Genomic DNA, 70366 nt, shown 5'->3' with positions numbered 1-70366 from the left:
ACATTTAAAAGACAATCTTTTTATGTAAATTAGTTTAAATTATCATTTTAGTCATTACAGGATATCAAATACTGCAGCTGAACTAAGAAATTGTTGTAGAAAAAAGCAATAAAAGGTCGTTCCCCCTCTGTCCCCTCCTGGTCACCTGTGCCTCAATTTTATGAGATGAGATGGATCAGCTCAGTGAAGATCTTCTCACTGTGCTCACTGTTTTATCAGCAGACTGATTTTATTCCACAACCTAGACATCCACATTACTCACACTCTCATAACACATACATATAGGGCCTTGGGATCGGGCATGTTATACGGTGTCCAGAGGACAGTCTTTGTATTCAACCTCACCTCTGGCGCTGGTGCCTATGGAGCGCCAGGACTGCCATAATGAATTAATTAAATACACCATTAAATAATGAATTAAATGTGGCAATAATTAATTAAAATTGGAATTAATTAATTAAATAAATAGTTATGACACATGTAATTAATTAATTATTGACACGTTTAATTAATTATTTATGTATTTCACATTTTAATTAATTATTCCATCCATCCATTCGCTTCCGCTTATCCTTTTCAGGGTCGCGGGGGGCGCTGGAGCCTATCCCAGCTGTCATAGGGCGAGAGGCGGGGTACACCCTGGACAGGTCGCCAGTCTGTCGCAGGGCCAACACACATTTAATTAATTAATTATTGACACATTTAATTAATTATTTAATGCTATATTTAGTTATTTCATTTTGGCAGTCCTGGCGCCTGGCTCTCATCTTGAAATAATTTTATCTGTCAGCCTCACCCATCAAACTCAGGGGGCGGGGTTAACGCTGATCAAGTCAAAACCATTGCTTAGGCCTGGTGGCCATTGTTTCTAGCACACAACAACCGGCATGTGGAAGCTAACAGAACTGAACTTTGAAAAACCCTGTTTGTGTGTCACCAAATACCGTTTTAATATTTTTTTAGCCGAGAATGTAGTGGTTTAATCTTCATGTGTCTGGTCGGTTTGTCAAGATACAGCCTCTTTGCAAAAGTGCTTCGATGATTTCGGAGACGTCTGCCCAGTCTCACGGCAAAGCGTGGGATAGACCCGCTCGCCTCGCAAGCAATCCCACCGACAAAGCGCAGGCCCCGGTACACAGCTGTAGTAACCCCCGCTGACTTCTTTTACTGAGGTTATATTTATCGGTGTTTTATTTCCTGATGTTCTTATGTGTCCTACGTGTTTCAGTCGCCAATTCTGAATTATAACTAACATTAAAAACATGTTTAAGGAGGAGAGAGAGCAAATAAATCTGTTTAACATCTGATCTTTGGGTTTTTGTTCAGTAATCAGCGTGACCTGTGTATAAACGCATAAAAGAGATAACGTTGGTGTTTCTGTCATGTAGTAACTGCTGGCTTTAACTGTACAAAGGTTGTTCGACACTATGAAACACATACAGACTTCATGATGTTCGGCTAATATTTTTATTGTGAATATTAATCATGAGGGTAAACGGCCCTGTACACCACGGAGCGAGGTCAGCATATCCACGATATGCAGAGTTTCCCAGCTGACTAACTGCCAACTATTCCAGAGACGTGAAAATATACAGCATAAAGAAAAGTGTAAGAGACCCAGCAGCAGATTAGAATAACAGTTATACATTTAATAAATCACCAAATGAATCCAAGAAACGAGCAAACCTGTTCCGACAATTTGAGTTTGTGTTCCCTCAGCTGCAGACTCGCTGCTGTTTAAATGTTTGAAAAGGAAGATTAGATATAAACAAACGTCAAACGTAGACTCAGTCTGCCTTCACATTTGATATGAGGCCACACAGTAAAAAACTGTCAATTTTACACTTAGAGAGTTGATTTTAACTCTGTTTCAGATAACATTTGGTCCCACTCAAAATTAGGGTAAAATTTACTCTATGGCCAGTGTTAACTTTTTAGTGTTAATTCTACTCAGTTTAGTGTCAAAATTAACAACAAAATGTGTAAAAATATTTAACACTGAGGGTTATTCACACTGTTTAGAGTAATATGATTTCACTTTATAGAGTTATTTTTAGTCCAAGTTCACTCTAATGTGTAATAATATTTCATTTTCATTATTTTTTCATATTTATCATATGATGCTATATTTCTAAATGGCTGTGATCTATCCTATATTATGAAAATAACTACAAACATACAGGTTACAGTAACAGCATTTATTAGCATAACAAACTCTTACAAATGACAGTAAGTAATGACAGTTGTCATTCACTCCATACGACAATTGTATGTCAAAAGGCCTGGGATAATGCAGGCTGTCAACATGAAAGACAACTAAATCTTGCTTTGTCCTGGTCAACTCATAAGCATGGAAATGTTCTTGAAAGGCTACTGTACATAATGGCAAAATGAGAAGTACCAGTTTCTCATGTATTATCAGAACTGACTCAATCTGGTAAAACACAGGCATTTCAGACACTACTTTGCCACAAATAACCAAATGCGGGCGGTAAACAATACCATTCTGTTTAGCCCAGTTCACTTTCATAACTTGAACTCTATTGGGCAGTTGCATTGCTATTGCAATTCCAGAACCTCCTTTTACCATATCTAAAGACACCATTTTTCCTGGACCAATGTCTAACCGACTAAAGGTTGTTGAAGATTGCCAAATGTATGCCATATAATTCTGGTGTTTTTTTGGCCAGCGTTTTGGTGATATTTTTGAATGATTTGAGCAGTTTCTTGAAAAAATTGTGCTTACCTTCATAGCGCATGCACCAACTATGAAGTACAGGCCCTATTTTTTGGATGCAGCGAGGATAATGGATAAGAAAATGGTGCTTTGGTAAAAGTTTTTTCTGGGGATACAACATCTTGAACAGTTTGTGGTGTTCCACAATCAAATGTTTTAAATATACACACATACCTTGAGATAACATAGGAGAAAATACAATGTTAACTATCTGTAGTAATAAAAGTAGTAGGCCCCGATGTTGGTCAGTAGAGGTTACCAAATCTCCAAACATGAGGGGAACATTCCTCAGTAAGCACCATGTCTGAATAGCATTCAGTCCCAGATCATTAGACTCTCCACCTAAATTCACAGCTACTGGCCTATTGTTTTTCTCCATGAATCCATAATCAAAACTTTGTATTCTCAAATTCACTTCTCCCAATGTAAGATGTTGTTCTTTTAAATACAAAAACAATAACTTCAGTTTGTACTGGGCCACTCCTTCCAAAACATCATGCATCACATCAACTGAGAAGTTCTCAGTTGTGTGAAAATATGTCAGTGAATTCAATAAGCATGAACTCTTTACACCAAAAACATAAGGAAGCAATGGATTATTAGACATTTCCTGACAGTGAGCAGTGTGGTTGTCTTTGGTGCGCAACACTATTTTGGGGGAAATCTTCAGAGAATTCTGTTTGAAAGTCATCTTTATCAGCTAAACAAAACCTGCAACAGTACCTTGCACTGAAAGACTCCACCAGACCAAACAAGCTATGTAAGCCTAAATTATCACCAGTGACCTGTACCACACTACCACGAACATAACCACCGAATAGTGGAATCTCAATACCATCGCTCTCTAACACTTTAATGTCTCGAACAATAGGAACAAGAATTTCACTAAAACCATAACGTTTCAGATCTTGTGCATGAAATAAGGCACAAAGGTGTATGTTGGCCAAAAAAGAATTCCATTTGGGAGAGAAGTTTCTTAAGGTAAAATATACTGCACCCAACTTGTGAATACCTCGCTTGGAACCAAGAGGATTTGCAACCTCAAAGTCATCATAGAACATTTGGATCTGAACTGTGTGCTTTTCTGTTGAAAAAAAGAGGGCGTGTCTTCAATAGAGATCCATCACAAATATCTCTGCGTCTTGAATCACAAGTGTCTGATTTTTTCAACATTTCTCCAACATGCTGACTCTTAAATATTGATTCCAATGTTGATAAAACTGGAACATACATGAATTTATCTTGAACAACTGCCTGATCATATGTTCCAGTCTTTTTATTTCGCCTTGTGTCAAATCTTGAGCCAATTACACATTCAACTGGTTCTACAGTTTCCCACTTGTCTGATAAATATTTTGACCTCTTGTACTCAGAATTAAGAACTGAGAAAGGATTCTCTAACTCATCAAAACATGCTTCAACTTTCTTGCACATTTCTGTTTCTCTTTCATTACTAAATACATGCTTAATGACTGTTTCTTTAGCATGTTGTTGGATATCTTGAACAATCTCTTCCATGGAATTCACTACAGAATTCACTACACTTTGGCCTACACCTGCTGCCTTTAGATCAGAAATAACAGCTGCACAACTATTTACAAGGTCTGCTGAAGATAATTCCGACTCAGCCTCTAAATCAGGGGTGTCAAACTCAAATACACAGTGGGCCAATATTCAAAACTGGAACAAAGTCGCGGGCTAACATTAATATTTATTGAAAAAAAAAATCTTCCTCTAGATATAAGAATGAATCTTTTTTTATGGACTCAAACAAGTTTTGCTGAAAACCTGAATATGGAACAAGCAAAGCTTAATACTAAACAATATATATATTAACTGTATAATACCAGTAGGCCAGCTCTAATAGTAATTTGGTATGGCTTCGCGGGCCAAATGTAATCAGGCTGCGGGCCAAATCTGGCCCGCGGGCCAGAGTTTGACACCTATGCTCTAAATGTTCAGGCACCACATCAACATTAGCAGTAGTACTTGTGTCCGTAACACTTTGAACTGGTGAAAAATCTAGTTCTGCAGAATCAAATGAACTGCTTACGTGGCATTTGTTCAGGTGCTTTCTAAAGCCAGAAAAACTACTAAAAGAACGTGAGCATCCCACTTGGCCACATTTGAGATATAGTGTCCTCCCAGTACAGAGACCATGAATTACCTTAAGGTGTTTTACAAGGCTGTTTGGTCTACCATGATCACTTTTGCAAAGAAAGCACTTCATTATTTTGATCTCAATGGATACTAACGCACCATTCTTGCTCGCAACTCTGGGAGTTTCCTTTGTTTCCCCAACATCAATGTTGTAAATGGTTGTTTGCAGAAAAGTGAAAAAGTTGGTCAGGGATGAACTGTATGACGTATCAAAGACATAATGGGCCTTAAAGAGTTCATCAAGGGCTCCTACTGAACCTGTCGCTTTACATGGAAGTGCATGCTTGTCAATCACAATGAAGAAGGTGTGGATGCTGCTTCTTGTGGGTCCCTGAGCAAGAAGGTAGGGCTGACTGCTTCGGGTGATGTTGTCTAGATGCTGCTGTACACTGGTTCCAGCCTACAACAACACATTAAACAGCAGTATTTAGTGACTATCCCATTAGATTAGATCACCTTACTGTACATTACAATGGCGGTGATGGAATATATATTTTAAATAACATACCTTTAGGAATTTGATGAGGTTATCGACAGCTTGAGATGCAGACATCTTTCCTGGTCTCTTTCACCCTTGTGCAGATGGCGGTAGCAGATGTAGCAGCAGCAAGATAGCAGACATGTCACTGTCCCAGCCTACAGACGAATAAACAAAGAATTACTCCAAAAATACATTCGATAGACAGAATTGCCTATATAACCAACAATGGCAAATAAAAACAGTCAGTCATACCATTCTCAACTTCAGTAGCTGACTCAGCATTGCACATCAACTCCAAGAGCTCCGAGGTGGGTACAAGTCCATGACTTTCCTTTACAATCTTTGATTTGAGATCGATGGGCCACCTCTCCAAGAATTTGTTGGCAGTGACCTCATCAAACAGGAGTCTGAAATCTTGTTCTATCTATAATGCAAAAATAGAAGATAAGAGGTGTAATGAGTGAAATTGCAAGCTGCATGGAATATTTCAGTGATTCAACAAATGAAGATGTCTTACCAGTCCTGGTGTGTCCAGAAACCGCGGGAAGACTATGAAGACATCTGCTGCATTCTTATCATCGCTGACCATTGAATGCCGATAAATGAAGGTAGCTTTCATCTTTTCACGGATAGTGTCTTCATCAGCAGAGTGTCTCAAAAGAGCAATAGCTGCTTTTACATCCTCATCTGATAACACTGTCTCAGTGGTGAGTGGTCTGGATCGACCACGGCCTGGCCCGCCAACTTAAGAAAAAACAATTTGATTGACTCCTGCCTACAAATTAGATCAGAATCATTTAAATCACAAGTGAACTTACTTTTAGGAGATTTGGAAAGTGAGACACTTCTTTCCTCTGCAGCTTTTCTTTGAATTGTCTTCAACCGCCACGCAAGGTATCCTGAACCGCTCTCTGGATCATAGTAATGTTCTTATGTAATTAAATACAAGCAGAATGTTATCAACATTTCTGAGGGCAACTATGTGTTTAATGTTGCAAAGTCCCCTTTACTTACATATCCATGTTGTGAATATGGGTCTTCCAGATATGGAAACAGAGCAACAATCCCCTGCGCATACATGACTCTTACACTTTTAGGGGGAGATGTCCTAATGTATAAATTCAGTGATGACCGTCACTCAATTGGCATTGAACATCACAATTAAAAATAATACAATACTAAAAATGTTTCTTTATAGACTACATTTATGATTCTTACCCATGTGCTTCTGTCATCTCAGCAGCAAGTATGTTTATCATCTGTCTTCTAGTTGCATCTGTCAGAGATTTGGTTTTTGCATACTCTTGTATGATGTGTTCACCACCAGGCTTTGTTGTTAGGATTTTTTCAATCAACTTAAATAGACATAAAATATGAAGTCAGAAATTTTTTAAACCTTGAGAAAAACTGGAAAACGATTACATAAAAACACTTCACATCAAACATGCAAATTAGACTAACAATGTTCACTACCCACAGCTTTTGCCTCATAGTTTATATGGCATGGCCTTTTAGGTTGTCTTCCTTCAGTGGTTGCTGCTTCTTCAGGAGGTTCACACATTGTGAAGTTTAGAATGATTGTATCATCCGATGGAGAAGATGATGATGACAGAGATACACCTGTGCATTAAGGAACATGACCAAAGCAGAAGCATTAAATTTAACTGTTAATGCTTCAATCTCAACCTTTAAATTTCATATAAACATATACGTATGTGAGTGATTACCAAGTTCTTCATTGCTCAGCATGACTCGGAAGGTTACAGGTGACCCCTTCACTATTTCTTCAAACACCTCTGCGTCTACTTCTGTGTCAGACTGGTCAAACACCTTCATATTTAGCTGTCTGCCTTCTGGTATGTTAAATTTTAGGCACACTGAAGTAAGGTAAGAGAAAAGAAATGTTACAGAAATTGTTAAAAAAAAAAAAAGGCCATGCATTTTCTTATCAAATGGTAGAGTAAGGCTATGTCTTCACAAAATATTGATGAGATGAAGCTTAAGAATATAGGTAATTCTCATTCATTGTTGAAGTAGAAACAATTATCAACTTAGGTAGTTGACTTAGAATATAATTAAGCTTGTTTATTGACCAGGTAAACGTTGTTATCTTGTTTTATCCTGATATTCTAACCTTCTTTCATGAAAGCATCAAATGTCAGGGCCCTATTTCAGGAAGCCGGTTTAGAAAACTCAGTGAAAAACGATACTCAGGGTTGAGTAACCCCGAACTGTCCAACTCGGAATATTCGGTTTCAGAAAGGCTGATAACAATCAGTTCAATCAACGCGGAGTTGCTTTAACCCCAAGTCAAGCGCGCGCACGAGGATACATAAAGCCCTGATTAGTGGAGCACAGATTAAGCGAGTCACCATGGAGACGGAGGGAAAGAAGGCGCGGTCAATGTATTTTACAGCGCTTGAGGCCGAAATTCTGATGGCAGCATATGCCGATAACATGCAAATTTTGCGGAAAAAAAGTAACACAGCCTCAGCTGCAAAACAAAGGGAGCATGCATGGCAAAACATAGCCGACAGAGTCAATGCGTGAGTGTTACTTTAAACATTGATCTAGGGATTTCCACCCATTTAACACGTTATTTTATTTTATTTTTTATTTTATACATTTTATTTTGTGACGTGATGTGAGCGCAGGTGCAACCCAACAGGCCCCAAACGTTCCTGGCAGCAAGTAAAAATGAAATATAAAAATATAGTCCAAACAGGTAAGGTGTAATTGTATTATGAGCCATATGTTTTTATTATTAGACTTTAATACTCAGTGGTGTCACATACTCCTCTCTTCAGATGCACTGTTGAAGTTTCTAAATCCCACCCCTGGGCCATCTACCACATGGATAGTGTCAGGAGAAGACATACCACAAGTTAAAGAGCATTTCCTGGGCTTTCTTGTTGCAGAGGAATCAACAGGAGATCATTTGTCAACTCTCATGCTAAAACGGATAGAGGAGCTTAACATTCCTTTTGAAGACTGCAGAGGACAGTCCTATGACAATGGGGCCAACATGAAGGGAAAAAAATAAAGGTGTTCAGGCAAGGTTGCTTCAGCTAAACTCAAGAGCTTTTTTGGTCCCATGTGGTGCCCACACTTTAAATCTGGTAGTAGCTGATGCTGCAAAAAGCTCACCAGATGCCCTTGGCTACTTTGGGCATTTAGCAAAATTATTCAAGCTCCTCTCAGCCTCCACCCATAGGTGGGGTGTTCTCCTGAAACATGTGAAAACCACCTTGAAATCATGGGCTGAGACCAGATGGGAAAGCAGGATAAAAAGCATTGAGGCAGTCAGATATCAGGCTCGGCAAGTCAGAGAGGCTCTTCTGGAGGTGAGGGAAACAGCTACAGACCCTGTGGTCAGAGTTGAAGCCCAGTCTTTGGCTGAGGAGATTGGATCCTATCGTTTTTGCATTTGTACAGCCATCTGGTATGACATTCTCAGCAAGATCCAGTATGTGAGTAAACTCATGCAGTCGGCCTCCATGCAGCTAGATGTGGCTGTCGACTTGCTAAAGAAAACCAAAGATTCCCTCACCAGCTACAGAAACACTGGATTTTCTGATGCACAGACAACGGCAAAGGAGATGTGTGAAGAAATGAATGTGGAGGCTGAACTCAAACAAAAGCGATTGAGAACCACCAAAAGGCACTTCGGTTATGAGTCTCCAGATGAGCCCATACAAGATGCACTTAAAAAAATGGAAACCACATTTTTTTAATGTGGTAGTGGATACAGCCATCTCTTCACTTGATGAGAGATTTCAGAACCTTGGAGAGGTGAATGACAAGTTTGGAGTACTCCTGGATTTCCACAACTTACAAAAAGAAGAGCTGCTACAGCAGTGCCAAACACTGAGTACTACTCTGACCCATGACAGCCAGCCGGACATTAATGGCACAGAACTTGCAATGGAAATGCAGAATTTCCCACCATTGCCATCAAAGAACATGACAAACATGGAACTCTTGACCTTCCTGCATGAGAAGAAGCTGGTAGAAATTTACCCCAACATGTGGGTTGCTCTGAGAATCTTTGCCACTCTTCCTGTTACAGTAGCTGCTGCTGAAAGAAGCTTCTCTAAGCTCAAACTCATTAAAACCTACCTGAGATCTACTATGATGCAAAAACGTCTCAGTGGACTTTCCATCATAAGCATAAATCATGTGGTCTCAAATCAGTTGTCATATGATGATGTTGTAGATGACTTTGCTGCAAGAAAGACTAGGAGAGTAAGGCTGTAGCAGGTGATGTGAGGTTGATGAGGGGGTGGTGTACAGTAATTTGTAAGTCATTCTAGTTAATGCAGTATTAAAAAGCACAACTAGAGAACTCTGTAGGATCCCCTTTTTTGTAATATAGTTGTTAAAGTCATACTGGTTTATTTAATATCTTGTTTTGTGCAGTGCCTTATTTATATTGTATTTTTAATTTATTTTATCCAACTTGTTGACACGTTTTATTGTGTTTATGTATGTAAAATTTATTGTATTTCATATATTCATTTTTTATTTTTTGTATTCATTTATTTATTCATATATTTTTTTATCTTGTTAATTATTCTGATTGTGAATTTGCTTTCTTTAAGTAAAAAAAAAAAGGTCAAAGACAAAGCTATTCGGTTTCTTGTGAGTACATACACTACACTGCCGATGTAGGGGGAGCGCCACCTAAAATCTTGCCTAGGGCGCCAGATTGGTTAGGGCCGGGCCTGGGTCAAAGGAAATGATTGTGACATATGGTGTCTCTGACTGCTCTTCCATCTTGTATGTCCGTGGGAGGGTCAGGATGTTCATGGTTTGGATCACTGCTGATGTTTGGTTCAGAAGGACAGTGTTCTCCTCTAATTGTGGCAATGTTGTGAAGAATCACACATGCCACAATAATGTCACATGCCCTTTCTGGGGTGACCCTGAGTCTTTGAAGGCACTGGAACCGGGCCTTAAGCATTCCGATAGTCATTTCAACTCTGGCTCTTGTCCTGCAATGAGCCAGATTATATCGCTTCTGTGGGCCCGGTTCAGGGTCAGGGTAAGGGGTAAGCAAATAGGGTAAACATGGATACCCCCTATCACCAAGCAAGTAGCCAGTGAACTCTCCTAAGACAGAAGGATACACTTCAGTTCAAATGTCCCTGTAGCAATTGGTCTTTATATATTTTAAAGTATTTTCAACTCACCATGTCCAAATTTTGTGCTCAGTGTACATTCACAAAAAATTCGTGAGTCATGAACAGAGCCTGGCCACTTGGCTTCCACATTTGTGATAATGTTGGCAGCATCACATATGATCTTCACAGTGCAGAGAACACAAATTAGCATCCATTATTATAATGAAATAATTTGTTAGTTTGAAATGCTACAGGGAACTATGTACCTGTACATTAATGCTGTAGAAAGACTTCCTGTTCACATAGTCTCCTTCATTTACTGAAGGAGCAATGATTGGAATGTGAGTGCCATCTATACAGCCAATCACGCCTGGGAACCCTGAAAATAAATGTAAAATTTAAGTAGTAGTTCAAGTATCATCACATCATGAATTGAGTTTTGTTCATCCTGATACCTGCAATTTTGTGGCATCCCTCTTTGATAAATCTTGTGGGTCTGTGACCGGGGAACACCACAGACGAGTACAGGAGACGTTTCAGTGCAACTGTAACATTCCTGACTGCCCGACAGACGGTAGCCTTGGAAACGTGCTCAGTGTCACCAATATTATACAGAAAGCTCCCGTTTGCAAAAAAACGAAGTGCAATACAAATAATATGTACAGAACTGAGAGGATGTCCGCGATGTGTCACATGAGCAATATTAGGCCTGAGGATGTTATTCAAATGAATTATAGATTGTGCTGAAAAACTGTAACGTTCACACAGAAAATCATCAGGAAATGATCAAATGTCCAAACGCGCTCTAATCACTCTCTCCCGGCGGAGAGCTCTGCGGAGAATTTGGGCTTCAACATCTACTGGCTCTTCGAGGTAGGGGCACGCCATGTCTGACACTTCCTACTGTCAGGTTTCCGACAAAGAGGCGGAGACAGTCAGGGTTAGTTGTGGTAAACCTGCTAGGGGGCAGGTTAGCTTCACGGAGTGTGTCGTCATAGTGACTCACTCAGGATTCATCTGAACTCGCTTTGTGAAACCGAAAACCCAGAGTTTTCGTTAACTCAGGGTATACTTACTCAGAGTTTGCACTAAACCGGCTTTCTGAAATAGGGCCCAGGGGCCCGTTCTTCGTACGTCGCTTACTACATCCAAGATCAAATGACACATCCAAGATCAAATCATCGCGCTAACCGTGAGCTCGCTAATCCGGTTCCCCGAACACACCTGCTGTTGACGATTACTACAGCTGGACGCAGGAATGTGACATCACTGGGTGTCGTAAAAGGGGCTACGCATCGATAGTAGAAACATTGATCGGCAACCCGCTGATTGGTCGGCGAAAATGTCCAAGGGGCGTGCTCGGTATTTTCCGGCAGCAGAGCAAGAACTCATGAGTGAGGGATTTCAGGAGTTTCAGAGTTTAATTAAAACGCAAGAGAACACTGCAAAGGCTGCAAAAGCAAGGAGAGAGGGCTGGCAGAAAGTTGCTGACAAATCAAACTCGTAGGTAATTTAATAATAATAATAATAATGGATTGGATTTATATAGCGCTTTCCAAGGCACCCAAAGCGCTTTACGATACCACTATTCATTCACTCCCACATTCACACACTGGTGGAGGCAGCTACGGTTGTAGCCAGGCTGCCATATCGCGCCATCGGCCCCTCTGGCCAACACCAGTAGGCGGTAGGGTAGATCTATCATATGACACTATATTGTCCAATATCATATGGCATTATATTATATTATAATATGTTATATTATATCCCCTTTCACATTAGAGCCACAACAGGACCCACAAGAACATGGGAACAAGTAAAAGTGGAATACAGGAGTATTCTACAGAATGGTAATATTTATCTCTTAGATTGCTTTGCGTCTCTTGGCAAGGTAATACTGGCCTGTAATACTCTGTTAGTTTGTTCATAACAGCAACCAAGAAAAGGGCAGAGGAAAAAAAGACAGGTGGTGGTCCTGCACCCCCTCGTCAACAAGTTGGTTAAGTAAATAATACCCTCACGGGAATATCGATATCTCTCTATGAGCACACTGTCGCGCTGAGCTAAAGGATCCTGTCTGTCCCGCAATATACGCTGAATTCTGAGGACTCTCCTTATCAATCTTGCACCTTCCGCAATGGGTTGGTCGCGTATACGGACAGGACATGGCTGCGACAGGCTTCCCAAATCCACCTTCGCTTTTATAGCCGTGGTCTCTCATCTTGATTACACGAAGTAATTTACAATTACTACTCTGAAATATGAATTACATCTGTAATAATCACATACATGTAATAGAATGTTAATAGTACATTTCCCTTTTTTAGGAAATGACCTGTATGTATCTGTGTGACATCAATAAAAGGATCAAGTGCTGCATTATCTTTAGTTACATTGATAATATTTATTTATGGTGAAACAGTGGAAAAATATCGCTGTTGCTTTCGTATAAATGAAGCGGACATACCTGCGTGGCCGCGATCTAATCCTGTTTACATAAAGTAAACCTGCTCCCGAGCAGGTTTACGCTTACGGCTCTGTTGCTATGACAGCAAGTCCCGGATGAGCTTCGGGGAACCGACTGATCCAGGATCACGCGAAATCGTCAACAATCTAATCCGGCTAACCTACTTAGCGAGGTACGAAGAACGGGCCCCTGGTCAGACAGCCTAACATACTTCTGCTCCCCACCAAACAAAACACGCAGCAACATATTCTGTTCACAAAACAAAAGAGAAAAAAATAATAAAGGAAAGAGTTTAAAACTGTGGATGTACTTTAGAGCTTTAGTTTTTATACAAAATAGAAGCAGTTAAAAGTCAATATTACTTAACAGCTACAGCATGAAGAAATAAGTAACAGATTAACTGCTAATAAAGATCCTTTATCAACCAGTGTTACTGCAAATGGACCAAGTGTGACTAACATCTAATATTGTTTAATAACTTTAGTCTACTTATCAAGTATTGGTCGCTCTTACTGCAATTCGCTTTATTTCTGTGAACAATTACTGTATATTAACATATCATTAACATTGCTGTCAATTAATTTATATAAAAGAATCTGAATTAATTCTAAATTAGTGTAAGCCTTTGGCATTTGCTTAAAAGAATATAAATCAGTAGAGTAAACTTTATTGTAATGTTACCCACTTTTTCTGATAGTTCCTTCGAAGCTAATTAGCGATTATTAGCTTACTAATAAACGGTAATTTAGTTGCTAAAACTATCCCATTAGACATGTGACAATAATATTATCTAAGCTGCACTTAGAAGAAATACATAGTTAACATGTTTTAGGTTAATCTTAACTCAGTGAGAATATAACGAACATTTGAACTTTTAGCAATGGTTAGCATGTAGCTACTCGACAATATCATTAAACCTATGGGTAAATGCTGCTAACTCGACATCAGTGTAACTATAAAGAGCTATTTAGTTTAAAAATACTTACTAAACAATGTTACCAGTATGGGAATGTTAACTTAACTTACCTGACTGTGGTAGCTCTCAGACCGCACACGCCTGCGGACTGGTACTAATCAACACTGTGTGGAGTTATGTCTTCACTCCGTGTCTACAGAACTTTACACTGACTTTTAACTCTGACGTTAGAGCTGGTTTACTCCTCACAGAGTTGTATATACTCTCTCTAGGTTAAAATAGGTTTACACTGAAATATTGACACTCCATTTTTTACTGTGCAGCACGTATAGTGGCTGTGTCCTGTTTTAAGATCATACATGTAAAATTGTTGTCTGACCTCTGTCTGCATGCAGGTAAACTGAGGGTCTGTTGAGCTGATCGCTGGTTTCGTGAGAAAAATGTCAGCTCGTTCTTTATGTTACAGAAGCACAGAGACACAAGACCAGGCGGAAAGAGACGATCGTTCGGTGAAAATGAGAATCTGCGAATGCAACATGTGGAACACGGAGAGTGGAATATGTAAACAAACCGGTTAACGTAACCCCCTCGGTGCACTCTGCATGCTAACTGTTAGCAGAGCTAGTGAAATCTCTGAAAACATCTGAGCACTTTTGCAAACATGTTCTATGTTGACAACCTGACCAGACATGTGAAGATTACGGCGCGACATTCGCAGCTAAAACACTGTTAAAAGTGTAGCTGGTGACAGAAAAACGGGATATTTTAAAACTACACCACCACCATTGCTGCCTGTGATTTGAAATGCATTCTGGGATACCTGGCTGCCCCAAGTCTACACAAGCAATCGATTATCTAGGATCGACCTGTTTTGACTTACTTTGCACGGCAACCAATCAAATGTTAGAGAAGCTGCATGGGCAGCGTTAACCCCGCCCCCTGAGTTTGATGGGTGAAGCTGACAGATAAAATTATTTCAAGATGACAGCCAGACGCCAGGACTGCCAAAATGAAATAAATAAATATAGCATTAAATAATTAATTAAATGTGTCAATAATTAATTAAATGTGTCAATAATTAATTAAAATGTGAAATACATAAATAATTAATTAAATGTGTCAATAACTAATTAATTACATGTGTCATAACTATTTATTTAATTAATTAATTCCAATTTTAATTAATTATTGCCACATTTAATTAATTATTTAATGATGTATTTAATTAATTCATTATGGCAGTCCTGGCGTTCCATAGTGCCCACCACCCAGTTTTAAATGCATGTAGACATTGAGGGTTCTCAGGAGGGGCCGTGCTGTACAGTACATGTACAGTGTCCATTTTTTATTTATTTATTTATTTATTAACCTTTATTTAACCAGGAAGATCCCATTGAGATTAAAAACCTCTTTTTCAAGGGAGACCTGGCCAAGATAGGCAGCAGCAGATGTCTCACAGTTACAGAAATTACTCAAACACAGGCAGCAACAACACACATGCAACAATAAGTGAAAGAATACAAATAAAATAAAAAATAAAATTCAATAAAATTCAAATAAAATAAAAAGTCAGTTAAAATGACAATCAATCTAATTGAAACAGTTGCATGTTATGGACTTGGCCTCAAGGATTCGTAGTTTAGATTTAAAATCACTTAATGAAATGAATTCAGTCATTTTCCATTCCTTCTGCAGTTTGTTCCAGGCCAAGGGTGCTAAATGGACAAAAGCTCTTTTACCAAGTTCAGTTCGGGCAAATGGAACAGAAAGCAACAAGTAACCATGCGGACGAAGAGAATACCGACCAGCATGTTTCATTACAAGCAGGGAACATATATAAGAAGGCAGCAACCCAAGTATCGCCTTATATATAAAACTGTATAAATGAGAGTTCCTCCGACTTACCAAAGCAGGCCATCCTACCTGAGAGTATAACTCACAGTGGTGAGTCTGAAATTTACGGTTAGTGATGAACCTCAGAGAAGCACGATACACAGAATCAACCATTCGAAGACATTGAGCAGAAGCATTCATATATAGAATATCACCATAATCCAGCACAGGCAAGAATGTTGCAGCAACAAGCCGCTTCTTTGTATTAAAAGAGAAACACAACTTATTTTGAAAATAAAATCTCAGTTTTAACTTCAGGTTTTTCACAAGATTCTCTACATGTGGTTTGAAGGTAAGCGAGTCATCAATTAAGATTCCCAGATATTTATAGGTGTGAACCAACTCTATTTTATTACCTTCAAGAGTGGTTACTGATGGGATTGTTTGGACTCGTCTCCTTGATTTAGAAAACAACATGAGCTTTGTTTTGTCTGCGTTGAGAACAAGTTTAAGCTGATGTAATGAGTGCTGGACAGCAGAAAAGGCTTTCTGCAAGGAGTCGATGGCTTGGACAAGAGTTGAACCACAGCTGTAAATAACTGTATCATCAGCATAGAAGTGCAAGTTTGCATCTGGCACATGTAGACTAAGATTGTTTACGTAAATGATAAATAGAAGGGGACCTAATACAGAACCCTGTGGCACTCCGTTGTGCACTGTAACAAAGTCAGAACATAGACCGTCAGATTTAATGCACTGAGTCCTGTTACTGAGGTAGTTTGAGAACCATGCCACTGCTCTCTCAGAGAGTCCTGACTGGAAGAGTCTAAGTTTTAAAATACAATGATCAACAGTGTCAAATGCTTTTGACAAATCAATAAAAAGGGATGCACAGTGTTGTTTTTTATCAAGTGCAATAGTAATATCATTTACCACTCTAATTGCAGCTGTGATAGTACTGTGATTCTTCCTAAAGCCTGATTGATATTCAGATAAAATGGCATTGATGTGCAAAAACTCCTTTAACTGCTCACACACAAGAGCTTCAAGAACTTTAGCCAGCACAGATAGATTAGATATTGGTCTGTAATTAGTTAACACTGCTGGGTCGCCCCCTTTTAATAGAGGAACAACAAAAGCTGATTTCCATACTGAGGGAATTTTATTCGTATCCAGTGTGAGGTTGAAAAGTGTTGTGAGAGGCTCTGCTACAAAATCAGCTGCCAGTTTCAAGAAGTAAGGATCTAGTAAGTCTGGCCCTGGAGATTTTCTAGGATCTAACAGTTTAAGAGCTTTACAGACCTCCTGCACAGAGAAAGGAACAAAGTTAAATGGCTGACCAGTGTACACCGGAAGGTTTGTGCCAGATTTTACAGAGACTGGGTTCAGAGAGTCAAACAAAGAGCCAGAAGATATAAAGTGCTTGTTAAAACAATTCATAATCTCCTTCCTATCATAAACAGGAACAGAATCCTTAAAAACATAGGTGGGTAGAGCGTGGGAGCTTTTACTCACTGAAAGAGACTTAATGATTTTCCAGAACTTCTGTGGATTATTTAGGTTCTCAGTGGTGACAGACAGATAATATTCTGTTTTAGCTTTCTTAATAGAGGAAGTACATCTGTTTCTTAGTTGTCTGAAAAGAAGCCAATCACTGGGGTAGCCTGTTTTCCTCGCTTTGGCCCAAGCCAGATTACGCTCATGAATGATATCTGCCAGCTCTTGGGAGAACCAGGGGTTTTCACGACCTTTTATCCTATATCTTCTTAATGGAGCATGTTTATTCACAATTTGCATAAACCCATCCTTAAAGAATGCCCACGCTAATTCTACATCAGGGATCAATCCTATTTTCTTCCAGTCATAATTTGACAAATCATGATAAAATGCTTGCTCATTAAAATGTTTAAGAGTTCTTTTAAAAATAATACCATGTTGTGACTTGGCCACTTTAGTATTTCTAATAGCAGCAACAACACAGTGGTCACTTAAGTCGTTACAAAAGACACCCAAAGATGAAAATTTATGAGGAACATTTGTCAAAATCAAGTCAATCAAGGTAGACTTTTCGGGGCTTTTGAGATTCGGCCGAGTGGGTAAATTGACCAGCTGGGTAAGACTGATAGAATCACAGAAAGATTTAAAATCATCTGAAACAGTTTTGAGCCAATCCCAGTTAAAGTCACCAGCTAGAACAAGCTCCCCATAATTTAGTCTGGACAGCAAAAGGTTTAAAGAACGCAGAGCTTCTGTGGAGGCAGAAGGGGGTCGATAGCAACAAGCAACTGTTATGCAAAGACCCTTTGCAACATTCACATTCAGAGCCAAAAATTCCAATTGTTTGCAAATTGATTCTGATAGAACTATTGTAGCATCAAATTTTGACTTAACATAAGCAGCAACACCACCACCTTTCTTAAACCTATCGGTGCGATAGATATTGTAGCCAGCCATGCTAACATGTTCATCAGATATATATTTAGACAACCAAGTTTCAGAAATGAGGACAATATCTGCATCTGTTGATTGAACCCAGATCTTGATCATATCCATCTTGGGTAACAAACTGCGCACATTAAGATGAACTATCTTCAGCCCAGGTGAGGATTTAAATTCAGATGGTGTCTGGCTACATTGCAGCTCAGGGCCTGGGTTAGGTTGCACATTACCAGATAAGAGCAGTAGTAAGACGATCAGAAGTCTCTGCTTTGTACTTATTGATTTTGACGTGTGAAATGTTGACACAAAGCAGGATTTTTCGTAACTAATTTTGTAATTGTACAAAGCAAGAAGGTTTTGAAGATGAGGTAAATCTTTCTGTAGTTCAAAATGATTAATGTCCTGTTCCAAATACATTGGAAATTGTACAGGATGTATAGCAGCAGTGACGCATGTAGATCTGGGAACCATGTCTCGCAGAATGGGGTCACTGTTAAATGTTCTCATCTTAGAAAAATTGAGAGTCCAAAAGTCCCCCACGACCAATAAGCAAAGTAAAGTTATTAAAAAAGCCATTATCCAAAACACAATGATTGTTGATGCTGAATTAAATAGGCTGCACAAACCTAGGATGGCAAGTAAGGCTCCAGCCAAAAGTTCGGGTCCTGGTGGCTTGCTAGCAGAGGGCTTCTGCTAGCACATTCACCAATGTGGTGTAGAAGGCTTCAATCAACAGCACAGCGCCCGATGTATTGCAGATAAGCTTTTCGAGCAGCACAGGCCTTGGTGTGGTGCTGATGTCTTGCACTAGCAACACAGATGCAGTTTGTTCAGCCGGCAGCAAAGGCCCTGGTGTGCTGCAGACGGCCCCAGCCAGCAGCACAGGCCCTGGGGTGTTGCCTATGGGTCCAGACGGCAGAACAGGCCCTGGTGTGCTGCAGATGGCCCCAGCCAGCAGTACAGGCCCTGGGGTGGTGCAGATGGGTCCAGCCGGCAGTACAGGCCCTGGTGAGGCTCAGTTGGTTTATGCTAGCAGAACAGGCCCTGATGTGGTGCCTATGGGTCCAGCCGGCAGTACAGGCCCTGGTGAGGCTCAGTTGGTTTATGCTAGCAGCACAGGCCCTGGTGTGGTGCAGACAACCTCTGGTAGTAGCAGAGGTCCCCCCCAAAAAAGACCACTTTCCAAGAATTTACAGAATAGTTTAAAATACTCTTTGTGTCTGTATCCAGGTTGGATGAGCGCCGAGTATTTGTATATGTGTGCATGAGGGTGGGAATGCATGTTTAGGTCTGTGTGCGCCTATTCGTCTGTGTCTATATGTCAGCTCGGGTCTTACACTCCACCCCCTTGGAACATCTCAGGCCCTCCAAGGTATGGAGGCTTATTTCCCCTCACCACACTCCCTGCTGGTGGCTGATGCCCTCAGACATCGGTGCGTTCTTGGTGTCCAGGGCTGGGCGCTCAGGTCTGTACCAGCTCACTCCCCGGTACGGCTGCTTGGTGGGGCCTGGTGCCTGTGGCTCGGTCGGGCCCCTTGCGGGGGCTCGATTCACTCTGGCACAGCTGACTGCCGGCAGAGCCCGCGTGTACGTCACTGCCGCCCCCTCTGGCTTCTGCTCTGTGGCTGTTGGGTGACCCCTCATCTGGGGTTCTCCTCAGCTCTTCCCAGGAAGGTGGCACGGTTGCCCCTCCGGTGGTCCTCTTTGGGCGCTCGCACTCTGGGGGCCTCTGGATGTCTGGGGCCTGGATCTCCTCCATGCCTGCTTCATGCCCTGGGGGACGGGGCTATGGCTCCCCACACCTTCTAGCAGATCGTTACATGGAGAAGCCTTTTGAATAGACGAGCACTCATCCACACAGGTGTTCACACACACAAGCTACACCTTTCTTGGCTGCTACCTCAAACCACATTATGCGATGTCAATCTTGCGTGCTGCACAATCACATTCAGTATTTAATATTTACTGTTATTTACACTTAGCTAGATTATTGCAATGGTGTTGTGTTATTATGTTGCTCTCTTTTTTGCTTGTTTTCTCTTATTTTCTTCTCTCAACAGGTGACCTGGGAGATATTTTTTAAGTGCCCTTTCTCACTGTCCCTCTTCCCCTTTTCTTCCTTCCTTCCTTCCTTCCTTCCTTCCTTCCTATCCCCCAGTCATGTCTGTCCTATCTGTAACAACTGAAAATAAATTAAAATAAATAAATAATAACAAAGGTTGATCAAATGGACCAATATGGCAAGGCCGTGATGGTCCATTTGGTAAATTAAGTTAGTTGGGCATCTTTTTTGGCCTTCAGACAATAATTCTGATGGCTAAAAAAAGTAATAAAAATGTATCTAAAACATATTTTAAGATGAATCTTTTTATGACTGAGTAAAAAAAAATGCTAAAATTCGAGTGCAGTGTTGAGTAAAATGGTTTTATTAAAATTTAATTGACCCTTTGAAATTATTTGTTGGAAGTCTTAAATCCCACTGAACAGGGGAAGAGAAAGAGACAGAGACACAAAGATAGCAACACAGAGGTAAATAAACATGGAGACAAGACACTGAGAATAAGACAGAAGGGGAAATGCCCAAAGTCTCATATCTCTGACAAGTTAAGTCACTTTTATTCATAAAAAAAACCCAGAACTTAAATATAATTATAAACCCCACATAAACATAATCATAGAACAATTAAAAGTAAAACATACCAAAAACACATCAAATGGAGAGTGAAGCAAATATTATTAATAACAACAAATGCACATATTAATAATATAAACCAAAATCCTTCAATAAAAAGGCTACAAACAGAAACAACAATTTGAAACAGCAATAAGAAAACAGTGAAAGTGACTACAGATATAGACCTTCCTAGGGAGGCCTGAAGTGCAAACATACCCTCTACACTCCCTTCATAAAACAGGGGACCATGATTACCACCATAGTTGGCCGGTCTGAAGGCACTGACCTCAACTTCCATACAATGTTTGAGCAGGACAACCAGGACAGACCCACAACATACAGAGCCTTAAGTGACCGCAGGCAAATCTCATCCACCCCACCACCACAGTGATGGGCAAGTCTCCCTGCCCACTGTACAAAATGTGCTTCACAGACGTTGTTTCATGTTGTAAAGATTGTGCCTTAAAAAAATAGCCACAAGAAGTTTTAAAGAAATCTTTATTTCACTTTTAAGACACATAACCAACACCAACATACGAATCAACAGGATGAGCACATGCTGAAATTCAGTCTTCATGAAAATCAAGATTAAATCACAAAATGTTTGGTCTCATGTGTGTTTCTTTCCAGCTTTGACTCTGTGGAGTAAAACCTCTCCACTAAACAAAAAAATAAAACATCTCAGCAACTTTTTTGTCACCTCCACAGCTCAACACGATACAAATATCACATCAAATGAATGTAAATACGTGTTTCATCTTCATTACAGGTTTTAATGGAATATGCAACAAACAGAATTAGGGCTGTGACATATCATATGATCTGCAATAATACTGGTATAAATGTTTACAAAAAAGTGTGTTTAGAGGAACATCATGTGTTTGCATTCACCCCAATGAGTCAACCCCAGTCATGTCTCACAGCCAGAGCCATATGTCGGGCTCCAGTCACAGTTTGGTAGCTGAATGTTCGCAAAATATGCAAGAAAACTTTTCCCACTGAAAGTGAAAAAAGCAAACCTGTTACAACACTTTAAGCAAAAACACACTTGAGTACAACCGGGCTGTGAAGGCACGTGAGCAGGAGATACTAGCAGCAGTGATGTGCGACCCAAAGGTAAACAAATGATTCAACCATGCATCACTGGAGCACTCGCGAGTTACATTTCATATAACAGCAAGAGCAGTCAGTGGATGGAAATTACTGATGTGCTACACGGTGGAAAAGCAGGAGGTTAAAAAGCTCGACCCAAGATGAAACAAACCAGGTAGAATTTCTTTTCCTTATATGACAGAATTGTGCAGGCTCCTTAAGCATTACAAGGTTATTTTGGATATTAAGCTAGAGTGTAAGCACTTGTAATACACTTTTCTTAAAACTTCCAGGAAAAACACCCCTGAGGATACTTATGTGCTCATATTTCATGTATGCCGTGTCACTAACATTGCACTATAATGTTGTTCATAGAGTATTTAAAGGTAGAATGGGAGGCAGAGCCTTCAGCTTTTAAGATTAGACTTAAAACTTTCCTTGTTGCAGATGGGGGTCCCTCCCTGAGCCTGGTTCTGCTGGAGGTTTCTTCCTGTTAAAAAGGAGTTTTTCCTTCCCACTGTCGCCAAAACGCTTGCTAATAGGGGGTCATATGACTGTTTGGGTTTTCTCTGTTTTCATTGTATTATTGTTGGGTCTTTACCTTACAATATCAAGCACCTTGAGGTGGCCACATTTTCACACTTTGAATTAGCTAAGCTGTCATCAGTGACAGCAGCTCACTGGAAGAGAAAGATGGAAAATCCATCATTTACTTACACATATAAATGCTGCTGCCTGCCGAGCTGATAAAATGTACATTATTTTTTTTAAATGTAAGTTTCTTGAAATATTATTTTGAGGCTATATCTCCCACCCCTACATACAATAAACAATACAGAGTTTTTTAAGGAAGGAGGTCATCTGATCTGCTCTGATCTGGCTTCTCAGTGGACTGCTTCATCTGACAGTTCTCCCACTTTTAACTAGTGTGAATCCTCATGTGTCTTTGTAACTGTATCCTCTGAATGAAGCTTTTCCCACAGGTGCTACATGAATGAGGCTTCTCACCTGTGTGAATTCTCATGTGAGTTTTCAAGTTTATCATCTGACTGAATCCCCTCCCACAGGTGCCGCAGGAGTGCAGCTTCTCGCCTGTGTGGCTTCTCTGGTGTCTCTCCAGTGTTGGTTTCTGACTGAAGCTTTTCCCGCAGGTGCTACAAGAATAAGGCTTCTCACCTGTGTGAACTGTCATGTGCTTTTTGAACGTTGATTGGTCTCTAAATTCTTTTCCGCAGATGCCACAAGAATAAGGCTTCTCACCTGTGTGGATTCTCATGTGAGTTTTCAAGTTTATCATCAGGCTGAATCTTTTTCCGCAGGTGCTGCAAGAATGTGGCTTCTCACCTGTGTGAACCCTCATATGTCTCGTTAGTTTGGATCTGTACTCAAAGGTTTTTCCACAAATCTCACATTTCACAAACTTTTTACTTGTGTCAGTTTTACGCTGACTCTCTGACACAGGAAAGTTGTCTTGCTGATCTCTGCTCTCTGGTTCAGGAGAGCTGGAAGAAAGGAGATGTTCACTGTCCAGCTCTGGCTCACTTTCCTCATAAGTAGGAGCCACCATGAAGATAATAATGCCTTCAGTCTCCTGCTTCACTACAAGCTGATCTACGTCCTGACTGGTGCAAGGTTCCTCCTCTTCCTCTTTTATCTGTGGAAGCTCCGGATCCTCCTGGTCGAGGCTGAAGTTTCTCTCCTGGTCCCCAAAAACCAGTTCCTCCTCACATTCATGCTGTTGTGGGAAAGCTGAGGTGACAAATGGACAAAATTACTTGTCTTAGATAAATATAGAAGTATAACAAGAATGACTACTCGGCAGTGGTGTCTACAGCTGTCCATTTCCAACTCTACAACAGAGTTTAATCAAAATATCATCCGAAATATCATCATATCATTTACCCAGACCTGGAAACTGTTAAAATAAGATTTCATGCACTCACTTCTAACACGTTAGTAAATTTCTATGCACCAATCACAGTTTGTCCACCAATTACTGTTGGAAAGATGTTTATGTAAATGATAAGACAAACATCAGACAGAAGGGGAAATTTAAAAGTAGGATTAAAATATGGGGATAAAAAGCAGCGAAGCTCTCAGAAAACCTCGACTAACAATCAGCTGAGTTTATTTAAACACTGGCCTTGAAGAACTCTGATGTGTTTCCAAAATATCTTTATTGAATGAATTAAAGTCATATTAATTTTTAGGTAAGACCATTACGGTTTTACATACCCCTGCTGTGTAAGTTCATTTCAGGTTTCCAGATGTTATCCAGCTGTCTGAGCTGCTCTTCTTCAGTCCAGATGAGGCCTTCATCCTCCTGTTTGAGTACAATCTTTTCTACGTCATCGCTGATGCAGAGTTCCTCCTCTTCCTCTTTGATCTGTGGAGGATCTGGGCCCTCCTGGTCCAGACTGGAGTTCCTCTCCTGGTTGGAGACCTGCTGGTCATACAGGCACTCCTCTTCCTCACACTTCATGTTAGGGGGAGATCTTGAGGAACAAAGGGTCACTGAGGAAAAAGGTTAATAATGTGATGACAGGAAAACACATCTGAGCAAATATAGTCCACTCTGAGCATGTCCTCATATGTGAGTGAAATTTAAACTGTACAAATGTGAACAATGAAAGTGTAAGTTACTCTCGAGCTCTGATACTCTTATTAGGAAAGTTCAGAGTACAAATCATTCAGGTAGCTGCTGCCAGCTTCACGCTGCAAGTAAATGTTTGTCATTGTTGTAGATTAAACTGAAAATCTCACAGTGCCATAGCAGATAAGTACCAGTCAGGTTTCACAGCCAGTCATTGCACAGAATCAACCCAACTAAAGTCATCAGTGATCTGAAGATTATTAGGGACTCAGAGTTTCAGTCTTAGTTCTATTTGATCTCATTGCTGCCTTTGATACTGTTGATCATGACATTTTAAATCAAAGGTTTCATCATTTAGTTGGTTTAACTGGACAGTTCTCAATTGGCTCTCGACCTTTGACCCAGTTAAACCTCTCAGGTCATCAGGTTCAGATCTGTTAACTGTTCCCAAAATCAGATGTAAGTGTGCTAAGAGTGTGTTCAGTTACTGTGCTCCTGTTCTTTGGAGCATGCAGCCATAGTTTGCCTGCTGTGGCTGCATTCAAAACTAACAACTATGTTTCCATGCTTTGTGAATAACACTGACATCTGTGAGATTTGAGCTGATTTAGTTCGAGTTAAGACTGTTTATTAGAACATTACAAAGTTATTTTAAAAACTTCATCATTTTCTTGAACCCAAATATAATTCAGTTGAAAAATATACATTTTAACATGAGGTGAGGATGGTGGGGGAGGCACGATGGTCTTGTAGGGTTAGACCCTGATTAAGGGGTATTTTTGAAAGTAAAGCCCATCTCTCAAAGTCCCTGCCGGCCTGCCTCCACCTCGGGAAGCCTGTGGGTGCAGACGGAGGTGAGGAGCACCACAGGCGGCAGAGGACTGTCTGTAGCCCCGGAGTGAGGGTCAGAGAGCCGAAGCAGACAGCGAACTGTGGCACAGTGCAGAAAACAGAAGCTTTCCCTCCCTGCCTCCTTTATCTTAATCTTCTAAATAAATCTTCTATAAAGGCACTTTCTCTCGGTCTCAAGGTTTGTTTAATGCTAAAAGTTTACCGTAAAAAAGAGACGCACTTGTGTGATTAGCCGCTCCCTGATTTCAGTATGTTAGCCTACAAGCTGAGCTCTGATCAGGTCCTACATGAGTTGTATTCTTGTGTTAGTCCACTGAGACCATCGCAGTTTTACCTGTTATGCGTAACTTTATCTCGGGTTTCCGGCTGATATCCAGCAGTCTCTGCTGAAGGTTGATCTCATACTGGACGATCAGACGTTCTGTTAACCTCAGAGCAGATTTCTTCTGCAGCAGTCAGCCGGTCTCTCCACTATTGCTTCTAAACGACCAATAAAAAAAATGTAATTATAGAAAAACACTTCTGAGAAGATAAAGTTTTAGTTAAAGTCTGTAATGAGGGCATGTTGCTCACATTTGCAGGTGAAATTAAAAGTGTGTAAAAATGAAGTTATTTGTGCACTCTGATGCAAATGAGAACTTGAGTTCTGACATTTTTCAGCAACATTAAGAGTAAAAAAAACCTTTCAAACAAAAAAGAACTCACTTATTACTGACTGACTGATGATCTATTTTGGAGTTGATCTCGAAACTGATCTACATCTTGATATTTTTCAAAATAATCTTCACTATTGGGGGTGGCTGTAGCTCAGGCGGTAGAGCAGATCATCTACTGATCGGTTCGATTCCCGGCTTCACCTAGTCTGCATTTCAAATATCCTTGGGCAAGATACTAACTCCAAGTTGCCTCAAGTTGCTCTTTGATCTGTGGAATGTGTGTCTGAATGTTGGTAGAAAGCACTAAGAAAAATGTGCTTGTGCGAATGGGAGTGAGTGGGTGAATGCACAAGTTTTGTAAAGCGCTTTGAGTGCTCAAGATTGAGTAGAAAAGCGCTATATAAGAACCAGTCCATTTAAAACTCCCTGTCATGTTTTCACGAATACACATTAAATAGATCTGACTGATACAAACTGTAGGTTTAATATTAATGTTAACACTTCAGAAAAGCGATTACAGTTTTACCGCTGGTCTGTAAATCTTTCTCAGGTTTCCAGATGTTATGCAGCTGTCTGAGCCGCTCTTCCCCGCTCCAGACGACGATGCCTTCATCCTCGTGTTTCACTACAAGCTGTTCTCCCTCTTGACTGATGCAGAGTTCCTCCTGTTCCTCTTTGATCTGTGGGGGATCTGTGTCCTCCTGGTCCAGATTGAAGTTCCTCTCCTGCTTCCAGACCTGCTGGCCAGCCAGATCTTCCTCCTCCTTACACTTCATGTTGATGTGGGACTTGAGGAACAAAGTAAAAAGAAAAAGATTAGACAGGTAAAGGTGCAGCCTCAGTCAGCAGGGCTGTACACTGTGAGCATGTTGCTCACATATGTGAGAGAGGTTTGTACAAATGTTTCAGAAGCACCATGTGACTCCCTCTCTTTGTTGGAAAGTCTTATTAATTCACTTTATAACTATTACTTTGAAGATCAATTTCTACCATCACAAAAATATTATGACCTCTTTAAAAACAAACAACGGCAACTACATGACTTAAATTCCATGTTTAGATGAAGGTAATGGTCAATGCCTTTTGACAGGGGAAAAACCTCCACACAGAAGAATCTTACTTGGCTGAATCATAAATTATTCACCATGATTAAAACTGCAGATGAGCAATAATCTGCATTTTATTTTAGCCAAAGAGGAATGTTTCTGTTTGTCTGTGATCTGACTTTTTCTGCTGGGTCCAAATTTCATTTTATCCTGTGTAAGTTTGTTTCTCTTCCTGTTAACTAGCAAAGTCAAAATCACCTTGATTCATTTAACTTTAATTCAATTATAAATGTAATCATTTTATTGAACAATTAATTTCATTTCAATGAAAAACAATTACTTAAAAGAAAGAGATTAAGTTGGAGAGAGACATGTGGCCATCTTTTAGTGAGTTAGACCCTGATTAAGGGGTATTTTTAAAAGTAAAGCCCATCTCTCAAAGTCCCTGCCGGCCTGCCTCCACCTCGGGAAGTCTGTGGGTGCAGACGGAGGTGAGGAGCACCACAGGCGGCAGAGAACTGTCTGTAGCCCCGGAGTGAGGCGTCGTGAACCGAAGCAGACAGCGAACTGTGGCACAGTGCAGAAAACAGAAGCTTTCCCTCCCTGTTTGGTTTTGATGTGTCTCATGAAAGTCTATTGTTAAAAGTTGACCTTTAAAAAAAACCGACGCACTTGTTTGATTAGCTGCTCTCTGATTTTAGCCTGTTAGCTTACAGACTGAGCTCAGATCGTTCCTGTGTTAGTTCATTGAGAACATCACAGTTTTACATACCTGCTGCGTGACTTCATCTCGGGTCTCCGGCTGATATACAGCAGTCTGAGCCAGTGGCGGATCTCATCATCCTGGACGACTGTTTTTAATGTTTTTAACCACGGAGATTTCTTCTGCATCATCAGTCTCTCATTGTTAAACTCTCCCAGAAACTGAAGACAGTTGTGCCATTTCCGCGCTTCTTGTTCTTCTATTGAGTAGACGGCAGACTACACATGTCCAAGGGTAATACTGTCCTCCTCAGGCCATTGGCATCAAGTCAAAGCCTTAAAGTCTGGTACTTTGCGCATGGTCATTTTTTACGAACAGCAGAATCACAAGACAAAGCGTGCCAATGTTTATACTTTTCACTGTGACTGCCAAATAGATGAAAAAGTAGATGTTAAAAAACAACTTATAGTTTTGTCATTGGGCTGGTAGAAAGCTATGAGTTTCTGTCCCTTTGTCTGACCTTAGAGACTTATTTTAAAAGGAAACATTACAATCCTTTAAAGCAAGTATTTTCACCTCTGTTCCCCCCTCTGTACTTAGCTTTTTTGTTGTCATGTCAGTAATTGTCCAGTTGATGGCTCCCTTGGATCACAAGCCTGTCTCATGAGTCCAAGTGAATATATTCTTAATAAACAGCTTTGAAGAATTTGTGACCAACTTTGTTTAATTCGGAACATCATCATCATGAGTCAAACTCACTCTTGGATCTACAAAATATTGAACAAAAACAAACATCACTGAATCATAAGGTATTTGCTCCAACTCTTAGTCCAGAAACACATGAGTGAACTAGATCAGCTGCTCCTCCAGTTCAGCTGTGGATTTATATCATTATTTATATTTGTAAAGTGGATATGCAGTTTTTCAGTACTAATATAAGCATTTTATATCATTGCTTTATTGACAGATGTTTGGTGTTCAAGGTCAGGCATCAGTTTGAAAAAAACAAACAAACACACTGAGTTGAACTTGAACTTCCTACTGACAAAAACTAAAATTGGTGCAAAAATAACCAGAAACATATAAGAAGCATCCTGGAGGTGCTGCAGACAAGATAGGACCAATAACATGTCAACAGGAAATCCTTTTTACTAATTTGTTTATTTCTTTTTAGATTTTTACTCTCCATTTTAAGTCATGATGTTTGCTGATACTGTGTTCCTACTGTTTGTTCTCATTAATAGTTCTGTTTTTAACATTCTGTGCTGAAGCTGGAGGAAATGTTTCTACAGTGTCAGATGATACAGCTCCAAACTAAATAAGTGACTAACTAACGATGCTTTAATACACTTTACTATAAATTATGATATAGTGCACTTTCTTAAAATTTCTTATTGCTCTGTAATTAATTGTTTTCTTTATAAATGTACAAATGAGAATAAAATCTGTGTGATAAAGGAAGGTCTGTAGACTTCTCTGTTAAGATCAGTGAAGAGAAACAACAACATACAAATACCTAAGAAAAATATTCAGTAAACATTTAGAAGATAGAGAAGTTTATGTTGTCATGTGGAGAAATGTTTCAAATAAAAATATCCATAAGCATTGATAGTCTCCATGGCTGAACAGACACAGGAAAGAGCTCCACCTATAAAACGTAAAAACATCAAGACAACATGTTGAAGATGTCGAGGTACTGCCCATAATGTTTGACTGACATCTGATTTATGTGCAGCACATAAATACCACAATAATGATGGAGAGAAACTAAAAGGGAACTAAAATACAGATTTAAACTTACAACAATATGAAAGACTTCAGTCTATTTCACTTTAATCAACTCAGCAGTGTCTCCATACCAGTAAAGCCTCAGTCCAGCATAGAGCGGCTGAGTGAATGTGGTCTGGACTCTGTGGAGGAGAGTCATGGTTTCAGAGACGCTGTAGAAGGACAAAATACCTGCTCTGTGATCCAGGTACACTCCTACTCTGGAGGAACGAGGACCTGAGACAGGAGTTTCAATGTTGTTGTACCAAAATGTAAAACTGTTGTTGTAACAATATAATGAACAAGATTTGTCATTATGTCCAAAAACACATTCATTACCTCCTTTTCTGCTGATATTCTTGTATGCGACTGCTACATCAACTCCTTCCCCTCTCCACTCCACCTCCCAGTAACAACGTCCAGTCAGACTCTCTCTACTCAGGACCTGCCACCTGTTAGTGAATCTGTCTGGATGATCAGAATAAGACTGTTGTTGTTTCATTAATGTTGCTTTTCTGTTCCCCTCTGATAATAACAGCAGTTTGTTTGCTGTGTTTGGATCCAGTGTGATTTCACATGAATATTTTAAGAATCCAGCTCTGGTCTTTGGCTCTGGTTGTGACAGTGAAACATCCACTTCAGTGACTGTCAGTGAGATGTTTGTCCATTCCTCTCTCAGAATGTCCTGTAGTTTATCTCTGACCTCTGACACAGCTGCTGTCACATCCTCAAAGTAGCTCAGAGGACGGATATTGATGCTGGATGAGTCTGTAGACTCACTGAGTGCTGACAGTGAGGGGTAGTTGTGTAGAAACTGGATGTGATCCTCTGTGTGTGAGAGCTGCTTCAGCTCAGCATCTTTCCTCTTCAGCTCAGTGATCTCCTGCTCCAGCTTCTCCTGAAGCTCTTTGACTCGACTCACTTCAGTTTCCTGCTGGGATCTGATCTGCTGCTTCACATCAGAGCTTCTTTTCTGGATGAGATGGATCAGCTCAGTGAAGATCTTCTCACTGTGCTCCACTGTTTGATCAGCAGACTGATTGATGGCCTCCACCTCCTGTTGAAGCAGCTTCACATCTTTCTCTCTGTCCTGGATTCTCTGCTGGATGTTTTGTCGACTCACCTCCAGCTCTCTCTGCCTCTCAGTCCTTTCTGCTGCAGCTGAGACTGTGTCGTGGCCTTTATGTTCATCCACAGAGCAGAGATAACAGATACTCTGCTGATCAGTACGGCAGAACATCTTCATCACCTCATCATGACGAGAGCAGATGTTCTCCTGGAGCTTCTTGGAGGGCTCCACCAGCTTGTGTTTCTTTAATGGAGCCACATCATAATGAGGCTGAAGGTGTTTCTCACAGTAAGATGCCAGACAGACTAAACAGGACTTGAAGGCTTTTATTTTTCTTCCAGTGCAGACATCACAGGCCACATCTTCAGGTCCAGCATAGCAGTGATCAGCAGGAGCAGCTTGGAGTCCAGTCTTCTTCAGCTGCTCCACTAAAACTGCTAACATGGTGTTTTTCACCAGGACAGGCCTCGCTGTGAAAGTCTGTCTGCACTGAGGGCAGCTGTAGATTTTCTTCTTTTCCTCTTCATCCCAGAAGCTTTCAATACACTTCATGCAGTAGCTGTGTCCACAGGGAATAGTCACCGGATCCTTCAGTAGATCCAAACAGATCGAACAAGAGAAGGTTTCTCGATCCAGCTGAACTCCTTTCTGCGCCATTTCTCCTCTCAGTGTCAGTGACTGTGTAAGTTTCACTTCCTTAATATAGAAACTGGTCTGATCTGAACAACAAGTGTTGCTGCTGTGAATGGGGCCTGCCAGCTCTAACACACGTTGGTTACACCCATCTTCATAATGTAGATCTAAAGGGGAGGGAACACAGAAAGATATGGACAGACAGGAGGTGCTGAGCTAGAGAGCAGGAAGAAGAGGAAGGGTTTTCATGCTGTGATTCATTCCAGAAAGCAGGAAGAGGCTCTGTGTTTAATTGTTTTTTGTTCAAACCTTTAACTAAATAATATAAATGTCAATAACTGGATGCCTCTCTATTCTTTTTGTTAATCTGCTAAATGAATAGTTTGTTTCTTTTAACAATTCAAATAGCAGAAATGAACAGCTGACAGCTTGTCAGACTCAGACTGTAAACCATAGAGACAGTTTATATATACATTTAGTCAGGGCAGTGCAGAGATGTTTAAAGGGGCGGGTGCTCACAGTTAAAAAGGGCACATAGAAGCAGGCTGAAGAACAACAACCCACATTCATCAAGAATCTAATATGGAATCACATCACACTACATCACTGTCATCAGGTGGGCACAATGCAAAGCAAACGTAGCCCATTTTTTACCTGATGGGGTACAATGTTGCTGTTTGGGGGGTTGCTTCTGCTCTTGCTGCTGATAGTGCTGGAGGGCAGGGCTGTGTTGATCTGAGACTGTAGAGATTAAACAGTCCACAGGAGAGAGGGTAGCTGATTAAACAAGTGTTATGAGATAATAATAAAACGCAAAGATTTGTTGCCTTATGGTTCCAAGCGCCGTGACCAAACTGGGAAATAAACTAAGCTCTGCCTGTGAATCACTCTTTGCCTCTCTTCTTCCTTCCATCTCCTCATCTCATCTATCACATTCCACTTGCTGTCCATCTGAGAACAAGGCACAGTTTGCTATTGAATCCATCTATTATTTAATTATACATTTTAACAACTCTTGCACCTAATCCCCTTAGGCAGAGCAATGAAATGCACAGCTTTGGAGAACCGATCGATGATGGTCAGAATAACTGTTACCTGAGGATGGTGGGAGACCAGTGATGAAGTCCAGTGCGATATGAGACCAGGGGCATCTAGGAACGGGCGAAGGAGGCCAGCAGGAGGTGAAACCTAAACTGGAAAAAACTAACACAACACAGAACTGAAACCTAAAATGGAGATGCAGGGAGACGACACAGAATGATGCAGGAAAAAACACAGATGAACCGGCGAGGAGCACACGAGGACACATAGTATAAATACACACAGGGGGAGACATGGAATGGCAAAGACACAGCTGAACCTAATTGACTACATGAGACAGGGGAAATGTGAACAGAACACACTAACATAAGACATGGACCTTCACAATAAAACAGGAAATGCACAGAGACATGATACAGACACTAAATAGAGGGGAACACAGAAACCAAACTCTAAGAACTAACTAAGGCTACATTCACACTGCAGGCGAAAGCGCATTAAATCCGATTTTTTTGACCCTATGCGACCCTATATCCGATCATGCTACGACAGTGTGAACGGCACAAATCCAATATTTTCAAATCTGATCTGGGTCACTTTCACATGTGGTACTGAATACTGAATCTGAATATGCAAATTAGGGGAAATTTACATCAAATTAAATGAGTAATGGCTGATTTGATGACCAAAATCAATGATGGTACTTAGAAACACATGACATTACACATTACATTTTCATGCAGTTAGAAGTTTGAACCTGCAGCTTTATTAAATGAACACCTGGTATCCAACAAGGGTTTAGTTTAAACTTTAGGAACAAAAAAGTAAGAATCAACAGAATTAAACAAAGAACCAACAGCACAGGAAAGTTTAATCTTCATGAAAAACACATGCAGTGACTTCAACGTCCACAATAACACAATGTGTTTGGGCTTATGTGTGTCAGTTTCCAGCTTTAATCTTATGTAACAAGACCTCTTTATAGGTCAATAGAGGAATGAAGTCATTGTTGAACTACAGCTTGTGTGTGTGTCACCTCCACAACCTACAACAATAAAATATGATCTTTGAGTAGTGATATGGGAGTAAAATATACCATACTGATGTGAATAGGAGGTCATCTTTTCCCTCGGCTGTTAGGGTACCTGGGCCGTTGACCCAGTGTTTTGTGTTTGTGGTTTTTTGAGTCTTGTTTAATCATTATTCTGTTCTCTGTGTATCTTATGTTTCCTAGTTATCAGAATCAGAATACTTTATTAATCCTTCAGGATTAATAAAGTATTCTGATTTACTTTATTAAATCAGAATTCAAGGGCTTACGCTCTTGAATTTATTCAGTATTTGTTGTTTAGGTTGTCTTGGTTAGTATTTGGTCCCGTTCATGTCTTTGTCTCGTGTCTTCTCTCGTCCCTTGCTCTCTGTCCTTTTTGCTCTGCTGCAAACAGAAAAAACTGGAGCTTCTGGTCTTGGCCAGATCTCTTTTGAAAAAGACATTTTAAAGTCAATGAGACTTTTTACCAGATAAATAAATAAAGAATATAAAAGTCTTCTACTTTATGATGGAAATGTTCTTTCTGGCTCAAAATGACATCATTTATCTGAATCTGTAGAAGAAGAAACAATCTCGGAAAGTCACTTTACTCTGTGTCTCACTGGATGTTCAAAGTTTTTAACAAAAGAGAAAAAGAGAAGCATTCTTTGATTTTAGTCTGTTAGCCCACAAGCTGAGTTTTTATCAGAGTCCTGCATGAGTCAGTGTTATTTCACTGACACCATCACAGTTTTACACACCTGTTCTGTATGACTTTGTCTCAGGTTTGCGGTGATATCCAGCACTCTGAGCTGATGGCAGATCTGGTCAGTCCACAGTAGCTTCAACCACTAAATTATCTCTAACACATCACCAAACCAAAGTCTTCCTGCTAAGAGTACATCAAAGGTGAAAAGCGAGCCTAGAATGTCATCATTTCTGCTCTCCTCTTTCTTCTTCTTCTACTTCTGGACCGCACACATCTTTTTTTTTTTTTTTTGCCTGTCCCGTTTGGCTCTTTTGCCATCAGAATTATTGTCTAAAGGCAAAGAAAGATGCCCAATGGATTTACTTTACCAAATTGACCATCCCAGCCTTGCCGTAATGGTCCATTTGATTCACCTTTTATTGTTTATTTTATTTTCACTTGCTGAATACGGGACAGACTTGACTGGGGGAAAGAAGGGGAGAAAGAAAGAGGGAAAGAGAAACAGCTGAGAAGAGGGACGGGGGAGAAGGGCAAAAAACAAAAACCAACAGAACGGGCAGAGAAAAAAAATGCATATATCAATCACCTGGATCACCTGTTGAGAAAGAAAAAAGAGAACAAGCAGAAGAAAACAAGAGTAATAGAATAAACAACATCACAATGATATATGGGAATATGACAGTAAATACTAAATATTAAACATTATTGTGCAGCACATAAGATCAACAGAACACAGTGTGCTTTGAGGTAGGAGCCAAAAAGGGTGTAGTTTGTGGGTGTGATCACCCGTGTGTACACCTGTGAGCATGGACGCGCTTGTTTTTAAAAGGTTCCTTCATGTAATGATCTGCTAGAGGGTGTGGGGGGGCCACAGCCCCGTCCTCCAGGGCATGAAGCAGGTATGGAGGAGATCAAAACTCCAGACATCCAGAGGCCCCCAGAACACAAGAGACCAAGGAAGACCCACAGAGGGGCAGCCGCGCCACTGTCCCAGAAAGAGCTGAGGAGAGTCCCAGATGAGGGCTCACTCAGCAGCCGCGGAGCAGAAGCCAGGGGGAGTTGCAGTGACGCGCCCGTGAGCTCCGCCGGCAGCCAGCCGTGCCTGAGTGACCGAGCCCCAGGCCGAGAGGTCGGGGGCACCCCACCTCCGAAGTGGCCCGAGCGAGCCCCAGGCTCCAGGTCCCGATAAGCGGCCGCCAAGGAGTGAGCCGGCGTGCACCTGGACGCCCATCCCCAGACACAAAGAACCACCAACGCACCGATGTCTGAGGGAGTCCGCCACTGGCAAGGGAAGTGGTGGTGGGGGGTGGGGGGGGGGAGAGATAGGCCTCCAAACCTTGGAGGGCCTGAGATGTCCCCAGAGAGGTGGCGTCTGATACCCAGCCTGACATATAGACACAGACATACAGGCACACACAGACACAAACATCCATTCCCACCCTCATGCTCTCATATGCACTTACTCCACACTCAACCGACGTGGAGACAGACATAAAGAGACGCTGTACACACGATCACACTCCCCAAGCGTACTCTACGAACCGGGTCTAGGTACCCTTGCCCCTGGAGGGGGGGGGACAGCAAGTAACGTAATATTGGTCAAGTGATCAGTTTGATATCAATCTTTCGTGATTCACCGTCATATTTACATTATTTGTACGGTACGAATGATTTGCTTTGGTACCTGGTCGAACTTAAGCTCTCCTTAGTATGGCTGGCTCCGTTTCTCCAACAGTGCACTCACAGGCAGCAGCTGCCCCGCCCCCTCGCTCAGTCGCTTAGTGCCTGAGCTCGGATCATACCAATATCAGGGGGGGATTCACGCACAGTCGTAAATTCCCACAGTGTGCACTATGTGCTTCGAATATTGTGTGTACTTTTTGTTTTATACAGTTGTCAGCCAGGCATCTAACTATGAAAAAAATTACACTCCAAAAGACCCCGGGCTTCTGACAAAACAACCCGGGCTTAAGCCCAGTAAGCCTCCCCCACGCTCCGCCCCTGCTTGAACATCCGATGACCTGTATAGTGCACTCTATGTAATATTTTGTATTGAATTAATTGAAGACTGGGATTTCTGATTAGATGAAAGGTTTGTAAGCAAGTCTGAGACCAGAAGTTTTGGTCTAAGTTAGCTGATAAATCCGCTTCCCATTTTGCAATAGGAAGTGATATTGATTCATCTGTTTTAGAAAGCATTCTGTATATTTTGGAAAGTAATTTGGGGGTTTTAAGAGTAAGAAATTGAACCACACTTGGTGGTGTTTGTAGTTCAACTTGACCCGGTTTAAATTTCTTTTTTACTATGGATTTAATTTGTTGATATTCTAAAAATCTTTTCTTGTTGATCCCATATTGTGTAACTAGTCCGTCAAATGAAATAAATTCTGTTCCTTCTAGTATATGTTCTAAATATTTGATTCCTTTACCACTCCAATCTGAAAAGTTTATCATATTATTGTTTTGTAATATGTCAGGGTTGTTCCAGATAGGTGTACGTTTGCATGGGATTAATGAAGACTCCGTGAATTTTAGAAACTCCCACCATGCTGTCAGAGAAGAGCTGATGTTGACGCTTTTAAAGCATTCATGTCGTTGGATGTTTGAGCTGATAAATGGTAGATCTGAAATCTCTAGATTATTGCAAAGTGCTTGTTCTACATCTAGCCAAGGTTCATCTAAGATGGTATGTTTTAGCCATCCTGAGATAAACTGAAGCCTGTTGGCTAAGAAGTAGTGCTGAAAGTTAGGTAGTTCTAATCCTCCTTTATCCTTGGTCTTTTGTAGTGTTTTTAAGCTTATACGTGGGGGTTTATTTTTCCAAAGCAATTTGGACATACATGAATCTAGAGATCTGAACCAATCTTGTGGCGGTTTAGTTGGGATCATTGAGAATAAATAATTTTTTTTTGGTAAGACCATCATTTTTATAGCGGCAACCCTTCCCATGAGTGATATGGGTAGACATTTCCACCTAGCCAGATCACCTTCTACCTTCTTTAAAAGTGGGATGTGGTTTAATTTAGTTAGATCTGCAAGCTTGGGAGAAACATTAATACCTAAATATTTTATATTTCCCGATTGCAGTGGTGTTGAAGAGGAATTATGGAGGGAGCAATTAATCGGTAGGACTGTAGATTTTGACCAGTTAATTGAGTAATCTGATATTCTTGCAAAAGAGTTTATCAATTCAATCACCACAGAGATATTGGTTTGTGAATTTTGGAGAAAGAGTAACACATCATCCGCATAAAGGCTGATTTTATGTTCCATGTTCTTGCATTTTATGCCCTTAATTACTGAATTCTGTCTAATTGCTGCTGCTAGTGGTTCAATAAAAATTGCAAACAGTGAAGGGGAGAGTGGGCATCCCTGCCTGGTGCCCCTCAAGAGACAGAAGCTGGAGGATGTCTGGTCATTTGTTCTGACACAAGCTGTTGGGGAATTATATAATATTTTTAACCAGTTTATGAAAGAGGATCCAAAACCAAATTTGTGTAAAGTTGCAAATAGAAATTTCCAGTTAACTCTGTCAAATGCTTTTTCTGCGTCTAAAGAGAATATTGTAGTTTCTAGGTTTTTACTGTATGAGTAGTCCATCAAATTAAGTAATCTACGTGTATTTGTTGATGAGTGCCTACCTTTTATGAAACCAGTTTGGTCAGGATGAATTAAGAGGGGGGTTATTTTCTCCAGTCTCTTTGAGAGAGCTTTGCAGATTATTTTAAGGTCTACATTTATAAGGGATATTGGACGATAGCTTGAGGGATATACAGGGTCTTTGCCTGGTTTTAGCAGGAGATTAATGTTTGCAGAATTCATATTTGATGGAAGTCTGCCCTTTTCTTTGATTTCCAATAACGTTCTGTAGAAAACTGGTGCTAGAATCGACCAGAATTCTTTGTAGAATTCTGCAGGAAAGCCATCTGGACCTGGAGCCTTATTATTGGGCATACTTATCAGGGCTTCCTGGAGTTCACCTGGTGTCAGTGGTGAATCCAGTGCCATTGCTTGAGTGTCTAATAATTTTGGAAGAGTTATGTTGTCCAAAAACTGATCAATTTCTTTTTTAGACGGGTTTATTTGTGGTGAATACAACGTGTTATAGAAATCCCTGAAAATGTTGTTTATTTGTATCGGGTCATATATTGTGTTCCCAGATGAATCTTGAACAGCACATATAGTTGTTTTTTTCTTTATTTATTTTTAGCTGGTTTGCTAGAAATTGACCGGATTTATTACCATGTTCATAATTTTGTAAGCGTAGTCTTTGTACTAAGAATTTTGTTTTTTTTATCAATTATCTCATTTAATTCTAGTTTTGTTTTGCGTATTTTGTTCAATGTTTCCTGATCTTGGTGGGACGCGTAGGCTTCTTCTAGTGATTTGATGTTTTTTTCTAATTCCTGAATATTTTTGTTTTCTTTTTTCTTTTTATGTGATGAGAAAGAAATTATTTTACCTCTCATCACAGCTTTCCCTGCTTCCCATAGAACAGAAGCTGATGTTTCGGGAGTGTCATTATAGTCTAAATATGAAGTCCACTCTTTTTTAAAATATTTAATAAAGTCTTCATCTTTAAGTAGTGATGTATTAAATCTCCAGTTTTTACTTGGCGTAGTATTATTCTTGTGCATTAGTGTTAAAGATACAGGAGCATGATCGCTGACAGCTATAGGGTGAATCTCAGTGTCTGAAATGTCACTCAGCAGTGAGCTGCTGACCAAAAAATAATCCAGATGAGAGTAGGAGTGATGGACATGTGAGAAAAAAGTATATTCCTTACTGGTGGGGTGAAGGGAGCGCCATGCATCGCAAAGACCAAAGTCGCTCATATACTGTTTGATTATATTTGTGGACTGCCAATTACACTGAGTTCCCGCTGTATTGAGCCTATCCATGTCTTCATTTAGTCCAAGGTTGAGGTCGCCTCCAAGAACAAGTGTGCCATCTAAGTGTTAAGAGAGTGCACTGAAAAAACCGTGAAAGAATGAGGGATCATCAACATTTGGACCATATACACTTGCAATACATAGCTTTTTATCAAGTATAGATAGTTTAATGATTAAGAATCTGCCCTCTGGATCTATAACTGTATCGAGTACTGTGAAATTAATATTTTTATGTATTAAAATTGCTACTCCCCTTTGTCTAGAATTATAACAAGCTGAGAACATATTAGGAAACTCAGGTGTTTTAAGTTCGTTCGAACCTCTAAGAGGTCTGTGGGTCTCTTGTAAAAGGACAACATCTGCCTGTAGTTTTTTGAGTTGGTTAAATATTTTTAACCTCTTTTCTCTGGAGCCAGCTCCATTTATATTCCATGTAATGAACCTCAGTGTACCCATAGATGTTTGTGTATAGGGATGTATGCTGTGTGCGTCGCTTAGACAGGTGGAGAGAATACGTCACTTGTTCATAAATAAAAAGAAGGAGAGAGAGAAAAAATGTGTGGCGAGATGCTCCCTGAGTCTGACTATGTGTTTGCATAGTTACTAATATGAGTAGGCTTGGCTTAAGTGTGTGTATCCTAAACGACTGTGTGCGCTGTCTGACTGAAGTAAATGTGCTGCCGTTGAGCGCATGGTGTGTATGTGTCGAAATAAAGGGTGTTGTTTGTGGATGAGTGTCGAAGCAGGTGATCGAGGCAGTGAAAGGAATAAAGAAAGAAACCAAGGACAGGGGTGAGCAGCATAAAAGCAAGAGGGGGAAAAGAGAGAGAGAAAAAAAACGAGAAGAAAAAAACAAAAAACAAAACGTAAACATTCCAATTAAATCACTGACGGAGAGTGACGGTGTTAATTCTGCTATGAAATCACACTTTAAGATGCGATTTGATACTAGTAAGTTAAACAGATGTTAATGCAAGTTAGTGTGAGTGGATAGGGAAATGGTGTAGCTGATTCTTATCTGGTGTGAGGTTAATACAGCCACGGAGTGATGTTGGGGTCGCGGTGGAGCTGTCCGTCCACGTACAGCCGGTCCACAGCGATGACAGCGCGGGAGCCCTTCTGGATGAAGCCGCGTCGGATTGGGAAGAGGACCCTGCGTCATTCCAAGATCTCTTTGGGGAACTGGTCGTTCACGCTGAAGTCCGTTCCTTTTAATTCCCTGCCGCGGCTTTTCACCTGTTGTTTTTGTTTGAAGTGGCCGAATTTGGCCACGATAGGACGTGGTCTCCCGGCCGTAGCCCGAATGGGGCCGAGGCGATGTACCCGATCGAAGACGATGTTCTTCACAGTGTCCTCCGGCAGCTTCAGGTGGATTTTGATGAAGCTTTTTACCGTGGTCTCCGCGTCCTCTCCAGCGGCTTCTGGAATACCAGAAAATACCAGATTATCACGCATGCTACGAGCTTGTAGATCAATAACTGTTTCTTTTATTTTTTTATTTTCTCTATTGAGCTGGGTAACATTTTCTGTGAGACATTTCACCGACTCCCTTAGCGTGGCATTTTCAGCAGCAAGCGTTTCCACCTGCTGCTGGCTGTACTCCAGGGATTCTCGCAAGCATTTAAATTCTCGGTGAAGAATCTCCACCAAGGACAGCCTTGCGTCGAAACTGGACAATCGCTTGTCGATTGACTCCAGTATGTCGGCAATATCTTTGCCGGCTGGCGATGTTGAGCCGGGGGAATCTGCCGGGCGTTGTCTTTTCGACGACGGCGTCTCAGCTTTGGCCGGGGAAGCTGCACACTGGGCCTTCTTCATCACGAGATCCTGAAAGCACTGATCAATATAATCTTGGAGAGTCTCTAAACTCTCCCCGTTGTTCTCCAGGGTGTTGGAGATTATTTAGACAAATATTGTTAGTTATAAGACAATTGATAAGTGTATTTGGTAATAGGGGGAGACCGGGGATAGTTGTAACGTGGGTCAGTTGTAACACTTCCAATTTCTCCAATCAAGGCTAAGTTTCAAATGATGTGACTCATCCTGTGCATGCCCAATTCAGTTCTGCTATCACATGTGAAAAATCAGCACATTTTGTCAAACACAGACAATTTAACATCAAAAAAAGTAAGTTTTTCTACTTTATTTCAATTTGTAATAGCATTATCTGCTTTGCAGTTAAACTCATCAAACTTAAATTGTGTTATTTGTATGTCTATGGGGATATATTCTGTGTAGGTCTTTAGTGCTAGTGTTTTAGCCGTTGGCTGTAATGTTAGCTAGTTCATGGCTATAGGAGTCTGGGTCAGTTGTAACAGCAACAGTCTGGGTTAGTTGTAACAATAATGCAGATGTTACAACTTACCACACTTTTACTTTAACTTATATTAAACAAGTTGGGGCAACGACATCAGCAGAGAGAGGTTCACTGGTCGCTTTTGTATATGCGGTTAATGCCATTGGCAACACAATTCCTCCACTGTTTGTGTTCCCACACATACATTATGCAGACCACTGTGTCAGAGATGGACCAGTAGGAAGTACTGGTAGTGGAAATAAATCAGGATGGGTGCAAGAAACAGATTTCCTCATCTTTCTGAAGCACTTTGCAAACCACACCAAGGTAAGCCATGATAAAAAGTAATGGAATTGCGATGCTGGTGAACAACTACATTTTTTCAGCTTCATTGTTATGTTCAAAATTGGTGCAAGAGTTGTCGGTTATAATGCCCACTGAGCCAATGAGGCCAAACTCAAGGAAGACCAACCAAAATTAATGAAATATTCAGTTGCAGAAAATTCCATAATTTGTCTTTTTTGGGGGGTTGGAATATGTTCAAAAGCTGGATTTCTGCATTCTGTCACACACACACATAATTACATAAATGGCTCTAAGTGCATTCATGTGTTGAATAAACAAAGATTACATGTTAATGTTTTGTTAGTACCCTTATTTCATTGTGTTACATTTCACCCCAGGATATGTTACAACTAACCCAGACTAGGGGGTTAATTGTAACATTTCACTCTTCGTGTTTGAGACCATACCATGCAATGAGTAATTGTGCTGCAGAGAAAATAGCTGCACTATTTAATAGCAGAGACATGTAAATACTTTGCATTACATTTTGAATCCACTACCTTAAAAGAGCTCCAATTTACAGACAGAAATGTCAAAAATGTTACAACTATCCCCGGTCTCCCCTACTGAAGCTTAAATGAATTTGTTCAAATCTAAACTACCATTTGCTTTAATTTTCCGCCAACAATCTCCGGCGTCTGACGTCAGTTACAACATGAGTCGCTTACCTTGTCCGTCACTTGTCCTTTTTTCAGACTAAAATCAAATTAACAAACTAAAATCAAAGCATTCTTTGATTTTAGTCTGTTAGCCCACAAGCTGAGTTTTTATCAGAGTCCTGCATGAGTCAGTGTTATTTCACTGACACCATCACAGTTTTACACACCTGTTCTGTATGACTTTGTCTCAGGTTTGCGGTGATATCCAGCACTCTGAGCTGATGGCAGATCTGGTCAGTCCACAGTAGCTTCAACCACTAAATTATCTCTAACACATCACCAAACCAAAGTCTTCCTGCTAAGAGTACATCAAAGGTGAAAAGCGAGCCTAGAATGTCATCATTTCTGCTCTCCTCTTTCTTCTTCTTCTACTTCTGGACCGCACACATCTGTCGCTGCCCTACTCAGGTCGATCTAATGAAAATCAGCCAGAAATAATAATCAGAAATCCAAATGTAGAATTTATAGTTCCCCATTGATGCAATTTGGTTATTAAATTTAAGAAGCAGTCTGTAATGCTCACCCCAGCATAGTTGAAGCAGATCATCAAAGCATGCTGAACACTTTCTACCATTCCACATGTGCATTTTCTATCCAGGTACTCAACAGCACCAAACCATAATTGTGAATCCATGGCTTTGATCTGGTGAAAATCACCCTACCCCTACTGTTCATCTTTACACACAACAGATGGTGTTTCTGTATCTTATGACTGAATGAAAAGTAATGACAACCGTTATTTTCAATCTTCCATTGCTTCTACCTGTTGTTTCTCTGTATTATTGTCGGATCTTTACCTTCAAATAAAGTGCCTTCAATATAAACTGCCTTGAGGTAACTTGTTGTAATTTGGTGTTTTATTAAGAAAATTGAACTATTGTGGCAGAAAAGTTGGATGCAAACCAAGACTAAAAGTCCTCAGGCAGGAGTCATAGCTGGGCTTTAGCATCTGGGTCACCCACTTTACCCAGGGAGCTAAACCAGCATCTCCAACAGGTGATTTGTTTGTCTGGCAGTTTCAGGCTGGGAAAGCTTGTTAAACTTTAACAAAACATTATTTGGCACCAACGTGAATGATTTGGGTCATGTTTATCACGTCTGAGTCAGGGAGCAAAGGTCACCTCCTTTATGCAGGATTTCACCTTATGCCAACAGGGGAAAAAAATCACGAGTTCTTAAACAAGCTGTAGGTCATGTTACTACACACATTTCAATATGTAAGCATTTCATCGTGTTTTAGAGTCTCAGAGTTATTTCAGCCTCATCTTCACATATTTTCACAAATATTCACATTATCTCCGAGATCCAGTTGTGAAATTTTTTCCCTCAGTGTAACCGATTGCAACACAACAAATGACTGACCAGTGATTAGTGTTTTACAGTGATTACGACAGACAGCCTGTTTCTGCCACTGCTGCCAAGCATTTGCTCTTTTCAGCTTGTTCAATTGTGGAGGTTTTTACATTCTTTACCTTACAATATAAAGCACCTTGAGGCAACTGTTGTTTTTTGGCACTATATATAAATATAAATGAATTGAACTGGTAGCAACTTTATGAATGAGAAAATGAAAACAAGTGTCAGTCAGCTGGTTCATGTCCAGCAGGTGGGGAGGAATCAGTGAGTCTGTTACTCCAGTTACTTACTCAGAGGTAAAGTTAAAGAAAACGAGTTTCCTTCATCGCACTAAACCTGCCCACTAAACATGACCCTGAATGAACCCATATGTAAAGGACTGTAGGTTTTAAGCAGGCTCAGGTAATGGCAACACAATAGATGAGGAAAGTGGGGGAACTCTGACGACATCTAGTGGACATCTTGAAGATGACGGGTCTGAACAGAGAGCAATGCAGGTCTGTGGAGAAGATTGCAGCACACTGTGAAATATGAACTATGAATAATATCTACATCTGTAATGATGTAATCAAAATAGGCTCCATGTAGTTCAAGTTCTGTTACTGTACTTATGAAGCAAACTGCACACACAGAGTTGGCAAACATTGAGTTTACTTGCATTTAGGCAAAATGATATAAACACTTATCATGAGCCAATATAGCACATTTAACTGCTTTTATTTAGCAGGGATTACACAATACACAAAATTAGTCACAAACATTTTAATCAAATCTTGCAACATGTTGCTAAGAATAACCAGGACAACCAGGTCAAAGCCATACTGAAGTATAACCTTCATTAACATAAATCACAAAGAAAACATATTTAAATAAAAATTGTATACTTGTCTTGAACTTTTTTAAATCTTTAGTCCTGTGTATCAAAACTTATTTATTGGCTGATAAAAAGGAATCACATCATGGTTGTTACAAGGAACAAGTGATGAAAAACTCATTTTCATGTTTGTTTTCTTCTATACTGAAGAAGAAATACAAGTTTCTGTGGTAAATATTAAAAGAGCATCCATGTTCAATAAATATTTGTGTCACCTTTAAAGACCAATAAAAAAAATATCAAACTTAGAGAAACATAAAGTCAGGGCTGGAACAAACAACATAGAGTGCCCTTCACTGCTGTGGACAGGAAATGTACCGTGACTTGGAGCATGAGGTCATTTTCTACCTCGGGTGCTGCAGTGATTTGGTTTGTCACTCAGGTGGATCCTTAGATGAAAATTCAGTCCTGATTTCCAACTGAATCTTTCCCCACAGGAGCTACAAATATATGGTTTCTCACCTGTGTGGATCCTTCTGTGACTTTTCATAGTCGACAAGTCTCTAAACTCTTTCCTACAGACGTTGCAAGAATACGCTTTCTCACCGGTGTGGATTCTCAAATGAGTTTCTAGTCCTGATTTCTTACCAAATCTTTTCCCACATGTGCTACAGAAATACGGCTTCTCGCCTGTGTGGATTCTCACGTGACTTTCAAATCCGGATTTCTTATTAAATCTTTTCCCACAGGTGATGCAAAAATATGGCTTCTCGCCTGTGTGGATCCTTACGTGAGTTTCAAATCCTGATTTCCAAATGAATCTTTTCCCACAGGTGCTACAAGAATGTGGCTTCTCACTTGTGTGAACTCTCATGTGTCTCGTCAGGTTGGATTTACACTGAAAAGTTTTTCCACAAGTGTCACAGCTTACAGATTTTTTACTTGTATCAGTTTCACTCCGAGACTTATCTGTTCGGTTTTTGTGACGTCTCCTTTTCTTCAGCTCCGCATTTCTAGTTGATCCCGAGTCCACATGCTGGTTTTCTTCCTGTTCCTCAAGCTCTGGTTCAGGAAAGTTAAGAGCAAGGAGCTGGTCATCGTTTGGTTCTGATTCACTGAGGTCACTTTCCTCAAAACTAGAAGTCACCATAAAACTATTGATCTCCTGCTTCAGTACAATCTCCTCCAGCTCCTGACTGGTGCAGAGTTCCTCCTGTTCCTCTTTAATCTGTGGAGGATCTGGGTCCTCCTGGTCCAGACTTGAGTTCCTCTCCTGCTGATTGGCGACAAACTCCTCCTCCTTACAGGCAGTTTGCTGGTGGAGGTCTAAACGAACAATAAAAAAAATGTAATTATAGAAAAACACTTCTGAGAAGATAAAGTTTTAGTTAAAGTCTGTAATGAGGGCATGTTGCTCACATTTGCAGGTGAAATTAAAAGTGTGTAAAAATGAAGTTATTTGTGCACTCTGATGCAAATGAGAACTTGAGTTCTGACATTTTTCAGCAACATTAAGAGTAAAAAAAACCTTTCAAACAAAAAAGAACTCACTTATTACTGACTGACTGATGATCTATTTTGGAGTTGATCTCGAAACTGATCTACATCTTGATATTTTTCAAAATAATCTTCACTATTGGGGGTGGCTGTAGCTCAGGCGGTAGAGCAGATCATCTACTGATCGGTTCGATTCCCGGCTTCACCTAGTCTGCATTTCAAATATCCTTGGGCAAGATACTAACTCCAAGTTGCCTCAAGTTGCTCTTTGATCTGTGGAATGTGTGTCTGAATGTTGGTAGAAAGCACTAAGAAAAATGTGCTTGTGCGAATGGGAGTGAGTGGGTGAATGCACAAGTTTTGTAAAGCGCTTTGAGTGCTCAAGATTGAGTAGAAAAGCGCTATATAAGAACCAGTCCATTTAAAACTCCCTGTCATGTTTTCACGAATACACATTAAATAGATCTGACTTTTTTAAAAATTTTATTCTTTATTACTTTTCCATCAACCAAAAAAAACAAAAAACTGAGTATATAATAATGATTTATGTACATCGTAAATGATTAATGTTAGGAGGACACAGAGATATATTATATATACTCTCCCATGAAAATCATTCATATATTATTTCAGAAAAATATATGCAACCCAAAATAACCCCCCAACAACAAAAGAAAAAAAAAAAAAAGAAAAAAAAAAAAGACCCTGAAGCAAAGGTTTACAGATAGTGCTCCAGAGAGAAAAAAAAATCAAGCAAGTATAACATTCCAGGGTTTCGGGCTGAAGTTTAATCCAAGGATATCATGTTAGTTAGAGAGGCATCCAGATTAGTGGTTGCAATGATAAGCTGCGTCCTCTTCCGTTTCCAATCCATTTAATTTCACGTCCCTTCTCCTGTCCTTCTATTTAGCAGACCAGCAATCGCAGGTTCCCCAGGTTTTCTTTAGCAGCTGTGACGTTACTTCTCCATACAGGTTAAATAGATAGAATCATTTCTGTACATTATCGATCATTTCCTCACCTTCCAAAAATAACAAAAAATTTCCCCACATTTTTTTGAAGGAAGCATGTTTACCCTTTATCATAGACGTAAGTTTCTCCAGAGCAAGGGTTTTTGACAATGTCGATAACCAAATTCTCACGTGTGGTCTACTAGTGGATCTCCATGATTTGGCTATACTGTATTTCGCCTGTAGCAGGCAGAAGGTTGTGGTTTTTTGGTTAGCTTTGCTCAGCTGGATTTCAGCGGGGAAAATTCCTAGGATGCATAATTTAGGACATGGATCCAATTTGACACTTGTAATATGTGCAATTATTTCTAAAACTTCCTTCCAAAACTTTTGAATTTCTGAGCATTCCCATAGGCAGTGCATCAGTGTGCCTTTTTCCCCACATTTAACACATATGTCCGGAGTTTTGGGGTCAAATTTATTTAATAATGTTGGGGTAATATATGTTCTCATTAACCATTTGTACTGGATTAGTTTAAATTGAGTGTTTATAGATTGTGTTTGAGCTTTCAAGCAAGCTTTTTGCCATTCCTCTGTAGTTATACTACACTCTAAGTCTTGACACCATGCGCGTCTTTCTTTTTCTGAGGATATTTGAGAGCCGTCTCTAAGGTTATTGTAGAAGCGAGAAATTAAACCCTTCTTCAGCTGATGGTTTATTGCTATATCCTCTAATGAGTTTAGGGTGGGCGGTGTTAGAGATTTTTGAGTTTTTGAAATGAAGCTTCTGATTTGAAGAAATTTAAAGAAATGTTTGGTTGGAATGTCAAATTTCTGAGTCAAGCCATTGAAACATATTAAGGTGTCCTTGTCAAATAGATCTGCAACTTTGCACAGGCCTCTGTCGGCCCATATTTTAAAGCCCAAATCTTTCCAACCGGGTTTAAAGGCCTTATTGCCCCAGATAGGTGAGAATTGGGATAGTGCTGGCATTTCATTTTTAAACTCGAGTGCCTCGAACCGCACACGAATAGTATTTTTAACAAAGAGGTTTGATGTATCTTTCATCAGATCTTTATATTTTGCAGAGTACAGATAAGTGCTGAGTGGTAAGGGGGTAGTACTTGACCTTTCTAAATTTACCCAGGGTAGGGTAGTTGTTGAGAACCAGCATGAGGCCGCAGAGAGTTGGGCAGCCCAGTAGTACCATTTGAGGTTTGGAACACAGAGACCTCCTCTGTCATACGGAAGATATAGTAGCGAAAGACGCAGTCTAGCTCGTCTGTTATTCCAAATGAATTTACTGAATATTGTTTTTGTCTTTGTGAAGAAGTCATCTGGAGGGTTGAGAGGAATGACTCGGAAGAGATATAGAAATTTTGGAAGGATGTTCATTTTGAGAATATTTACACGTCCAATCATCGAGATTGGTAGCATAGACCATCTATTGATTAAGCCAACAACAGAGTTGATAGTAGGAGAATAATTTGCGTTAATTTTTGGAGTGATTTTTATACCTAGATAAGTGAGACTGTCTCTGGCAATTTGAAACGTTGTTTGAATAGGTGGTTTAGTTCTTTCAGAATGATTAAAAAAGAGGATGGCCGATTTGGATTCATTAATTTTATAACCGGAGATATTGCCAAAGAAGTTAATTGTTTTAAGTAGCTGAGGAATTGAACTCTTTAATTTAGACAGCATTAAAATAATATCATCTGCAAATAATCCAATTTTAGACTCAATATTATTTGTTCTAATGCCAGAGATGTTTTGGTTGTTCCTTATCGCAATAGCCAGTGGTTCTATTGCTAGGACGAAAAGAAGAGGTGAGAGGGGACAGCCTTGACGTGTACCTCTACCTAGATAGAATGGTCTAGATATAATATTGTTGGTTCTAACTGAGGCTATAGGTTTATTATATAATATTTTAACCCAGGTCATGAAGTAATTGCCAAAGCCGAATTGAGATAGTACCTTATAGAGATAATTATGTTCGACCCTATCGAAAGCTTTTTCTGCGTCTAAGGAAAGCAGAGCCATGTCTAGTTGTTCTGAGTTTGTGTAAAGTACATTCAGTACTCTGCGAATCCCATGCTGCGTTTGTCGGCCTTTTACAAACCCATTTTGGTCATTATCAACAAGAAGATGAAGGTACCGTTCAAGTCTGTTTGCCAGTACTTTGCTTATTATCTTGGCATCAGAGTTTATTAGTGAAATTGGTCTATAAGATTCACATTTTGTAGGCGGTTTCCCAGGCTTAGGGAATACCGTTATAAGTGCATTTCGCAAGGAGGGGGGAAGCTCTTTTGAATCATAGCTTTCCACCAGCATGTCGTACAGAGGGAATATTAATTTATCTTTAAATATTTTGAAAAGGTCTAGTGGAATTCCATCTGGGCCGGGAGTTTTTCCCATTTTTAATTTATCGATTGCATTGGAGAGTTCATTCATCGATAACTGAGAGTCTAATTCGCATCGGGCTTCTTCAGAAAGTAAAGGGGTACTTATTGAGTCAAAGAAGGATTCTAGTGATTCTCGAGTCGTATCTCCTGTTGAAGTATATAGTTGTGAATAGTAGTGTTCAAAGAGTTCACTTATTCTATGAGGATCTGTGATATTTTCGTCTGCAGTTCTAATTTCATTTATTGTTTGTTCGTTCAGTAGCGTTTTTATACGCCATGCCAAAAGTTTTCCTGCCTTTTCCCCTTGGTCATAGTAGGTCTGTCTCAGTCTAAATAGTCCGGCTGAGGCTTTCTCAGTAGTTAATTTATCGTATTTTGCTCTTAATCTTAAAAGTTTTTGTTGGTTTTCTTTAGAGTCATTCAGGTTTATCTCAAGTTCCACTTCTTTTATTTGACCTTCGAGGTCCAACATCTCAGTATAGTTTTTATTTGCTTTGTTTTTGGTGTAGCCTATCATCTGTCCACGAATAAAGACCTTAAAAGCTTCCCATCTTACTGAGGCTGTAGTTTCAGATTTGTTGAAGTAGAAATAGTCATCAATATTTTTGCCTACATATTCCAAATATTTTTGATTGTGCAGCCAGTGTGGTCTTAAACGCCAAATAGGGTTACGTCTAAAAGCTGCTGTGACTGAGAAGTTAAGCGTGGTTATTGAGTGGTCAGATATAAGCACACTTTTATATGAGCAGCTGTTAATTCTGGAGATAAGAAAGTTTGAGATAAGAAAATAATCTATGCGACTGCGGCTATTATGACTGGCTGAGTAGCAAGAATATTCTCTCCCTGTTGGATTTTTTAATCTCCATATATCTTTAAGATTCAATTCAAACATAAAGTGTTGTATGACTTGTCTAGATTTTGGATGGGAAGAGTCTAAGCCTGATGATCTATCAAGCCTGGGTTCTAGGGTACAATTAAAGTCCCCCCCAACAATTATCTCACCGTGAAGGTCTGTAATAGAGAGAAATAGATTATTATAAAAGTTGGAGTCGTCAATATTGGGGCCATATACATTAACTAATATTAAATCTTGATTCAGCACGGAGCATTGTAGAATAATGAATCTCCCTGCGGGGTCCAATATGGGTTTTTTTAATACACATGGGTACTGATTTATGAATGAGTGTTGCCACTCCTCTAGCATGTGTTGAGAAGTGGCTAAAGAAAACCTGACCTGGCCATCTCCTCCTTATCCGGTCAGTTTCATTCACGAGTAAGTGTGTTTCTTGAATGAAGACTATCTTTGGGTGATATTGTTTTATTCTATCCATTACTCTTTTCAGTTTAATATATTTTCTAAGGCCTCTTACATTCCAGGAAATTAGATCAATATTTGAATAACTACTCATACAGTTTGTACCTTTAGTAATCTGGGTTTGACTACATCTCGTCTCTCCTGTCGAGACTCACAAGTTGTTATTTCAAGAGCACTGCACTTTAAAAACAATCTCTTATAAACCAGAAAACAAAAGAAAAAAACAACAAAAAAAAAACAACCCAGAGATCTTCCATCGGTGTAGATCTCAAAACCTTCCCCCCCAAAGTCATAGCGGATTGGTTATGCATCAGATCCGTGTGAAGGAGCTGATAGAGCGTCCTCATGATTGAAGTTACAAACTTAGGTCCGACCGTATTAACTAAAGAAGTGGCCATACAAATGTAACTGAATGAAAAGATTTAGACATAGCATACCTAAGGCCATCTATATCATACCTGTACACCAGCAGCCGTTATATGTCCGGTTTGGAGTTGTTCATCAGAGTTGCATATATTTGATGTAGCGTTTCTGAGTGGGCGTGAAGTTTATCCCTCGTTTTGTTGCCGGACTTTTCGCATGAAATCTTCCACCTCCGCTGGTGTGTGGAAGAGGAGCCTGTTGTCATGGTGGAGAATCCTCATTTTTGCTGGAAAGATCAGTCCGAAGTTTATATGCATTTCACGGAGTTGTTGTTTTACCTGGTTGTATTGTTTCCGTTGTTTCTGGACTTCCGTTGACAGATCAGGAAAAAACATAATGTGATGTCCGTTGTGCGTTATTTTTCCCTTCAGACGTGCCGCTCTCATCACCCTCATCTTGTCTTGATAATTCAAAAATTACATGATGATCACACGGGGTGGGCCATTTGGAGTATTTCGCCCTTGTAGTCTGTGTGCTCGTTCAATGATAGGTGGGGATGGGAGCGCGTCTCGTCCCAAAACATCAATTAAGAAAGTTTGCAAGAATATTGTAATTTCTCCTTGTTCAGTATTCTCAGTCAATCCGACGAGTCTCAGATTAGATCTCCGGCTTCTATTTTCGAGGTCGTCCACCTTTAACTGTAGTTCCTGAATTTTCTTATGAAGGGAAGTCTCTTTACTTACGAGGGAAGAGACGTCGTCTTCAACTTTACTGATGCGAGTTTCTGCGGAGGTGAGCCTCTCCGAAAACACTCCAATCGCCTCTTTTATTTCTTGGTTTGATATTTTAACTTCTTGCAGTTGAGCAGTGAAATGTACTTTCAACGACTGAATTGCGGCCAAAACACTCGCCTCGGTCTGTTGAGCACTAGCACTAGCGCCTTCCATTTTCTCGGTTTCAGGTTCGTTGTTAGGGTCATCGTCTGATCCATCCTTTCCGGCTGTTTTAGGCTTGGACCTATGTTTGGTCGGCATCTTGGTTGTTTAGATCAGAACAGAAGCTTAAGTCGGTGAGGCAGCCGCTAAAAGATTGGATTTTAACCGCTGTTGGGCGTAGGCAAAGGACGTTGAGGTCGGAGCTCGAAGTCTCACTGCCACTCAGGTGGACGCCATAACCAATCTCCCTTAAATAGATCTGACTGATACAAACTGTAGGTTTAATATTAATGTTAACACTTCAGAAAAGCGATTACAGTTTTACCGCTGGTCTGTAAATCTTTCTCAGGTTTCCAGATGTTATGCAGCTGTCTGAGCCGCTCTTCCCCGCTCCAGACGACGATGCCTTCATCCTCGTGTTTCACTACAAGCTGTTCTCCCTCTTGACTGATGCAGAGTTCCTCCTGTTCCTCTTTGATCTGTGGGGGATCTGTGTCCTCCTGGTCCAGATTGAAGTTCCTCTCCTGCTTCCAGACCTGCTGGCCAGCCAGATCTTCCTCCTCCTTACACTTCATGTTGATGTGGGACTTGAGGAACAAAGTAAAAAGAAAAAGATTAGACAGGTAAAGGTGCATCTCTAACACATCACCAAACCAAAGTCTTCCTGCTAAGAGTACATCAAAGGTGAAAAGCGAGCCTAGAATGTCATCATTTCTGCTCTCCTCTTTCTTCTTCTTCTACTTCTGGACCGCACACATCTGTCGCTGCCCTACTCAGGTCGATCTAATGAAAATCAGCCAGAAATAATAATCAGAAATCCAAATGTAGAATTTATAGTTCCCCATTGATGCAATTTGGTTATTAAATTTAAGAAGCAGTCTGTAATGCTCACCCCAGCATAGTTGAAGCAGATCATCAAAGCATGCTGAACACTTTCTACCATTCCACATGTGCATTTTCTATCCAGGTACTCAACAGCACCAAACCATAATTGTGAATCCATGGCTTTGATCTGGTGAAAATCACCCTACCCCTACTGTTCATCTTTACACACAACAGATGGTGTTTCTGTATCTTATGACTGAATGAAAAGTAATGACAACCGTTATTTTCAATCTTCCATTGCTTCTACCTGTTGTTTCTCTGTATTATTGTCGGATCTTTACCTTCGAATAAAGTGCCTTCAATATAAACTGCCTCGAGGTAACTTGTTGTAATTTGGTGTTTTATTAAGAAAATTGAACTATTGTGGCAGAAAAGTTGGATGCAAACCAAGACTAAAAGTCCTCAGGCAGGAGTCATAGCTGGGCTTTAGCATCTGGGTCACCCACTTTACCCAGGGAGCTAAACCAGCATCTCCAACAGGTGATTTGTTTGTCTGGCAGTTTCAGGCTGGGAAAGCTTGTTAAACTTTAACAAAACATTATTTGGCACCAACGTGAATGATTTGGGTCATGTTTATCACGTCTGAGTCAGGGAGCAAAGGTCACCTCCTTTATGCAGGATTTCACCTTATGCCAACAGGGGAAAAAAATCACGAGTTCTTAAACAAGCTGTAGGTCATGTTACTACACACATTTCAATATGTAAGCATTTCATCATGTTTTAGAGTCTCAGAGTTATTTCAGCCTCATCTTCACATATTTTCACAAATATTCACATTATCTCCGAGATCCAGTTGTGAAATTTTTTCCCTCAGTGTAACCGATTGCAACACAACAAATGACTGACCAGTGATTAGTGTTTTACAGTGATTACGACAGAAAGCCTGTTTCTGCCACTGCTGCCAAGCATTTGCTCTTTTCAGCTTGTTCAATTGTGGAGGTTTTTACATTCTTTACCTTACAATATAAAGCACCTTGAGGCAACTGTTGTTTTTTGGCACTATATATAAATATAAATGAATTGAACTGGTAGCAACTTTATGAATGAGAAAATGAAAACAAGTGTCAGTCAGCTGGTTCATGTCCAGCAGGTGGGGAGGAATCAGTGAGTCTGTTACTCCAGTTACTTACTCAGAGGTAAAGTTAAAGAAAACGAGTTTCCTTCATCGCACTAAACCTGCCCACTAAACATGACCCTGAATGAACCCATATGTAAAGGACTGTAGGTTTTAAGCAGGCTCAGGTAATGGCAACACAATAGATGAGGAAAGTGGGGGAACTCTGACGACATCTAGTGGACATCTTGAAGATGACGGGTCTGAACAGAGAGCAATGCAGGTCTGTGGAGAAGATTGCAGCACACTGTGAAATATGAACTATGAATAATATCTACATCTGTAATGATGTAATCAAAATAGGCTCCATGTAGTTCAAGTTCTGTTACTGTACTTATGAAGCAAACTGCACACACAGAGTTGGCAAACATTGAGTTTACTTGCATTTAGGCAAAATGATATAAACACTTATCATGAGCCAATATAGCACATTTAACTGCTTTTATTTAGCAGGGATTACACAATACACAAAATTAGTCACAAAAAATTTAATCAAATCTTGCAACATGTTGCTAAGAAGAACCAGGACAACCAGGTCAAAGCCATACTGAAGTATAACCTTCATTAACATAAATCACAAAGAAAACATATTTAAATAAAAATTGTATACTTGTCTTGAACTTTTTTAAATCTTTAGTCCTGTGTATCAAAACTTATTTATTGGCTGATAAAAAGGAATCACATCATGGTTGTTACAAGGAACAAGTGATGAAAAACTCATTTTCATGTTTGTTTTCTTCTATACTGAAGAAGAAATACAAGTTTCTGTGGTAAATATTAAAAGAGCATCCATGTTCAATAAATATTTGTGTCACCTTTAAAGACCAATAAAAAAATATCAAACTTAGAGAAACAAAGTCAGGGCTGGAACAAACAACATAGAGTGCCCTTCACTGCTGTGGACAGGAAATGTACCGTGACTTGGAGCATGAGGTCATTTTCTACCTCGGGTGCTGCAGTGATTTGGTTTGTCACTCAGGTGGATCCTTAGATGAAAATTCAGTCCTGATTTCCAACTGAATCTTTCCCCACAGGAGCTACAAATATATGGTTTCTCACCTGTGTGGATCCTTCTGTGACTTTTCATAGTCGACAAGTCTCTAAACTCTTTCCTACAGACGTTGCAAGAATACGCTTTCTCACCGGTGTGGATTCTCAAATGAGTTTCTAGTCCTGATTTCTTACCAAATCTTTTCCCACAGGTGCTACAGAAATACGGCTTCTCGTCTGTGTGGATTCTCACGTGACTTTCAAATCCGGATTTCTTATTAAATCTTTTCCCACAGGTGATGCAAAAATATGGCTTCTCGCCTGTGTGGATCCTTACGTGAGTTTCCAATCCTGATTTCCAAATGAATCTTTTCCCACAGGTGCTACAAGAATGTGGCTTCTCACTTGTGTGAACTCTCATGTGTCTCGTCAGGTTGGATTTACACTGAAAAGTTTTTCCACAAGTGTCACAGCTTACAGATTTTTTACTTGTATCAGTTTCACTCCGAGACTTATCTGTTCGGTTTTTGTGACGTCTCCTTTTCTTCAGCTCCGCATTTCTAGTTGATCCCGAGTCCACATGCTGGTTTTCTTCCTGTTCCTCAAGCTCTGGTTCAGGAAAGTTAAGAGCAAGGAGCTGGTCATCGTTTGGTTCTGATTCACTGAGGTCACTTTCCTCAAAACTAGAAGTCACCATAAAACTATTGATCTCCTGCTTCAGTACAATCTCCTCCAGCTCCTGACTGGTGCAGAGTTCCTCCTGTTCCTCTTTAATCTGTGGAGGATCTGGGTCCTCCTGGTCCAGACTTGAGTTCCTCTCCTGCTGATTGGCGACAAACTCCTCCTCCTTACAGGCAGTTTGCTGGTGGAGGTCTAAACGAACAATAAAAAAAATGTAATTATAGAAAAACACTTCTGAGAAGATAAAGTTTTAGTTAAAGTCTGTAATGAGGGCATGTTGCTCACATTTGCAGGTGAAATTAAAAGTGTGTAAAAATGAAGTTATTTGTGCACTCTGATGCAAATGAGAACTTGAGTTCTGACATTTTTCAGCAACATTAAGAGTAAAAAAAACCTTTCAAACAAAAAAGAACTCACTTATTACTGACTGACTGATGATCTATTTTGGAGTTGATCTCGAAACTGATCTACATCTTGATATTTTTCAAAATAATCTTCACTATTGGGGGTGGCTGTAGCTCAGGCGGTAGAGCAGATCATCTACTGATCGGTTCGATTCCCGGCTTCACCTAGTCTGCATTTCAAATATCCTTGGGCAAGATACTAACTCCAAGTTGCCTCAAGTTGCTCTTTGATCTGTGGAATGTGTGTCTGAATGTTGGTAGAAAGCACTAAGAAAAATGTGCTTGTGCGAATGGGAGTGAGTGGGTGAATGCACAAGTTTTGTAAAGCGCTTTGAGTGCTCAAGATTGAGTAGAAAAGCGCTATATAAGAACCAGTCCATTTAAAACTCCCTGTCATGTTTTCACGAATACACATTAAATAGATCTGACTGATACAAACTGTAGGTTTAATATTAATGTTAACACTTCAGAAAAGCGATTACAGTTTTACCGCTGGTCTGTAAATCTTTCTCAGGTTTCCAGATGTTATGCAGCTGTCTGAGCCGCTCTTCCCCGCTCCAGACGACGATGCCTTCATCCTCGTGTTTCACTACAAGCTGTTCTCCCTCTTGACTGATGCAGAGTTCCTCCTGTTCCTCTTTGATCTGTGGGGGATCTGTGTCCTCCTGGTCCAGATTGAAGTTCCTCTCCTGCTTCCAGACCTGCTGGCCAGCCAGATCTTCCTCCTCCTTACACTTCATGTTGATGTGGGACTTGAGGAACAAAGTAAAAAGAAAAAGATTAGACAGGTAAAGGTGCAGCCTCAGTCAGCAGGGCTGTACACTGTGAGCATGTTGCTCACATATGTGAGAGAGGTTTGTACAAATGTTTCAGAAGCACCATGTGACTCCCTCTCTTTGTTGGAAAGTCTTATTAATTCACTTTATAACTATTACTTTGAAGATAAATTTCTACCATCACAAAAATATTATGACCTCTTTAAAAACAAACAACGGCAACTACATGACTTAAATTCCATGTTTAGATGAAGGTAATGGTCAATGCCTTTTGACAGGGGAAAAACCTCCACACAGAAGAATCTTACTTGGCTGAATCATAAATTATTCACCATGATTAAAACTGCAGATGAGCAATAATCTGCATTTTATTTTAGCCAAAGAGGAATGTTTCTGTTTGTCTGTGATCTGACTTTTTCTGCTGGGTCCAAATTTCATTTTATCCTGTGTAAGTTTGTTTCTCTTCCTGTTAACTAGCAAAGTCAAAATCACCTTGATTCATTTAACTTTAATTCAATTATAAATGTAATCATTTTATTGAACAATTAATTTCATTTCAATGAAAAACAATTACTTAAAAGAAAGAGATTAAGTTGGAGAGAGACATGTGGCCATCTTTTAGTGAGTTAGACCCTGATTAAGGGGTATTTTTAAAAGTAAAGCCCATCTCTCAAAGTCCCTGCCGGCCTGCCTCCACCTCGGGAAGTCTGTGGGTGCAGACGGGGGTGAGGAGCACCACAGGCGGCAGAGAACTGTCTGTAGCCCCGGAGTGAGGCGTCGTGAACCGAAGCAGACAGCGAACTGTGGCACAGTGCAGAAAACCGAAGCTTTCCCTCCCTGTTTGGTTTTGATGTGTCTCATGAAAGTCTATTGTTAAAAGTTTACCTTTAAAAAAAACGGACGCACTTGTTTGATTAGCTGCTCTCTGATTTTAGCCTGTTAGCTTACAGACTGAGCTCAGATCGTTCCTGTGTTAGTTCATTGAGAACATCACAGTTTTACATACCTGCTGCGTGACTTCATCTCGGGTCTCCGGCTGATATACAGCAGTCTGAGCCAGTGGCGGATCTCATCATCCTGGACGACTGTTTTTAATGTTTTTAACCACGGAGATTTCTTCTGCATCATCAGTCTCTCATTGTTAAACTCTCCCAGAAACTGAAGACAGTTGTGCCATTTCCGCGCTTCTTGTTCTTCTATTGAGTAGACGGCAGACTACACATGTCCAAGGGTAATACTGTCCTCCTCAGGCCATTGGCATCAAGTCAAAGCCTTAAAGTCTGGTACTTTGCGCATGGTCATTTTTTACGAACAGCAGAATCACAAGACAAAGCGTGCCAATGTTTATACTTTTCACTGTGACTGCCAAATAGATGAAAAAGTAGATGTTAAAAAACAACTTATAGTTTTGTCATTGGGCTGGTAGAAAGCTATGAGTTTCTGTCCCTTTGTCTGACCTTAGAGACTTATTTTAAAAGGAAACATTACAATCCTTTAAAGCAAGTATTTTCACCTCTGTTCCCCCCTCTGTACTTAGCTTTTTTGTTGTCATGTCAGTAATTGTCCAGTTGATGGCTCCCTTGGATCACAAGCCTGTCTCATGAGTCCAAGTGAATATATTCTTACAGTTTTTGCCCGTTGCTTGAACACATTTGGCAAAACGTCGCTCATTGTGCCAAAACTCTAAACACAAGTAAACACGACACAACACTGGGAAATATACCATACACATCTGTGCCAAAATGAAACTCCACTCCCAAAACCTAAACTCTGCTGTCAAAACCTAACATTCCTCTGTCAAAATGTAACTCTGTTGACAGAATGACACATACTTGCATCATATGCAAACACTTACAGATCAGGGGGAACACACTAGTCTTCTTTACATAAAACACTGCAGTCCTTGATTTCCATTGTTTATTCAGAAGGCACATTTACAGGAGACACATTTCCAAACAACCAAAAACGCAAATAGACCTACTCAATAGTGTACATTGCAGTACCATGAATTCAGATGAAGCAAAAAAAAAAAAAAAACCACAACACAATAATACTGCAATAGAAAAAACACTATACTGTAAACACAAAAAACCATGACAAGTGTGCATAAGTGGGCTCATGGATCCCGCCGTCTGTTGGGGTCTGGCCACAGGACCTCATCAACATCGCAAGCTATGTCCTCTCCCGCTAGGCACCGGGGAAAATATCCTCTTGCATGCCGAAACCATCCATGGATCGCTGTCACCTCAATGTCGCCGCAGGCCTGTTCCATTGCCTGCAGAAGAGGCATGCGGGCATGTGGTTGGCGGTCATATACACGTCATCTCCAAGCCTAAAAAAATCCTCAATAGGGTTTAAAAATGGTGAGTAAGGGGGCAAGTATACCACTTCAAATTGATTGTGGTTGGAGAACCAGGCCTGGACCAGAGCAGCCCGATGGAAACTGACATGATCCCATATCACCACAAACCTGGGCTGATCTGCTCTGTTCTGTACAACTATATCATGGAGAGCATCTAGAAATGTGAGTATATGTTGGCTATTGTATGGACCTAGTATTGCATGATGGTGCAGAAGCCCTCGAAGGCATATGGCGGCACATAATGTGATGTTTCCCCCGCGCTGCCCTGGGACGTGCACAATTGCCCTTTGGCCAATTACATTACGACCCCGTCGTCTTGTTTTGCTCAGGTCGAATCCAGCTTCATCAATGAAAATGTATTCATGAGGCTGTGCAGCTCCATCCATGGCCGAGATTCTCTGAAAAAAAGGGGAACATGTCACTGTACTACAGTGCTACACATATAGCACCCTCACCCCATCACACAGGTACCTGTGTAGCTCTCAGAATAGATCCATGTGGTACTGATATGGTACATATTCAGCTGCTACTGGACTTCACCAATACTCTATTGTAAATGTAAGGGACAGTTACACGTACCCGTACATATTCAGCTCGAAGTCCTTTGACCCTGTCACTGTTCCTCTCGAATGGGACTCTGTAGAGCTGCTTCATGGTGATGCTGAGTTTACCCAAGATGCGTCTGATGGTGGTGATGCTCACATGGTTTATGTTGCTGAACACTCGCCTGTCTGCAAGTATTTTCCGTCGTAGCTGGTGGAGACGGATGGCATTGTCTGCCCTCACTAGGTCCACAACGGCAAGTTCCTGCTGTTGTGTGAACAGGCGTTGCCGTCCTCCCCCAGAAGGTCTTCGGGTCATTCTGGAGAAATACAACCACATATTGTCATCGGTTTGCTTATTTTTCTTACAGTACTTTACTGTATGTACTGTGTCATCCACTGTACAACACTGTACTTCAATATAAGGAATCAGCCACTTTGGCTGCAAAAGGAGCATTAGCACCCCGTACACTTGATATGGTAATGTGATATACTGTAGAACAGTGCTATGAAACCATCTGAGTAGAGCAGAAGGTATGGAGGTGAAGACAGACCTGTTTTCTAGTCGGAATGTTCGTATTACAGATGCCACTGTGAAGCGGCTTAGATGTGGGTGGACTCTCTGCCCAGCTTCCCTCATAGTCAGGCCATGGTTGATGACATGGTCCACCAAAGTTGCTCTTATTTCATCAGAAATATGGGTCCGTTCATGGCCTCTTCGGCCTTCTCCTCCTCTTCCTCCTCCTCCTCTACCTCTTCCTCTTGCTCTCCCTCCATCCATGCTTGCAAAGTTCTTGAAATGGCTACGCTGAGGGCTTTTTGTAGTTGGCTAATTGGTGTTCGGTTTTGCAAGTACGTGCCTTCAGGTGTGTATTTGAGTGGTTGCAATTATCCGATGTGTTTTGTATTTTGGATACATGTGTTTTCCGAATGGCACCCTGAGATTTCATTTTGTGAGCGAAGTGTCTTATGTATGAAATAGAGTGTAGCATGCAGGACCATGTGTGTTGCATAAAGGGGTAGGAGTGTTGCATAATTGGTACTGGGGTGCAAAGCAGCGCTTTTGGTTAAGGTATGGGTACATGTGTTTGAGGTATGGTAACAAAAGCTTCACGTTGTGTTACTTTAGTCTGAGCATGGGTTTATAGTGTTCAAGCAACGAGCAAAAACTGTAATAAACAGCTTTGAAGAATTTGTGACCAACTTTGTTTAATTCGGAACATCATCATCATGAGTCAAACTCACTCTTGGATCTACAAAATATTTAACAAAAACAAACATCACTGAATCATAAGGTATTTGCTCCAACTCTTAGTCCAGAAACACATGAGTGAACTAGATCAGCTGCTCCTCCAGTTCAGCTGTGGATTTATATCATTATTTATATTTGTAAAGTGGATATGCAGTTTTTCAGTACTAATATAAGCATTTTATATCATTGCTTTATTGACAGATGTTTGGTGTTCAAGGTCAGGCATCAGTTTGAAAAAAACAAACAAACACACTGAGTTGAACTTGAACTTCCTACTGACAAAAACTAAAATTGGTGCAAAAATAACCAGAAACATATAAGAAGCATCCTGGAGGTGCTGCAGACAAGATAGGACCAATAACATGTCAACAGGAAATCCTTTTTACTAATTTGTTTATTTCTTTTTAGATTTTTACTCTCCATTTTAAGCCATGATGTTTGCTGATACTGTGTTCCTACTGTTTGTTCTCATTAATAGTTCTGTTTTTAACATTCTGTGCTGAAGCTGGAGGAAATGTTTCTACAGTGTCAGATGATACAGCTCCAAACTAAATAAGTGACTAACTAACGATGCTTTAATACACTTTACTATAAATTATGATATAGTGCACTTTCTTAAAATTTCTTATTGCTCTGTAATTAATTGTTTTCTTTATAAATGTACAAATGAGAATAAAATCTGTGTGATAAAGGAAGGTCTGTAGACTTCTCTGTTAAGATCAGTGAAGAGAAACAACAACATACAAATACCTAAGAAAAATATTCAGTAAACATTTAGAAGATAGAGAAGTTTATGTTGTCATGTGGAGAAATTTTTCAAATAAAAATATCCATAAGCATTGATAGTCTCCATGGCTGAACAGACACAGGAAAGAGCTCCACCTATAAAACGTAAAAACATCAAGACAACATGTTGAAGATGTCGAGGTACTGCCCATAATGTTTGACTGACATCTGATTTATGTGCAGCACATAAATACCACAATAATGATGGAGAGAAACTAAAAGGGAACTAAAATACAGATTTAAACTTACAACAATATGAAAGACTTCAGTCTATTTCACTTTAATCAACTCAGCAGTGGCTCCATAATAAAGCCCCAGTCCAGCATAGAGCGGCTGAGTGAATGTGGTCTGGACTCTGTGGAGGAGAGTCATGGTTTCAGAGACGCTGTAGAAGGACAAAATACCTGCTCTGTGATCCAGGTACACTCCTACTCTGGAGGAACGAGGACCTGAGACACGAGTTTGGATGTTGTTGTACCGAAATGTAAAACTGTTGTTGTAACAATATAATGACCAAGATTTGTCATTATGTCCAAATCCACATTCATCATCTCCTTTTCTGCTGATATTCTTGTATGCGACTGCTACATCAACTTCTCCCCCTCTCCACTCCACCTCCCAGTAACAACGTCCAGTCAGACTCTCTCTACTCAGGACCTGATACCACCAAGTGAATCTGTCTGGATGATCAGAATAAGACTGTTGTTGATTCATAAATGTTGCTTTTCTGTTCCCCTCTGATAATAACAGATGTGTGTTTGCTGTGTTTGGATCCAGTGTGATTTCACATGAATATTTTAAGAATCCAGCTCTGGTCTTTGGCTCTGGTGGATCTGACAGTAAAACATCCACTTCAGTGACTGTCAGTGAGATGTTTGTCCATTCCTCTCTCAGAATGTCCTGTAGTTTATCTCTGACCTCTGACACAGCTGCTGTCACATCCTCAAAGTAGCTCAGAGGACGGATATTGATGCTGGATGAGTCTGTAGACTCACTGAGTGCTGACAGTGAGGGGTAGTTGTGTAGAAACTGGATGTGATCCTCTGTGTGTGAGAGCTGCTTCAGCTCAGCATCTTTCCTCTTCAGCTCAGTGATCTCCTGCTCCAGCTTCTCCTGAAGCTCTTTGACTCGACTCACTTCAGTTTCCTGCTGGGATCTGATCTGCTGCTTCACATCAGAGCTTCTTTTCTGGATGAGATGGATCAGCTCAGTGAAGATCTTCTCACTGTGCTCCACTGTTTGATCAGCAGACTGATTGATGGCCTCCACCTCCTGTTGAAGCAGCTTCACATCTTTCTCTCTGTCCTGGATTCTCTGCTGGATGTTTTGTCGACTCACCTCCAGCTCTCTCTGCCTCTCAGTCCTTTCTGCTGCAGCTGAGACTGTGTCGTGGCCTTTATGTTCATCCACAGAGCAGAGATAACAGATACTCTGCTGATCAGTACGGCAGAACATCTTCATCACCTCATCATGACGAGAGCAGATCTTCTCCTGGAGCTTCTTGGAGGGCTCCACCAGCTTGTGTTTGTCAAATGCAGGACATTCATAATGACGCTTAACATGTTTCTCACAGTAAGAGACCAAACACACCAGACAGGACTTGAAGGCTTTCATTTTTCTCCCAGTGCAGACATCACAGGCCACATCTTCAGGTCCAGCATAGCAGTGATCAGCAGGAGCAGCTTGGAGTCCAGTCTTCTTCAGCTCCTCCACTAAAACTGCTAACATGGTGTTTTTCTCCAGGACAGGCCTCGCTGTGAAAGTCCTCCGGCACTGAGGGCAGCTGTAGATTTTCTTCTTTTCCTCTTCATCCCAGAAGCTTTCAATACACTTCATGCAGTAGCTGTGTCCACAGGGAAGAGTCACCGGATTCTTCAGTAGATCCAAACAGATCGAACAAGAGAAGGTTTCTCGGTCCAGCTGAACACTTTTCTGCGCCATTTCACCCAACAGTGTCAGTGACTGTGTGAGTTTCACTTCCTCAGAACTGAAACTGCTCTGATCTAAACAACATAGGTTTCTGTAGCGAATGGGATCTGTCAGCTCTTATACGTCACCACATGTTGGTTGCACCCATCTTCAAACTGCAGATCAGAAGGGGAGGGAACAAGGGAACATGTGGACAGAGAGGAGGTGCTGAGTTAGAGAGCAGGAAGAGGGAGGGTTATCAGACACTAATTCAATCCTGGAACATGTGAGCCTGTGAGTTTTTCATTTAAAAATAGCACTGCTCAGCCTTTAAAGTTGTTAAATAAACGTAACATTTAAAAGACAATCTTTTTATGTAAATTAGTTTAAATTATCATTTTAGTCATTACAGGATATCAAATACTGCAGCTGAACTAAGAAATTGTTGTAGAAAAAAGCAATAAAAGGTCGTTCCCCCTCTGTCCCCTCCTGGTCACCTGTGCCTCAATTTTATGAGATGAGATGGATCAGTTCAGTGAAGATCTTCTCACTGTGCTCACTGTTTTATCAGCAGACTGATTTTATTCCACAACCTAGACATCCACATTACTCACACTCTCATAACACATACATATAGGGCCTTGGGATCGGGCATGTTATACGGTGTCCAGAGGACGGTCTTTGTATTCAACCTCACCTCTGGCGCCGGTGCCCACCTCTCAGTTTTAAATGCATGTAGACATTGAGGGTTCTCAGGAGGGGCCGTGCTGTACAGTACATGTACAGTGTCCATTTGTGTCTGTATCCAGGTTGGATGAGCGCCGAGTATTTGTATATGTGTGCATGAGGGTGGGAATGCATGTTTAGGTCTGTGTGCGCCTATTCGTCTGTGTCTATATGTCAGCTCGGGTCTTACACTCCACCCCCTTGGAACATCTCAGGCCCTCCAAGGTATGGAGGCTTATTTCCCCTCACCACACTCCCTGCTGGTGGCTGATGCCCTCAGACATCGGTGCGTTCTTGGTGTCCAGGGCTGGACGCTCAGGTCTGTACCAGCTTACTCCCCGGTACGGCTGCTTGGTGGGGCCTGGTGCCTGTGGCTCGGTCGGGCCCCTTGCGGGGGCTCGATTCACTCTGGCACAGCTGACTGCCGGCAGAGCCCGCGTGTACGTCACTGCCGCCCCCTCTGGCTTCTGCTCTGTGGCTGTTGGGTGACCCCTCATCTGGGGCTCTCCTCAGCTCTTCCCAGGAAGGTGGCACGGTTGCCCCTCCGGTGGTCCTCTTTGGGCGCTCGCACTCTGGGGGCCTCTGGATGTCTGGGGCCTGGATCTCCTCCATGCCTGCTTCATGCCCTGGGGGACGGGGCTATGGCTCCCCACACCTTCTAGCAGATCGTTACATGGAGAAGCCTTTTGAATAGACGAGCACTCATCCACACAGGTGTTCACACACACAAGCTACACCTTTCTTGGCTGCTACCTCAAACCACATTGTGCGATGTCAATCTTGCGTGCTGCACAATCACATTCAGTATTTAATATTTACTGTTATTTACACTTAGCTAGATTATTGCAATGGTGTTGTGTTATTATGTTGCTCTCTTTTTTGCTTGTTTTCTCTTATTTTCTTCTCTCAACAGGTGACCTGGGAGATATTTTTTAAGTGCCCTTTCTCACTGTCCCTCTTCCCCTTTTCTTTCTTTCTTTCTTTCTTTCTTTCTTTCTTTCTTTCTTTCTTTCTTTCTTTCTTTCTTTCTTTCTTTCTTTCTTTCTTATCCCCCAGTCATGTCTGTCCTATCTGTAACAGCTGAAAATAAATTAAAATAAATAAATAATAACAAAGGTTGATCAAATAGACCAATATGGCAAGGCCGTGATGGTCCATTTGGTAAATTAAGTTAGTTGGGCATCTTTTTTGGCCTTCAGACAATAATTCTGATGGCTAAAAAACAACAAGGAAAGAAAGAAAGAAAGAAAGAAAGAAAGAAAGAAAGAAAGAAAGAAAGAAAGAGAAAAAAGTAATAAAAATGTCTCTAAAACATCTTTTAAGATGAATCTTTTTATGATTGAGTAAAAAAAAAAAATGCTAAAATTCGAGTGCAGTGTTGAGTAAAATGGTTTTATTAAAATTTAATTGACCCTTTGAAATTATTTGTTGGAAGTCTTAAATCCCACTGAACAGGGGAAGAGAAAGAGACAGAGACACAAAGATAGCAACACAGAGGTAAATAAACATGGAGACAAGACACTGAGAATAAGACAGAAGGGGAAATGCCCAAAGTCTCATATCTCTGACAAGTTAAGTCACTTTTATTCATAAAAAAACCCAGAACTTAAATATAATTATAAACCACACATAAACATAATCATACACTCAACAAAAATATAAACGCAACACCTTTGTTTCTGCTCCGATTTGACATGGGATGGACATAAAGACCTAAAAGTCACTCCAGATACACAATATTACCATCCCTCCCAAACATTGGTCACAAATCAGTCTAAATGTGTGATAGTGAGCACTTCTGCTTTGCTGAGATAATCCATCCCACCTCACAGGTGTGCCACATCAAGATGCTGATCTGACATCATGAGTAGCGCACAGGTGTACCTCAGACTGCCCACAACAAAAGGCCACCCTGGAATGTGCAGTTTTTTGCTTTATTGGGGGTCTGGGGACTCAGAACCGGTCAGTATCTGGTGTGACCACCATTTGCCTCATGCAGTGCAACACATCGTCTTCGCATGGAGTCTATCAGATTGTCAATTGTGGCCTGTGGAATGTTGGTCCACTCCTCTTCAATGGCTGTGCGAGGTTGTTGGATATTAGTGGGAACTGGTACACGCTGTCGTATACGCCGGTCAAGCACATCCAGAACATGCTCAATGGGTGACATGTCCGGTGAGTATGCTGGCCATGCAAGAACTGGGACATTCTCAGCTTCCAAGAACTGTGTACAGATCCTTGCAACATGGGGCCGTGCATTATCTTGCTGGAACATGAGGTGATGTTCATGGATGTATGGCACAACAATGGGCCTCAGGATCTCATCACGGTATCTCTGTGCATTCAGAATGCCATCAATGAAATGCACCCGTGTTCTTCGTCCATAACAGATGCCTGCCCATACCATAACCCCACCACCACCATGGGCCACTCGATCCACAACATTGACATCAGCAAAGCGCTCACCCACACGACGCCACACACGCTGTCTGCCATCTGCCCTGAACAATGTGAACCGAGATTCATCCGTGAAGAGAACACCTCTCCAACGTGCCAGACGCCATCGAATGTGAGCATTTGCCCACACAAGTCTGTTGCGGCGACGAGCTGGAGTCAGGTCAAGACCCCGATGAGGACGGCGAGCATGCAGTTGAGCCTCCCTGAGACGGTTTCTGACAGTTTGTGCAGAAATTGTTTGGTTATGCACACCAATTGTTCCAGCAGCTGTCTGAGTGGCTGGTCTCAGACGATCTTGGAGGTGAACCTGCTGGATGTGGAGGTCCTGGGCTGGTGTGGTTACACGTGGTCTGCGGTTGTGAGGCCGGTTGGATGTGCTGCCATATTCTCTGAAACGCCTGTGGAGACGGCTTATGGTTGAGGGATGAACATTCAATGCACGGGCAACAGATCTGGTTGACATTCCTGCTGTCAGCATGCCAATTGCACGCTCCCTCAATGCATGTGGCATCTGTGGCATTTTGCTGTGAGATAAAACTGCACATTCCAGGGTGGCCTTTTGTTGTGGGCAGTCTGAGGTACACCTGTGCACTACTCATGATGTCAGATCAGCATCTTGATGTGGCACACCTGTGAGGTGGGATGGATTATCTCAGCAAAGCAGAAGTGCTCACTATCACACATTTAGACTGATTTGTGAACAATGTTTGGGAGGGATGGTAATATTGTGTATCTGGAGTGACTTTTAGGTCTTTATGTCCATCCCATGTCAAATCGGAGCAGGAACAAAGGTGTTGCGTTTATATTTTTGTTGAGTGTAGAACAATTAAAAGTAAAACATACCAAAAACACATCAAATGGAGAGTGAAGCAAATATTATTAGTAATATTAGATTATTCTGTTATTATATGTTACCTTATATATGTAATCAAAGTAGTTGAATTAGAATACTGCTGTAGATCACATTATACCCTTTAATATAGAGTGTGTGAGCTGTATGTAGTTTAGTTCTCATTATACTTTTGAGTTAACAGAACATATTCACATATTAGTTCATTAGATAAATGTGCATCACTCTGTATCCTTGATCTGCTGGGAATGTGTTACACTGTTTTCTTGACATGCTTAATTGTTGAATCATGAAGAGAAGGTTGTAAGCAGGAGACTCTGTGTCTAAAGACAGGGGAGATAGATAGACCACATTCCACACCCCCACCTTACAGAAAGCAGAGAAACAACTGCCGAGGTCATAACTTGGGCGCTGTAACAGAGAAAAATGTGATGTTTTGGCTTTTACGACTAGCTGGGGGCCACTAGAGACTATAAAAAGCTGAGCAACCCGTCACCATTTTGAGACATGTGCCTGACCCTCTGGTAGCATCTCTCCCGTCCGGACGTTGTAATGCTCTGACTGTTGAATTGTATGGAAATAAATGATTGTTGATTGAGCATTTATACACCGAGTATTGTCCTTCCTTCAGCCCAAAGATTCAAAGAATTGGGAGATTTCAACAACTTGGTGCCGTGTGACCCGGATCTTTTGTGTGCTGAGGAGGTGCAGATTTGGCCTTTGGTGAGATCGTGGGGCGAGGCGAACGGAAGACCGGTCTAACAACAAAAAGGTAAGCACAGCCTGTTGTATTATACCAAATGTGCATATTGGGCTTTCCAAATTAATCTGTTCGCTGAGTCACATGTATTTTCACAGTAAATTTGTCGGTGTCTGGTTTTTGGCGCAAGATACTAACAACATAAGTTGAGGCTGAATTCCAGTGTGTTAAATAAACTGCTTCTACCGAGAAACTAATAAGATACTACGTTGAGCTAGTTGCAGCCACTTTACCTTCCACATTTAATTTTGTCTAAGACTGGCTTCTGTAGCAATAATACGTTAGAATTTCTTCTGAAGACGCGGCCATTAGTCCAGTACATTGAAGTCGAGGTTTGTTTATTTTGTTTATGGTGTCAGTGACGTCCTGGCTTTTGCCGGCTATGAAATAGAAGTTGATTTAAGGAAAAGCAGATGCTGGCTTCACGGTGCAGTTGAACGCTGGCAACGCGAGAGCGAAACACGTCCGTAGGTTTGGTTTATGATACGGCCGCGTTCCGGTGGTGCGGCCGTGAAGTGCAGTAGTGGTTGGTGCTAGTTTTAGTACATTGGATAGAGGTTTTGACGGTGGTTTGTGGCGTCAGTCGAGTATAAAGGGCTGCGGTCATAATACAAAGTAAAAATTTAAGTACATAGCAACACCTGGTTTATGATGTCAGGTATAACTTCGGGGATGCAAGCATCACTTTTATGATGCGACTTTGCCCCGTGGTGGCGGTCATAAGCGCAGAGAAAGGGGTATTTTGGTCTATGGTGCAGTGTGCTTTAAGAAGATCTAATAGTTGAGCTCAGAGGTTTCTGTGTAAAATTCCCGCTGAAGAAAAGTGTTGTGTGTGTGTGTGAAGGCGCGCTCTGGGTGAGAGAGTGTGTGTGAAGCTGCGAAGCGCGCTCTGGGTGCTGTCTTGTGGGTAAAGCGCGCACTGAGTGAGAGTGTGAGTGAGGCGCGCTCTGAGTGTGTTTTTTGTGTGGAGTGTGAAGCGTGAACACAGTGACAGTGACGGTTGATGTGTTTGATTAGGAGGACATTAGAGCAAATACACATTTTAGGATCAAAGGTTGATGCCTAGTGTACCTGTGGAACATTTGCCCTAGGAGTGGCGACCCTCCTGTTCGTGGACGCGCGGGCAGGACCGGCGGCGTCCGGGTGCCGAGGTGGTGACTTGGGGAGGTGAGGGCCCCCGCATAGCTACGGAAATAACACTGGAACGGCCGTGTAATCACGGGTTCACATTTATTCCGGACTAGAACAAGACACATTTTGCGAACAAACGTTGAGTCTAGATTAGTAAAGAAATATAAAAAGGTTGAATTCCTCGTTTCAGTGGTTGAAATTGTTGTGTGCCTGTCCCCTGACGAGTGTGAAATTAAATAAAGAGGGAATTTGGAGCCACATAGAGATAGATGGGCATAATTGGGTGTATTACTCTGTGGTGTAATAAAAATAAAAAGGAGAGATAGTAAGAGGTGTGCAGTGGAGAATTATGGAGGAGTAGAGAGAGGAATGTGTTGGGAGACTGGCGTACAGTTTACGCTGTCAAGGTAGGCGGGTTGCCTGCTTATCTGTTTAACAGTGATGAAAATGAAATTAAATAAATCTCTTAGTGTGTTAATACAGGAAGCTGCGGACCTGGACCAACTGCCCCCACAAGCACAGCGGCCGAAGCAAAATTATAGGTAATGGGAACCACACCCAGCACGAATCAGCAGCTGTGAAAAAGACAGCAGCGAGGAGAGAATTAGAGGAGAAATTAAGAGAAGTTTTAACACATAAAATTGGGGCCAACGGACTTGTGGAGGTTGGGAAGGCGTCCGGAGCATCACAACAAAAAGGTGAAACAAAAACACACAAGCAGAGAAATCTGAGAGAAAGGCTCCTTTTAAGGTAACGCCTAGTTTGAGAAAAGATTAAATTAACCTGCTTTTATACAAATGCACATACACGCAATGAAGAAACAGCTTACACTCATGAACACGTGAAGATTTTCCAGCAAGGTTAAAGAAAAATTAACATACTTAAATGATGAAGTCT

General features: G+C 40.8%; 7 protein-coding genes and 1 pseudogene across 8 annotated transcripts in view; 1 reads left to right on the top strand and 7 right to left on the bottom strand.

Annotated features, from left to right (window-relative positions):
• LOC146687013 (tripartite motif-containing protein 16-like) overlaps window positions 1–365 on the bottom strand; it is a 3239-nt gene extending 2874 nt beyond the window's left edge. Inside the window, exon 1 of the mRNA XM_085437954.1 lies at window positions 1–365. This exon is cut by the window's left edge and continues 2874 nt beyond it. The gene's annotated coding sequence lies outside the window, so the exon portion shown is untranslated.
• A 20946-nt stretch (window positions 366–21311) lies between these two features.
• LOC146687012 (uncharacterized) lies at window positions 21312–25761 on the bottom strand. Its single transcript, XM_085437991.1, has 3 exons — window positions 25702–25761; window positions 24158–24436; window positions 21312–23671 (listed from the first exon to the last, which is right to left on the bottom strand). Exons 2-3 carry the CDS (start codon window positions 24402–24404, stop codon window positions 22842–22844), a joined length of 1077 nt encoding a protein of 358 aa, XP_085294117.1. The 5' UTR covers window positions 24405–24436; window positions 25702–25761; the 3' UTR covers window positions 21312–22841.
• A 2949-nt stretch (window positions 25762–28710) lies between these two features.
• LOC146687011 (tripartite motif-containing protein 16-like) lies at window positions 28711–32396 on the bottom strand. Its single transcript, XM_085437970.1, has 3 exons — window positions 32337–32396; window positions 31896–31982; window positions 28711–31408 (listed from the first exon to the last, which is right to left on the bottom strand). The coding sequence occupies exon 3, from the start codon at window positions 31263–31265 to the stop codon at window positions 29595–29597; it is 1671 nt and encodes a 556-aa protein (XP_085294096.1). The 5' UTR covers window positions 31266–31408; window positions 31896–31982; window positions 32337–32396; the 3' UTR covers window positions 28711–29594.
• Window positions 32397–44203: 11807 nt separating this feature from the next.
• Window positions 44204–52459, bottom strand: LOC146687010 (uncharacterized). 2 transcript variants are annotated; one of them, XM_085438014.1, is made up of 2 exons: window positions 52171–52459; window positions 44204–45709 (listed from the first exon to the last, which is right to left on the bottom strand). In XM_085438014.1, exons 1-2 carry the CDS (start codon window positions 52418–52420, stop codon window positions 44781–44783), a joined length of 1179 nt encoding a protein of 392 aa, XP_085294140.1. In that variant the 5' UTR covers window positions 52421–52459; the 3' UTR covers window positions 44204–44780. The 2 variants fall into 2 exon arrangements, 1 of the variants encoding a protein (XP_085294140.1); XR_014916268.1 differs by lacking the exon at window positions 52171–52459 and adding an exon at window positions 51006–52139 and having other exon boundaries at window positions 45646–45709.
• A 1745-nt stretch (window positions 52460–54204) lies between these two features.
• Window positions 54205–58285, bottom strand: LOC146687009 (uncharacterized). Its single transcript, XM_085437986.1, has 3 exons — window positions 57702–58285; window positions 56410–56671; window positions 54205–55707 (listed from the first exon to the last, which is right to left on the bottom strand). Exons 2-3 carry the CDS (start codon window positions 56657–56659, stop codon window positions 54779–54781), a joined length of 1179 nt encoding a protein of 392 aa, XP_085294112.1. The 5' UTR covers window positions 56660–56671; window positions 57702–58285; the 3' UTR covers window positions 54205–54778.
• Window positions 58286–58805: 520 nt separating this feature from the next.
• Window positions 58806–60604, bottom strand: LOC146687008 (uncharacterized). The gene is made up of 3 exons (XM_085437997.1): window positions 60154–60604; window positions 59637–59919; window positions 58806–59455 (listed from the first exon to the last, which is right to left on the bottom strand). Exons 1-3 carry the CDS (start codon window positions 60378–60380, stop codon window positions 58937–58939), a joined length of 1029 nt encoding a protein of 342 aa, XP_085294123.1. The 5' UTR covers window positions 60381–60604; the 3' UTR covers window positions 58806–58936.
• Window positions 60605–61023: 419 nt separating this feature from the next.
• Window positions 61024–64064, bottom strand: LOC146687007 (tripartite motif-containing protein 16-like). Its single transcript, XM_085437955.1, has one exon. It carries the CDS (start codon window positions 63576–63578, stop codon window positions 61908–61910), a length of 1671 nt encoding a protein of 556 aa, XP_085294081.1. The 5' UTR covers window positions 63579–64064; the 3' UTR covers window positions 61024–61907.
• Window positions 64065–66325: 2261 nt separating this feature from the next.
• On the top strand, window positions 66326–69509 carry LOC146687006 (uncharacterized; annotated as a pseudogene).
• Window positions 69510–70366: the final 857 nt, after the last annotated feature.

The sequence above is a fragment of the Copadichromis virginalis genome, linkage group LG18 (assembly GCF_057382275.1).
Source record: "Copadichromis virginalis isolate Kocher_CV1m ecotype Utaka linkage group LG18, C_Virginalis_male_GT1.1, whole genome shotgun sequence".
NCBI classification, from domain to species: Eukaryota; Metazoa; Chordata; class Actinopteri; order Cichliformes; family Cichlidae; genus Copadichromis; species Copadichromis virginalis.
This window is presented reverse-complemented; position numbering and strand designations above follow the sequence as displayed.

What these genes read in the sequence shown, in the direction of transcription:
- LOC146687012 (XM_085437991.1), bottom strand. Translation starts at nt 24,404, where the DNA reads ATGAAGTGTGAGGAAGAGGAGTGCCTGTATGACCAGCAGGTCTCCAAC. An exon ending in AATGAACTTACACAGCAGGG is followed by an intron (nt 23,672 to 24,157) that starts GTATGTAAAACC and finishes TTGTCACCTCAG; the next exon opens with CTTTCCCACAACAGCATGAA.
- LOC146687011 (XM_085437970.1), bottom strand. Translation starts at nt 31,265, where the DNA reads ATGGCGCAGAAAGGAGTTCAGCTGGATCGAGAAACCTTCTCTTGTTCG.
- LOC146687010 (XM_085438014.1), bottom strand. Translation starts at nt 52,420, where the DNA reads ATGAAGTGTAAGGAGGAGGAAGATCTGGCTGGCCAGCAGGTCTGGAAG. An exon ending in GAAAGATTTACAGACCAGCG is followed by an intron (nt 45,710 to 52,170) that starts GTAAAACTGTAA and finishes TTGTTCGTTTAG; the next exon opens with ACCTCCACCAGCAAACTGCC.
- LOC146687009 (XM_085437986.1), bottom strand. Translation starts at nt 56,659, where the DNA reads ATGAAGTGTAAGGAGGAGGAAGATCTGGCTGGCCAGCAGGTCTGGAAG. An exon ending in GAAAGATTTACAGACCAGCG is followed by an intron (nt 55,708 to 56,409) that starts GTAAAACTGTAA and finishes TTGTTCGTTTAG; the next exon opens with ACCTCCACCAGCAAACTGCC.
- LOC146687008 (XM_085437997.1), bottom strand. Translation starts at nt 60,380, where the DNA reads ATGGATGGAGGGAGAGCAAGAGGAAGAGGTAGAGGAGGAGGAGGAAGA. An exon ending in ACATTCCGACTAGAAAACAG is followed by an intron (nt 59,920 to 60,153) that starts GTCTGTCTTCAC and finishes GTATTTCTCCAG; the next exon opens with AATGACCCGAAGACCTTCTG. An exon ending in TTCGAGCTGAATATGTACGG is followed by an intron (nt 59,456 to 59,636) that starts GTACGTGTAACT and finishes CCTTTTTTTCAG; the next exon opens with AGAATCTCGGCCATGGATGG.
- LOC146687007 (XM_085437955.1), bottom strand. Translation starts at nt 63,578, where the DNA reads ATGGCGCAGAAAAGTGTTCAGCTGGACCGAGAAACCTTCTCTTGTTCG.